The following is a 72,089-nucleotide window of genomic DNA, read 5'->3' as shown; positions in this document are numbered from 1 at the left end:
ATCTCTCCAGGCAACTGCAGATATCTTTGAACACATTCTAATCGATCCTGATTATTCAATATATCACTTGAACCCACTCCATGGCATTCATCTGGAATTTCTAATCTTTCCTTTTTATGTGTGTGTGTAAAACTATCTGTTCGTATGAGATTATCACGTAGTGGTTTTGTTTCAAAATTTTGCTGTAGATTTAGGTAAGAAATTCTTACACCTAAAAATTACAGCAAAATATTGACACTATTTGGTTTGAATTGCAACTCAACTTTGCTATAATTTGGGCCTTAGTACCAAGGAATAATTATCGATGCTTATATGAAAAATGCAGTGGTGTGAATGCATCCAGAACATGATATTTAGTTTTAATTGCAGTATCTGATGCATTTATAAGTACCATTTTGCCTTATTTTTGAGATCATATAAATGAATAAGAAATACTTCGCCATCTTCAGGAATGAATCCAACAATTGTCGAATTTAGAAAACACTTAATCCACAATCGCATATCAGCGATTAGCCAATAATATTTATCAACGTTTATTGATCTTATTGGTTCATGTCTCTCTTTTAAGAACACAGAGCCGAATACTTTTATTCAGTAAAGTCGACCAGTTATACACGGTTATTACAAACATCAATCCAGATTTTTGAAGTGAAAGTGATCCAAATTCTTCTAGGTATAACACATTCGGAAAAAACCCCAATGTCTTTGAAACATTCTTGATTTGTGACAACGTTTTTACATCCTGTCGGTGTAGAGTTTTCTTCGAATTACGCGCTACATATAAACACACTCGCGTACATCTTCACTCAGATGCAAAAATTCGATGAGCCGCTTCCGCCAATTGGGAAAATTCTGGGTTGAATAAAGTCATTTATTCATTTTTTTTTATTTTATAAATAGTAATACGTTCTGATTTTCTCCTTCAGTCGCTTTCTTCGTAATTCACAATGCAGCCTGCCTCAGATTTTTGAATTGTTCCTGCAGTTAATTCGCACGAATTATTGAGAGATCAACCCACCGACGCTCTCAACGTGAGCATTTCACTATTTTATTCCATTTCTAATTTTAGTCGCCTCCAACCGCCTTCTCTTTGTCGCCTTGAATTTTTATTCAACGAAATAAATATTGATTTTCATTCCGACCGAACTTCCATTCAGTTCTCGGAGAAGGATATCTGCGGGCTGATTTGAAGCAGTCAGAATATATCGCATTGGAAAATTTCGCCATTCAGTCGCCATCTCTGCATAAAATATGGAACTTTTCAGCTTAAAATAATTGTTCTTTCATGCTTTAGACCTTTTAACTTTATAAAGACCTAAATTGTGAAATCTAAAATATAGTCCGAAAGTTTAAATACAATTTAGGAAGGTTTATTGAACGTTTCCGTAATTATTTGTTTAAAGCAACGATTAAGCATTTTGGGGGGGAAATTCGAATGTAATTCGTTAATATACAAAATGATAAACCATTCTCAATTTCCTCCGTTTCGTATCGACCCATACGAAATTACTGTGATTGCAATTTTATCTCGTGCTCTCCCAAATACTTGGATCTTGTTTTTCAGAAATGTTTTTGGATATCTTTGTTGGGAAAAATCAATATTCATTTAGAAAGTTGATATATATCAGTGCACTGCAACAGCAACCGTTAATTTTTTAGAGAGGGGGGGGGAACTGTTAATTAAAACAGCAGATTGCTGCATCACATACTGAAGAAAACGCCATCGGAATTGCCCTCACACGTTCATGTGGGTCAGCACATTTGCTGATGTTGAGGTCAGAATACTAAATAATAGATGTGGTGCTACAGAAGGCTGTTGAGGATATCATGTACTGAAAGGCGTACAAATGAATGGGTGTTGGAACAGATCAGTAGAACCTTAAGGCTCCTTAAGGATGTTGACGGAAGAAAGTTAAAATACTTTGGACATGTTGAAAGGATGGAAGAGAGACTTCTCAAAACAGTAATAGAAGGTAAAGTGTGCCTGTAAAAAAAAAATAGGAAGAGGTAGACCGTCAATGAGGGGTGTGTGTGTGTCTAGTGACTGATCTTCAGAGAGTTGAGGTCTCCAGAAAAGCAAACAGGACTGCATGGCTAGGCCTGGTGTGGCACATCACCGAGCATCGAAGTGACCATACGGCATCTGTTGATATCCAGTGAACATATAGATAGATAGATACTAAATAATTTGTCGTCCTTATTGTAGATCAGTTCCTCTGCTTGCTGTGAAATTTATCGTAGCAGTAGAATTCGGCACAGAGAACTGGAGAGGAAAACCAGATGTAAACATCCCAATAACAGAATGATTGATGTACAGTATATCGAATTGATGTCTCAAATGAGCTAATTGGTGCTTGCTCTATTAAAAAAAACACGCAATTACGTTTTTGTTCAATATTCTGAAAACCATAGCTAACAAGTTATTTAGGTGCTACTATTCAGGTAGGTTCTAGTAAATATTTTAACACAATTATTTTTTAAGAAATACGTTTGAAAATGACTGAATTTACTCCTCCTACTAAGAATTGTACTTATTTTATGACCAACGGACTTAAATATATGATTTAAGTCGGAGATATATGACGACAAAAGCAACCTGCAACGATTGGGAGGATACTTTATGGATGTCCTCAATTGCTTCCGTATATCTGTGAAACGAACCCGTTGGTGATCTCTTATTCACCCCTTCAACCTTCCTTTTATTCTTTGATGGCGATAAATTTCCTTTAAATGTGGGCAGTGTTTATTGCTTCATGTATTTTCTTTGCTATATTTCACTGTCGACCCTCTCTCTCCCTCTGGATGTTTGATGTTGACAGTGTTCTGAGCGGCGACGGAATCGTCTTCGGTGACAAAGAGGCATTCCAAATGAAATGTCCGCTGCCTTCCGCGGGTAAGAATGTGCTCCGAGAACGCACTATTTTGGTATTGAAAACCGATTTCAGATACCAATGCAGCTTTGAGATCTCGGCGTTTATTGTAACCAGAATTTTTTTTTTGAGCTTGCACAACTGATAACAGAGAGCGATTTATTATCTTTCTGTTTATTGGATTGCTGTACAGCTTGCATTCCCAGACACGATGCGAAAAATAAATGACACCGGCGGTGACGTTAGAGGGAAGACACGGAAGATCACTGGTGTTATTTAAAATCCAGCAAGTTTGCGACGGTTATTGAGGGTCTTGTACAACTGATTAGCCAGCTCAGTGAACAAATTAAGTTCCACGTGCAAGGCATCGATATTTGCAGGCCAAATAATTGCTAAAGTAAGGAGAAAATGGATCCCGAATTTCTTACTGCTTCGATGGATTTTGTATGTGTGCTACTTCAGTACAGGTCGCTGATTAGGAAGCATATATTGTCTGATGCAGGCTGTTATATTAGCCTTTTAGACAGAATAATATAAAATCGATAATCTCGCTTCTCGAGAATTATAAGCGACTTCGATGCATGACTTCTGTACAATATTCTGCATAATTAGGATCTTTTAAACAAAGAAAACTCGTGATTATTGTTGCAAGTATAGAAAATGCACCTATTGTTGAAGATTTCGCAAACGATTATAATACTAGTGATAATTACTGTATCCTGTCAGTTATTACGTGCATGACGTCATTAGACTTAATATGTATGCGAAACAAAAGTATTGTTTATATAAAGTTAGGAATAAGAGTATTTCCATTGCCTTTATCGGGGAGAATAATATTGTTGAAGAGAAATGATTGTTGGCTCGTGACACTTCTATCTTCAGCGGATAGGAAATTGTAGTCAGCTTAACGTGCAAATAAGTTCCATGTATACTTTCAGCATATGTTGTACTGTTCTTTACCCTAATTTGTATGCGCATCTAATTTTACACTGACATATAAAATACGACACTATTTATTTCAATGGTGATTTTTAGATACTCAAATCGCTTGTGAGACTGCCATTCTTCTCGTGGGATATGCTCTTCAAACATACTTGAACAATGCGAAAAGAATTAAGTAATCTAAAATAATAAACTCTTTAGACCCTCCCGACAATATTAAATGCATAAGTTTACAACTTTTCTTGGGTGGGATTATGCATGCACATAAGTTAAAATATTATGACCAACCACCTAGTAGCTTACTGGGCTTCTTTTGGTTGAGATGACCTCTTGCACCTACCTTGGCATTTACTCTACTAGACTGCTGAAGATGTCCTGAGGAATTTTGGAGGTCGGTGACCAAGTGAGACACTTGGGTTCACCGACAGATGCTGTGTTCCACATGATTCCACCAATTGTCGATGGAATTTACATCAGGTAAATTAGGCGGTCAGGGATGGGGAGGGGAGACACTTACTTGATATATTCTTCGAACTCTGCTTGTACAATGTGAGCCTAGTGACAGTCAGGGGTTGTTTTGCTGGCCAATCCAGATCCATTGGACCACATTGTCACCATGTAGGGCAACACCTGGTCTGAACGATCCTCGGGTAAGAAGTAGAGAACAAGGTGTGTTCAGTGGGGATGAGAGGACCCCAGCGATGTTTCTAACAGCGGTGTGTTTGGCCAGAAACACTCCAATGGTCATAATATTTTCTCTTTCTCTCCGGCATGTCAGATTCTTCATTATCAAAATATGGCTAAGATAGCGAAAAGAGACAAAAAAGTCGTTGCAGATCCGTTTCTTTTCTGAACTCTCATAATGAAATTAACCTGAAATTGTCACGTAACAAACATGAATATGACGATTATGGCCTTACACTCTTTGGAGCCAATGGAAAAATCCCAAAGACATATGAATAATGCTTATATTGATTGATTGATTGAAGAAAAAAAGTACATACCTGCTGTCTAAATTAGACACTAAAAAGTCTCCTGGCCCAGACGGAATTCCTCCAATTATCCTGAAGGTCTGTGCATCTGAACTGACTCCTATCCTGTGCCACCTGAACACACTCTTACTTCACTAGTGTATATCCCAAAACCTGGAAACTGGCCTATATTCAACCCATTCCTAAAAAGGGTGACAAATCACCGCCATCTAACTACCGCCCCATCTCAATCACCTCAGTCCTATCAAAAGTAATGGAACAAATCATCAACTCTCAACTCCTAATCTACCTGGAAGGTACGCGGCTATTAAGCGACCACCAGTACGGATTCCGTCGAAGCCAATCAACAGGAGATCTATTCTCATACATCACCCATCGCTGGACTATGCCATGGAGAAATTCGGCAAATCCCAAGTAATTGCACTCGATATCTCCAAAGCCTTTGACCGAGTCTGGCACAAAGGCTTACTAAGCAAACTCCATCATTTGGACTGCCTCAGGACTGCTGCAGATGGATTGCCAGCTTCCTGTCTGGATGCACCCTATGTGTGATGGTAGACGGCTCGCTATCCTCTCACCATCCAGCTAATGCCGGGGTCTCTCAAGGTTCAGTTCTCTCACCGACCCTCTTCCTTCTATATATCAATGACCTACTTCAGTTGACCTCTAACCCAATACCCAGTTTTGCAGATGACAGCACATTACATTCCTCCCTTTCATTTGACAAACCCTACCCTACACAACTCACTTCAACCCACAGAACATCATCCACCGCTGCCCTTAATTCCGACCTCCAAGCCATCTGCCAATGGGGCTCAGATAACCTTGTCAACTTCAACGCTAGTAAAACCCAGTTCTGTCTTATTTCCCACAAAAAAGAACCATTTTCCCCCAGTATTATTTTTGATAACTCAAATCCCCAGACAAGATGAAATTTCTCTTGTCGGAATTATCTTGACATCAAGCCTCTCCTGGCATAAACACATCACAACCATTGCATCCTCAGCTTCCAAAAAACTAGGTTTTCTCTTTCGCTCAAGACGTTACTTCACCCCTAAACAGCTGTTAACGCTATACAAGTCGCAAATTCTCCCAGCTCTCGAATGTTGCTCTCACATCTGGAGTGGGCCTTACACTCCAGATGTGAGACTCCAAAAATCTCCCCCAAAATGCTTGACTCAATACAGAGGAGAGCAATTAAACTAATAAATAAATGACCCATCCCTCACCAACTCACCCCCACTTTCACATAGACGCTTGGTCTCTGCAATCTGTATATTCTATAAATGTTTCCATGACAAATGTTCATCCGAAACAGCATCAATAATTCCTCCACCCTGTACCAAGCCCATTGGAACACGTACAGCTGCCGCCCAACATCCATCCTTTTACAGTACACCTCGAAATCCACAGAAAAAGTTTCTTTTCCTCCTCATTCATCCCTGCTACTGCAGTACTGTGGAACAGTCTTCCCCCAGACGTATTTCCCAAGGAATACAACATGCAGGCGTTCAAATCAAATGTAAACAACCCATCACCCATATACGGTACTAACGTGCTATAGGTTGACCAGCCAACCTCTTGTATATGGACCCAACATTTAAAAAAAAAAAAAAAAAGACATTCTCATGTCCGACTTTAAGCACCAAGTCCACACCCTTTACTCAGATGTGTTTTACGTGCTTTCTTCTCTAGCAAATGATTTAAAAATTTTTAATTTAATTTAATTTTGAAGATTCATTTATTATAATTTTTAATCCATTGTTGAATTTCACTCGAGACCGTCAAAAAAAAAAATTAATAAAATAAAATGAGTCGCTCCTAAGACATGAAATACCCAGCTGGAATAGATTTGCCGAATTTAGCACTAACTAACACCGACAAACAAAAGAAATCTCCCTCAATTTGCCTTAGTAATATACTTTTTTATCTGCTGCAGTGATATCCCCGCACATTTTAATATCAGAGTGCTATCGTTTGCTGATGGCTCAGATAATGATGCCGAGATAGACCTTTATGATAAACTAGAAAAATCAATTACCTTTCCATTTATGTTATAACATTTTCGCCTTTAAAACCTTCCGAATATTTGTGGTTAAGCTAATGGAGTGCACATTAATGAGACTGCGCCACTCTAACTACTGATGTTTCTTCCACTTGTCTGAGTCGTTTGTAACAGCAGACTAGACGTGTTGACAGGATGCAGAAACTGAGAGCGCCAATTAATCACAGAAGAAAGTTGATTTTTTAGCAAGAAGTCGCAGCTGAATCATGTATCATATGCTGCATAATACAATAAAATATTAATAAGTAACACCGCTGGTTGGTTCTACATTTACTTCGAAGATTAAGTGAACTACTTACGTTCAAGTCCGCACGACTTTTTCATGTTTATGCTGTTAATCTCCTTTTGATAGATGAATTGCCTAATTTAAATAGTATTCCAAGAATTACTTAGTTAGAATAAAAGGGTAATTAAAATCGTAAACTAAATTATGTATTGGTATCTCTTGTGATTTTTTTTTAATGTAAATCTTACTATAAACAAATAGCCCCGAAAGGCTGTTCAGTTTCTTATGAGGACTGGCTTAAAGGGGCGAAGCAAGAATGCTTTTCATCTTCCCCGTTATCTGTAGAGGACAGTGTAGGGATAAGGTGTTATTGAGCTATTTAAGCTCTGATCATGGCAGGAGGGTAACCACAATAGCCGAGCCTCAGTTAGAACTTCATTGGCTACAGCATTGCCATATTTAATGGTAGAGCCGTCTCTAAAAATTCGGACGATCCCTAGGCCACTCAATCGTGGGCGAAAGACCGTCCATCTCAGCGTTGGCTCCACTCAGTGATGGCCTTCCACCCACACACCACCACCGAGCAGAACCGCTCATATTCCGAAGAAAAGCATTCACCGACAAAGCCCCTCAGTAGGCCGTGCCAGAGAACACTTTCCCCGGAGACTCAAATTGCTCCCTTAAGGCAAAAACCTTAAGAGAGCGAACTCGAAACTCTCGAATCTCAGCGCCCCAGGGGATGACAGCAACAGCCGAACCTCAGTTAAACTTCATTGGCTACAGCATTGCCATCCATTACCCTCTGTTTAAGTAAAGGGGTAAAATCTCAAAAAATCAGACGATCCCTAGGCCACTCATTCGTGGGCGACAGACCGTCTAAATCTCCGCGTTGGTTCCACTCAGTGAAACTCGACTACCGAGCAGAACCGCTCATTCCGAAGAAAATAATTCACCGACAAGAACCCCTCAGCGGGCCGTGCCGGAGAACACTTTCCCCGGAGACTCAAATTGCTCCCTTAAGGCAAAAACCCTAAGAGAGCGAACTCTCGAAACTCATCAGGATAACAGCAACAGCCGAACCTCAGTTAAACTTCATTGGTACAGCCTTGCCATCCATTACCCTCCAAGGGTATTAATCACGGCATCTCCTTCAACCAGGCTGTTTAATTATTAGGATTCTTTTCATTATATATCACTAACATGCTTATAAATTCAAGGTGTGAGATCGTTAGTTTAGTTTTCCGAATTCCAAACAAAAGAATAAAATCAATATTGAACTGACCAAAAAAAAAAAACATTACATTTGACGTTTTATTACTAACAAGTATGTTTTCCTTCATAAGATGCGTTCCGATAAATTGACTTTCATTTTTACTCCATTAAATGTAATTGTGAATCTACTACTAAACTCTGGAAAACGGGGGGAAAATCGCACATTATCTTCCAATAATTACTCCAGCGTTATCCGCTGAGTAGAAGACAGGAGAGTTCGTCCCACAGTTTTCGAATTTTGAAAATAATCCCTGCGATTTACTCCTACCCTTAATTTGGACCCAGACGAGTAATTTGTTAAAGTAATTGCGAAAACTTGTAGCCAATGAGAATGATCCCCGGCGCTAATTAGCTTAACTGTCACTTTTCTTACACCCGTGCCAAGCACGTGCGGTCCTATTATTTGCATTGCATATCATCCGAAGAACCCATCTCATTATTGCTTGTTTGTTTTAATCAATGAATAAGGTATTTAAAGAATATCTTCTCAAAGCTTTTAATCTGCTGTAATTTAATCCCCTAATCCACTAGAATTTACTCGGCTTCTGAATAATAGCGAATAGGGACGGGAAAAAAACTCAACGCGTGCGATCCATTGCAATGATATTGAACATTTGCAGTTATCGGATTTAAAAAAAAAAAATAATGAAAATAATCTAATGAAGCATTGTTTCTTTTTTCAGTCTTTGAATGCCATCAGCTGATTAAAAGAAAAGCATTAAGATGCTTATTAATAAACTAATAGAATTTTTAAAATGCAAAATGAGTTCATGTTTTTGGTTCCATTGTGATTATGTTCTAGTTTGTAAATCTGCTGCTTATTACTGTTAATGAATAATGGTGTGTGTGTGTGTATATTCAGACTGAAATGATATCGCCACTGAAAATGCCCCTTTTCATTCACACGCCTCGTTGATGGAGTATATTACGTCTCCAGCTGTGGATTTGAATCCTACCGCTGGTTGCGATTATCTTTCGGTAGCAGATGAACATCATCACCCAATATGAGAGCACCCCTGCTTTATTGGAAGGGAGACTTTGAGTGGCTTGAAAATATATCATGTATCAGTCTCTACAAAAGGGTTGGTGGATTATCTGACCCTTAGCCCACTCGCAGTATTAATACCGTGTAGGTATTGAGATCACTGCCGTCTACATTGTGTTTGCAATAACATTCAGCCAGCCGAATGTTAAAGATAAAATAATGCTTGCTATATTATGAGACGGGACGAATACACACTGACTCATAACCAGTAGAGTATCATACTCCTTGGTGATGAAATAAATGTCATTTGTAAATCCCTTTTTATTTTATTTTTTTTATTTATAAATGTTGAAATGTTCTCAGCGTGAATATAACTCAGTTGTATATTCACGCAATATATGTGAATGTTCTTTGCCTATAGAGAAAGATATTGTGCTTTTATTAGAGAGAATTCCGTGGTATTCGCAGACTCAAAAAATGCGAATATACAGTAATTATGCAAATATATCCCCACAATGTGCGTCTATCACAATGATAACAGAAGCAACCGTCTCCAACTTCTGTTCTGCGCAAGAAAATCTTGAAATTGTTAATCAAACAGTAATATCCCATAGGCTTATAAATGAGGCGGTAATTTGAATGGCTGCTTTCAAGTGTGCCACAAATTATTCTCGTCTGTTGCTATGAATCAATAACTCGGACCTTATTAGTTTCTCCCGTGGCAATAAATCTCTTGTGGTTTAATTAGTTGAGTGCACGGAATCTTTCTTTTCAATTTAAGTGCAGTTCGGATAATTAGTGATATTTAAATGTCACTTTTGTTCTCTGTGTCTGTTCTCTTCCCTCCATTACTTCCCTCGTCTATCAAAGTACAATGTGGAGTTATTTATAAGCGGTCATTTACTATATCTTCCATTCAAATTAGGTGGCGCAAAGGAGAAGATGTTAGAATCATACTTCCCTTTATGTGTCTTCGTCCTTCAGGCAGAGGACAAGCTAACCCAATTACCGCACGCCGAGATGGACTCTGCGCTAATTTAATCAAATTAAAACTGGGAATAGCAACCAGTAGGCAAAGTTTCAAACCGGAGAGGCGAGTCCTAAGTATTCTGCGGCCTCTTGCGAAGCCAAAACAGCGCTCGCTGTACCGCTGCTACATCAGCGGACGTACTTATGAGGATTCGGCATAGATGGCGCTTGGGTAATTAGCACAGTTGATTATAAAGGGACACGAGCTTCGAATTTTCTTTGCTTCCCGTGAAGGGGAATTAATTAAAGCACCCTCTGCTGGCTGACGCCTTCAAGAAAGCCAAAATCTGCCATAATGAGTGAACTAACATTTACTGAACGACTTGGCGCGCCCTCTTTCCTTGATTAGGTAAACTGTCTGCGAGAAATTCACAACTTCGCTATTAACTGCTGTTATTGCCAACTGCTTACGCATGATCAGCCAACCAATCCATTTCGGAAACTGTTATCCTATTTGGAAGTGTTCGAATCAGCCATTCTGTGTGTCTTAATGCCGTTCGTTGAAGTTTTGCATAACACTAACAAACTAATACAACTTCTGTGCACTTAGGTAAGGAGAAGTCGTGCTTTATTTATTCGCTAACTACCTCATTTCGTTTCCTTCACCGCTTCTCTCTGTTGCGTGACTCGAAATATTCTAATCAAACTTTTGCCATTGAAATTCAAATACTAAGTTACAAAATACACGTAATAGATTATAATAAAAAATAATAATAATTTAGCAAAGGAAAATTTCTATTTATTATTACTTTTATTTTATTTTATTTTATTTTTTTTTTTTTGCATATTTCGTCCTGAAATATTTATTACTAATTAAGGCAGTTTCTGGATATCATGTAGTAATGTATATATAATTACATAGTTGGATGTTAGAATGCAAATCCTCTGAGATAATCTACATCTGCATAGAATCTCCATATTCTGGGCGCTTGGAGAATACATAGAATCTCCTTCACATTCTGAGATCGTCCATGAATAAGGACGCAGTGGCATACACAATACACTCACCTTTACAAATCTTTAAAACCAATATTGAATATAATATTTCTAAATATAACCCGGCATACTATTTTTAACATGATTTAAATATATAATTGATTGGATTAAAGACCTATAATAAATGCAAAATATACCTTTTTGGAATATTGTCTATATTTTTTCTGAAGTATAAGACTTATTTAATGATATTAATATTTAATGATATTAATACATCAAAAAATTCATCACCAATGTTTTAGATTCAGATACACCATTATTTAGATCATATATAATTATTTGCTATTAACTTATTATTATAAATATTATAATATTTGATATTATAAATCATAGTGATATTAAATGGCTACGGTTTGCGGATGATATAGCAGTTTTAGCTGATAACGAAAACAAACTGAAAGCCACTCTAACAAAGATGGAAGAAATCTTCACACAGTACAGCCTAAAAATTAATCATAAGAAAACAAAATTGTTAATTACAAGTAAAGCAAATCCAATGAAAATAAACCTGGAAATAAATAATAACCTACTACAACAGGTATCCTCTTTTAAATATCTTGGAAGTCTTATCACAGAAGATGGAAGAAACCAATCAGATATTAAAGCACGAATAATCCTAGCCAAAAAAGCATTCTATAACAGAAGAAACATTTTTACCAGTAAAGGACTTGGCATCCAGCTCAAAAAGGCTAGTAAAAACATACATATGGTGCATTGCATTATATGGTTAACTCTAACAAAACAAGACATGAAAAAGTTGAGGCATTTGAAATTTGGTGCTGGAGAAAGATGATGAAAATTAGTTGGACAAAAAAGAAAAGTAATGAAGAAGTTCTGAATATAGTTCATGAAGAGCGGTCATTAATGAAACACATCAACAAGAGAAGAAAAAGCCTAATTGGATACCATTTGAGGCATGGGGGACTGATTACAGAAATAATGGAGGAGACTGTAGAAGGAAAGAGGCCACGAGGCAGACCAAGAATTTCATATATAAATAACATAATAATGCTAACTGGCGCTAAGAGTTATGAAGAGATAAAAAGGAAGTCACAAGACAGGATGTTGTGATGGGCTGCTATATTTAGCAATTTTCGGATTGATGCACCAAAGAAGAAGATAATTATTTGAATAGCAATTACTAATGCAAAAGTGATAGGGGTGGGAAAATGAAAAGTCCTTTTTAGGACTTCCAGGGTAACAAATGGCAATGCTGTAGCCAATGAAGTTTTAACTGAGGCTCGGCTATTGCTGTTACCCAGCCATGACTAGAGCTTTTAGCTCAATAACACCCCATCCACACAGATTTTCTTCATTCAGATGACGGGATAAAGAGTCAAGGACTCAGTCCATCTCCCAGTTCTTTTAAGAACTTAAGAAAAGTGATAATTGCATCACACTGGCATATACCAACTTTAGACTAACCGAAGTCTAGAACTCGAATTTGTTTAGGTCTCCTGATGAAAGAAACCACGTGATAATACTTTATTTTTGAGTTTGCCTAAAAGCTTTCGGTGTTCAAATTGATATGAAAAACTCGAACCTAATTTCAGTTAGAAAATTTCTGTAGTGTAGTTAATAATTCATTTATTATTAATTGTTATCCATATGGAAATTTTAATGATTAAACATTGAATGTTTCTAATTAATCCGCACTTTATTTGAAAATATTGTTGCAACGAATGTTTAGTAATTTTGACAACATTTAAATTGTTGAATTTATGCTAATACTTTCATTAATAAAGTCCCTAATTTAATAGCATGTGTCAGCCATTGAAAGGTTACAATATGCACGTGGAGAGAATGAAATGTTTTATGGAATGATAAATAAAACTCATGCGTCTCTTGGAGGAGGGGGGGGGATATAAGAGAAGAGAAAGAGGGCGCTTGCGTGAGACGAGTCAGTGTTGTAAATTTTACCGTATGTGCCCGTCGTATTAGCACGTAGGCAGAAGCTTTATCTACATAGAATGAGGTCGTTTGTTATCTCCCCTAGCGGTGAAAGAATCAAACACTCTTGTATCATAAAGACACAATTTACAAACTAGAATCGTTAGAGAGAATAAAGGAAACTTGGCTGGTTTTATGGTGCTGCAATACACGTGCGTTTTACTCGCGATATATGCGAAATGTCTTCAGAATTTCATTTTTTCCTCTTGAATCATAATAATGGAATTTCTTGGAGGTCTTCGCTGTACGAAATAGGTCGCATTTAATGGCCGTGAATCGTCTATAAAGTAAGAATACTTGGGTAAAATAGCCAACTTGAAAAACATCAGTATTATTTGTTGCGAGCATGAAGTAAATTTTTAGATTTTCGGTTATTCCATTTACTTTTAAACTAAGTTAATAATGGAGTTTTACAAATAGGAGATTCGGACCTACAGCTTGTTGGTTTGAGATTGGGTACGGTATCCACTCAGTCAACCATTATGGCGTGAATAATTCGAAAGAAATAGAAGAATCGGAACGTGTGAGAATGTTTGAAAGAGGAAGGTGATGTGTAGTGAGAAGAACGGGGGGGGGGACTAAATGAATGGAAATAAGACAGATTCTGTAACGCCAAATAAAAGGGTTTTGTGTGTGAAAATGCGAGAATCCTTAATTAACTCGGCCAAGTTATTCTAGTCCAAAGAAACAAGAGCGCATTATATGGTAACCTGTGATACGACCTTAGTGACGATTTAATCCAAGTTGGCAAGGCTGCTACGGAGGCTTTTATGTTTGCCTTGGTCGGGGAGGGGAAAAGTGTAATTACTGATTCTTTCTCCGCCATGGCTTTATATGCGATCAGGGTAAAGGCCATTGAAAATTAAATATGCTAATTAGCACTCACCGTCTGAATTCTCGGCAAGGGTGCTATTCTAGAGCCACAATTTACAATGGAAATTGGATTTCGCCGTCGAGATCTGTTTCTGGCAAATTTCTGGGATATCTTTATTTAGCAGCAGGAAGGGAAGGAGGTGCTCGCATTCCCGGACTGCTCGGCGATAAATGAGCGGGTTTTATTAGACTGAAAAGATCCTCGAAATTGCCCTGTTAAGGTTTTAAGTTTTGTAAAAATTTCTCTTCCTTAATAATGCCGCAGATATTTCGGTATTGATTTCTTGAATGATTACGACGACGGGTTTCGTTTTATTTCTTTCATTACGATTGCTGAAATTTATAATGACATTAAAAGTAGTGCTACGACGGGATGGGAACCAAGATTGTTGCAGCTAGAAATAATTCTTTTACATTAACTTAAAGAAATGTAATATACTAGATTGGTGTTAACGGTATTAAAAAGCTTAGCAAAATATAACGAGAACTCGTCAGTGCACTACAAATACCAGTGCTGATTCTCAAACGTACTTCGACTTTTTGTGTGCTGTTGCCAGCTCAAATAATTTATGAGTTCCGATTGAAATGTTTAGGTTAAAATCTTCTATGTGAAATCTTGGGACAGAAGCATTTTACAAGAGAGAAATGAATAAAATTACTTAATCAGAAAGGGATTTTTTGTGTGTCAAAAAGTTTTAAGTACTCTGATAGCACATTAGTACCATGGAAGGGCTAAGGATTTCTTTATTTTTATTAATGTTATATATTTTTTGTATTTTTATTTATTTTCTACATAATCCGGAAATTCTGCTCCAGAAACCAAACATGGAACTTTTTCAAACCACTTCCGTCTTAAATATGCCGAGTAATTTGTCTCACACCAAACGATGAAATACATCTCCCAGCTAAAAATAATCCCCAACATCCATGCACACAGAAGGTTGATGGAATCAATCGACCATGAGATGCGGTGATTGATTCATTCAATCCAATAACCCTTGGAGGGTAATGGATGGCAATGCTGTAGCCAATGAAGTTCTAACTGAGGCTCTGCCCCTCCTGCCATGATCAGAGCTTTAATTGCCCAATAACACCTTATCCCTACACTGTCCTCTACGGATAACGGGGAAGATGAAAAGTATTCTTGCTTCGCCCCTTTAAGCCAGTCCTTATAAGGATAAGGGCACACAGAGGAGACGGCTACAGAGGCGGTGGTACAGCCATATTTATCAGGAACTGCATCAGGCACAATGGAATACTCACCCCCCCCCCCGCCCAACCTCCAAATTAGAACTCGCCGGTGTCGAAGTCCACATAAATTCAACTGGAAAACTTAAAATCTACGCCACCTACAACTCCCCCGCCAAGACCCTGCTATTTTCTGACAGCGACGATGATGGATTCATAAATGAATCCATCATCGTCGCTGGGGACTTAAACTCCAAACATCCCTCCTGGAACAGGAGAACCACAAATAAAAATGGCCGTATCCTCTTCTGCTACACAGGATTAAACAACGCTTTCGTAACAGGACCCACCACAGCCCAACTGGCACAGCCGACATCCTAGACATCGCCATCCTACACAACATCAAATACCAGCACAGCATTCAAGCACTGAACGAATTATCATCAGACCACAACCCAATCATACTTCACTTAGTTAACAAAGACCAGTCACCTTCCCCCCAAACCTCCATTGTGTGGGAGAAACTTAGGAAAGTGCTACCAGAACATGTTGGTCCGGTTCCCCATATAAAGCCAAGGAAAAAATAGACACGGCAATAAAGAACCTCGCCAATCAAATCAATAAAGCCATAACAGCAGCCACAGTATCCACGAGTACCCACAAACAAAACCGTCTCCCGGAAGAAATCATGGACTTAATAAGGGAAAAAACAGACAAAGAAAAAGATATCAGAACACTCGTGCTGCTCCCCAGGACAAAACAGCCCGCAACAGATTAAAGAAATCTGTCCGAGAAGCTCTCCAGAACCACAGGGATCAACAATGGGACAACAAGCTCACCTCCATCTCCACAGCAGATCATTCCATATGGAAATTCCTAAACAACCTCAGGAACAAGCGCAAATCCCTTCCCCCTCTGCAAGCAGAACAGCACCTTACGTACACAGATGCTGACAAAGCCGAAGCCATAGCAAGAAACCTAGAGAAACAATGCAGTCCTGCATATGAGAACCGATGGATCTTGTATACATCAGCCATGTATACAAGATCCATCGTAAAGTCAGGTTCACAGTAAATCGTCCCGATGACAATCCAAGCCCTATAATGCCTACCGAAATAATCGGTATCATCAACCATCTCAAGATCAAAAATGCCCAGGACCTGACGGCATCACTAACAAAGTCATCAAGGCACTACTACGTAAAGCCATAGCACATCTGACAAACATCATAAACTCCATCCTCAAATGGCAGCACTTCCCCCAGTCATGGAAAATAGTGACATCATCCCAATTCACAAACCAGGCAAAGACCCACGCCTACCTGAAAATTACCGTCCCATCAGCTTGCTATCCAACGTAGAGAACATAACAGAGAAAATCATCCTCATCAGACTCCAAGATCATGTCAACCAACTAAATATCATTCCACAAGAACAATTTGGCTTCCGTCAAAATCACAGCACCACCCAACATCCATAGACGGTAGAATACATCATCACAGGATTTAATTGGAATCAAACTACAGTGAGTGCAAAACAAATGTCTCCGCATGATCTTAAACGCACCGTGGTATATCAGAAATGTCCAACTCCACCGGGATACAAATATCCCCACATCTACTCTTTCCTGATGTCTTCAGCAGTAAAGTTCTTCTCAGCATCCTCTTCACATCCAAATGAATTAGTGGAAGTACAAGCAGCAAATTATGATGAACCAGACTTCTCCAAATATAGGAGATCCAAGGCCATCCTACTTCCAAATGAAGATCTTTAAATCGCGCCCACTCAGGCAGAGCACTTAGCTCATAAACGTTTCCCTACACAGCAACCTTATCAGATAGCAGGGATTATAAAAGTATTTTGCTTCACCCTTATAGTCAGCAAAGTCTTGCGTTTTGCACACAGAGGAGATTTGGCTGGATGCTGATCTCAAATCGACTGCGAGATGCGTGACATACTACAAAATATGCTGTAGCCAATGAAGTTCTAACCGAGGCTCTGCTATTGCTGTTACCCTCCTGCCATGATCAGAGCTTTAATAGTTCAATAACACCTTATCCCTACACTGTCCTCTACAGCTAACGGGGAAGATGAAAAGCATTCTTGCTTCGCCCCTTTAAGCCAGTCCTTATAAGGACTATAAGGCACACAGAGGAAGTTCATCAATAGTTTGTCGTCAAAATTAACTAAAGGTCTGTTCTCCATTTTAATTTTAATTTAACTTCGAATTGGAAACACTCATTGTATTTCATAAACTTTAACTGGATAAACGTGTTTATATCTCGAAAGCTGCATTAGAGGAGTGTAAATCACACTTCATTTAACAAGAACAAATTTCAGGTGTCGCAAGCCACAAGAAATCCATATATGCACCTCTAGCAAATATCCAGACTATATTCAAACTCCTGCCACGTTTTCTACGTACATTCTCTGATGTAATGACTTCGAGAATACATTCTTTCAGTTCTTTAATCCTTACTGGGTTTTCTTTGATTGTGTGTGTTTTTCCATCTTTTCATAATTGACACAGATTCTGTTGCTTTATACCAGAATCAACTTACTTCAGAACGTCCCAGTTTCTTTCAGTTGCCATTTTCTTTAGAAGCGAATGGATCGCCAGTTTATAGCTGGAGGGAGGAGAATTTTTGCTTTAACAACAAAGTTTGCTATTGCACACTTGTATACTGGATTTGTTACTATTACTAAATGAGGAAAATTAAGAGATCTAAGCCTATAAAACTGTAATTCTGCTAAAGAGACTTGGGTGCAGTCTATTTTTTTTCTTTTCGTATATCAAAACCTCAGGAGTTTTGATTTTGTCATACTTGAGTGAAAATAAATAAAATGAACAATTATGTAAGTTTGGGTTATAATAAATGAACGGTACAAATTATACACCTCATTTTGTTCTAAAATGAACCGTTATTTTTTATTTATTTTATTTATTTATTTATTATTTTTTTAAAATCGCAAGTGCTGTAACTGCATCGAAATAATCATTAGGGGTTTGAGCGATGATGTATTACACTAAATGTTTAAAATCTTTTTATCATTTGATTTTAATCATCTTTCGGAAAGATAAATAACTTGATACAAAGTTACAGTAGTTGAATTAATGATCAAGTTGACTTCTGGAAATGGACATCCATGCAATGACAGCTGTCAAGATTATGGTAAATAAGATTTTTTTTTGTATTTTTAATGGAGTCCTTTAAGATAAAAGCTACTTATATCAATGCAAAAATGAAGTAGAGATGACTTCATTTTCAAATTTTGTTCCCCTTATTTTTACGGGATTACATGTTCTAATGGAACTTGCGTTAACTTATTTCATCAAATTTTTCACACCTATTTTATTTTATTCATTTTTTATTTATTTTTTTGCTGTGTTTCCTTTGTCTATGTACTTACCCACGCAGAACGATACTGACTTGATGGGTGAAGCATAAATGCTTTTCATATTCCCCTCCATCTGAAAAGGAAAGTTCTTTGGGTGGAGAATTATTGAGCTTTAAGCTCGCCCTGAAAGGGCAGTGAGATTAACTGTGTTCAGCTGAGCATAGAATTGTCTTGGGTCGCTTGTATTTGCAGAAATCTGCTTCATTATAGTCTGAAGCTTGCTTGATCAGTGGGTTCGAATGATTAATTGTCTTGATGAAGAACTTTTCAGCTAGGTCGTGAAGGACAGATGTGATGTAGGGAATGTTGACTTCTCTGTGAATTTGGGAGTTTCTGATAAACCACGGGGCATCCAAACTCATTCTCAGACATTTGTTCTGTATTCTCTGCAGCTTTTGAATATTTGTGTTCGAAGTATGACTCCATGCAGGAGATGCGTAAGTGATGACTGGGCGTATTATCATCTTGTATATGAGTAGTTTGTTCTGAGTATCGAATTTACTTTTTCTGTTGATCATGGGGTAGAGCTGCGCTATTACTTTGGATGTCTTTGAACTTATGTGTTCTATATGATTGGTGAATTCTAGTTTTTTATCGAGAATTACGCCGAGATATTTGACTGTATTCTGCCATGGGATTTTAACACCTAGTAAATGCATATCTTCCTTGATTTGAGGCTTTTTTCTAGTGAACAGTATGGCTGAACTCTTCTGTGGGTTGGCTTGGATTCTCCAGTCCATCAACCATTTCTCTAGTGTGTGAATACTGTTTTGGAGTCTTTTGATAGCTAATTTGGGGCTGAGAGATCTTGCTAATAATGCAGCATCATCAGCATATAATACAGCGATTGTTGAGCTTGGGTTTTGAGGGATATCAGCTATGTAGATAGAAAACAGCAAGGGGGCCAAGAGTGAGCCCTGCGGCACTCCCGCCAGAACCTTGCGTCTGGTTGATACAGTTTCATTTATTTTGACTTGCACGTATCCGTCTCTGAGGTAAGAGTGAATTATTTTAACTAGATTAGTAGGCATATTGAATGTGATGAGCTTGTAGAGAAGACCCTGATGCCACACCTTATCAAAAGCCTTTGCAGCATCTAAAAAGACTTCAGCTGTATGAAGGTTCCGGTTGAAGCCTTCGGAGATGTATTCGATCAGCCTGTGGATCTGCTGAACTGTGGAGTGGTTTTTTCTAAATTCAAATTGCTCATTTGGGATTATACCTAGTTTATCCGTTTGTGATGGAAGCCTAGTAAGGATTACTTTTCTGCGATCTTTCCAAGGTTAGGCAGAAGACTGATAGGTCTGTAGCTTTCAGTGAGTTGGGTGTTTTTTTCCAATGTTTTTGATTGGTGTGACATCTGCTATCTGATGTTAAAGGGAAATATTTGAATCTGAGGATGGCATTAATTGTGTTGACTAGATGTACGATGGCTTTTCTGGGGAGTAGTTTGATTATTTTGTTTGTAATTCCATCTGAACCTGGAGCTTTATTGTTGTTCAGGTGGGTTATAATATTTATAACTTCTGTTGGAGAAGTGGGTGTGAGAGGTTCTAGGTCATCTTTCTGTTGCGTTATGGCCTGCTTGACTCGGCGGTGAATCTTGTAGATGAGATTGATGTTCAAATTTTCATAAGAGGGGCTGCATTGAGTTTCCAAGCTGTCAGCCAGAGCCTCTGCCTTTTCCTTGTCAGTATGGGCTATTCCTTTCGTGGTCTGAATTGGGGGTAAAAGTTGTCTTTTAGTGCGGAAGGTTCTCAGAAACTTCCAAATGGAGTTGTCTTCTGGGTTTAATTTCGTTAGCTTAGATTCCCATTCTTGGTTTCGATGTTTTTGGAGGGCTTCTCGGACTTGTCTGTTTAATTTATTCAAATTTGTTTTATCTTGAGGGGCTCTTGTGTTGTGATACCTCTTTCTGGTTCTTTCTGGTTTTGTTTTTCAGTCTGATTAAATCCATGATTTCCTCAAGGATCCGACCACTTGGGTGAAAGACTGTAGCTTGGGTAATGGACTTTATTGCATTTTTTATTTGACTGGTAAGGTTGTTTGCAGCCAATTCTATCTCCTCTTTAGTGTGAATAGCAGGGAGTGGGCCAGTGTGATCAGGTAGGATTCTGGAGAGTTTGTCCCAAGATATGAAAGAGTGGGGAGGGGAGAATTGTTCTTCTGTACTGAGTTGAAGCAGAATAGGGTTGTGATCGGACGAAAGTTCATTTATTGTTTCCAGCTGATATTGGTATCCGATGTTTTTGAGGACGACTATGTCAAGTACATCTGAACTTCCAGTTGAGCTGTGATGGGTGGGCTCCGTGGGTCCAGTTACAACAATGGAATGTTGCGTTGAGTAATGGTTTAGAGTTCTACCTTTGTCGTTGATTGTGGAGCTATGCTAGGCTGTATGTTTGGCGTTAAAGTCACCAGCCATGATGATGGAATCTGTGAAGCCGAAAATGGTGTCTAAGTCAGATACCAGTAATGGAATGCTGGGTGAATTATATACAGCATAGATTTTGATACTGCTAGCATTGTTGGTATGAACTTCAATGCCTGTTAACTCTAGGTTCTTGGTTTGTGGATTGGCCAGAACATTGTGGCTTAGGTAGTGTTCCTCCTCCGCTGCTGGAGAGTCTATCTGTTTTGTACATAATGTAGTTGCGTAATTTGGGATTATTAGCTGGCCTGAGATGTGTTTCATTTACCAGTCTTATGTCAGGAGTGTGTCTGTGAGAGAACTCTTGTAGTCTAGAATTTTGTTATTAAGTCCATTGGCGTTCCATGCAGTGATCATGAGAGAGTTGGGATGGAATTTTCTTTTATTCATTATTGAGGGCTGTCAGAATTGAGTGGGTACCTTGTAAGAATCTTTTCTTGGAGGACGGCGAAGGATTTGTCATACTGAATTCTTGTGACATGGTAGCTAGTGAGGCAGTTAGTACTGATATTAGATTTGAGCTTATATGATCATGAGATGGAGCAGCCTTTGTTCGTGCTGCCTCTGCATAAGTTTTAGGGCATTTGTTTCCTTTCTTGAGTTGTCAAGCTGGAGATAATTTGGACCGCGGTGTGACTTACACGGCTGTCTTGAGTATCGCTGAAATGTGTTGGAAAAGTAGCTTTTGATGACCTCGGTTATTTGGGTGTGTAATGCCTCCCTTCTAGTTAGCGGGGTGAGGTCCTCCACAATTGGCGCATTTAGCTGGAGTGGATATTGGTTTCGTATACAATATGGTCTGGTGACCCACGCCGCATATTAAAGACCTGTAATTTGCCTTGCAAAGTTTTTGGGCATGGCCAAACCTTTGGCACCTATGGCACTGCCCAGCTGTCGACTTTTTCCTTAGTGGTTCAGTAGAAATTCTGAGGACACAGATCGTTGTCAGTTCATATATCTCTTTCTGTGTCTTATTAATTTCTACGAGTACCAGTGGCATTGGCTGTTTATCTGCTCTGAGCATCCTGCTCACTTTCACTGGTGTTAGACTCCGACTCATAAGATCAGCAGTGATTTCTTCACAGGTGACACCTTTGGTTACCCCGCGAAGTACTACTTGGAGATTTTTTCACTAGGTAAAGCAAAAGTGTGATACGGAAGACTTTTGTTATCCATTAATCTTGTCAGCTGTCTGTAGTCAGTGACTGAGGCTGGCTAGATTTTGATTCCTTCATCTTGATTTTTAGCCCAGGAATATGAGATTTTATGTTCCCTAAGGGCTGATGTGACAGTGGTTCATTTGTCCTTGTCCCTTAGAATAACAGGTGGAACCTTTTCGGTGTTCCTCGGGACATCTGATGTTGGTATGTCTTCATCCATCTGTTCTTCTATAGTTCTTCTTCTTTTGTTACAGTGCTCCCCTTGAGAGATGTTTCGACAGGGGGATTTTGGTGACAGAGCAGCGATGAGTTCATCTTGTGAAATCTCATTCTCCTCTCCCTCTCCATCCTGATCATTAGAGCGAATATATTGTTTTATAAATCCTGGCCAGTCAGATTCTAACTTGCCTATTATGAGTTTCAGCACCTAGGGACTGCTCCTTATTAAGGATCTGGATCTGTTTTTTGATGTTTTCCATGTCAAAGTGGCGATTTCCTGCCAGTAGAAATTGGTTGATAGCAGTATAAATAATCCCGCAGGGCCAGGAGCCTGCCAGCAAGTATCCTGTAGTCCTAGATGGACTACGCAAGTAAATCCTGCAAATATATGTATCTGAAATAGGTGAGCTAACAATGGCGATTCTAACGGCTGTTAGGCCTAACGAATCGCCCTCGTTGCAATTACAGTCCACTTACCTGTGCTGCCGTTTTTAAATACGGTATAATCCGTAATTTAATAACTTTAATCACGTCTCTGCTAGTTAATGTAGCAGCTACACTATAAAACCAAAGTTTCTCATATTTGATTAATACGTTCTACCGAGAAGAAAATCCACAACCGTCATAATGACAAAACCTCTCCGAACCATCATCGTATCATTCTTTTTTGAATAGCCCTAAGTGTAATCCGTACATAACCACCTAAGTGCTGACATTATTAATACCAATAGGATAGAAAGATTTTTTACTGTGTTGTATGTATTTGCTTTGTCTTTCTTAAAACATAAACATAAATTTATCGTCGTTGCATACTGATCCATATTTAATTTAATCTGATGCTATATAAAAACCGTTAAAAATATTTGTATGTTTGAATGCATGTGCAGAGAAAGGTCTTGCCGATTGTAAAAGCAGATAAAAGTAATTCAATTAATTACTTTTGTAAATCCAAAGTAAAATAAACGGAATTGGGGAAAAAATATTTTAATATAAATTATATAAAATATAAAAATTACATGGAAATTGAATAAATTATCACAATAGAATAAACGCTTCTAAATATGAAATGGCAAATTACCAATGGGGGGGGGGATTATTCTATTTACCATATTTGTATTCTATTCTGTGGCTGATTTTCATTTGGCCAGTGACTGTACGGTAATAGACCGTTAATGGCGCATGTAATGCAGCTTCTTGCATGTATCGTAGATTCACTGTGGGAACAAATAGTATTTGTTAATCGGCTTACACACGTTTTACCCAGAAAAACGTTTGTGCAGAAGAAGTCAAATTTAAAAACACTTTCCGGACTTTTGAATCTAAATTATAACACATTATTAATTCAGCATGTAAATTTTTCGCGTCTTAATTAAATAACTACCGAAGTGTGGAGAGCTAGTGTCAAAATAAATTTTAATATTGTCACGGTTGTAATAGGAAGTGTGACGAGAGCTTTTAAAATTAATCTTTAGCTTGTTAGCGCATAGTGTTGCTTAGCATGTTTTTTTATTCGCGTGAGCGAGTGCAACAACTATATCATTATCTAGCCTTGGGCTTTTCATTTCACCGCCAAAAACCTTTTTTTTTATTCGTGGATATATTTTTGGCAACTGAAAAAAAAAGTGTCAGGGCTACTTCTTTCTTACGTGCGATATAGAAGGCATTTCGTGCTGCTCTTCTTCCATCCAAAGCTTAATTAGGGTTGCATTATTTTGCGCGTTGTTGAAATATTACATTATTCAAGTCATGGTTATGTTTATAGCTGCGTATCTTAATGGAAAAAGAATACATGCACTTAACATCTTGTTTTAACAATTGAAAACGTGTTTGAGGGCTAGGGAAACCCGATTTCCTAGATTTAAGCAACAAAGTGAAAGAAAGGAGGTTAAAATGCATTTCAGTTTTAATAAATGTGAGAGAGATTAATGATACCGACAATTTTTTTTTACCTGTGTAATTTATTTTATTTGAAATAGCGCTTCTTGAAGATTTGTATATATAAAATAAGTGATTAATGTTATATAATAAACAAATAGACAAGAGAATCCACTTTTTAGTGGATTATTTTTAATAAAGTAACGAAAAAATATATATTTATTTATAGTGAATGCGCCAGATATTAGGGTTTAAGAACGTTACTGAATAAATATGATTTCAGTTTGTTGCTCTGACTTCTGAATATCAGTGCGCGCGCCTTTCGTGGCACGCGCACTGCTTAATTCATTGTCTGCCAGAGTGGTGGAGCCACTAGTTATATCACTGGATAAGCGAAAAATTCTGTACTACGATAATGTGACTTAATTAACTACTTTAACAACTAAATATTCTATCGCGCGCACACTTACGCAAAATATGGATTTTTGGTTGAGCTTATTTCTTTTTGTTGAACTGAATATCTACCCTTTGAAAGAGTAATGTTCGATTTTTTGGCAGGTTATAGCACAGTTATCTTCAAACTTGGATATTGTTTCTTGCTTATTAATAAATGCATGTTTTTAGAAGCAAGATTAGCATATTAATACGTGCATTAATTTGAATTTTTTTTCTTTTGATTAAAATTTAATCTATAATCTAATATCGTGTGTTAATTTTGAAGTGCTACGTAATACAACAATTAAAAAATAATAATGTCGCCGAATACGAAGAGCCTTTGGCTCTTCATATATTTAATAATAATAATAATAAAAAAACTAAGTCACAGATCTTTACCCGATTTGTTATCCTAAAAATAATTATGGTTACATAATCGAAATCCTTCGTCATCTTACACTTCCTTGCTATTAATTTTATTTCATTTGTATTTAGTTATAGTTTTAACATAAATTTCTGGTTAGTGGACCATTTCAATACAAAAGAACTAATATTTCTGTAGTCGGTTCTCAAAATGTTTTGAGCAAAGTTGACGCTATAAATACCAAGACAATATCCTTCTCCGGTGAGTCGGCCTCAAGTCTTTCCAAAACAAACCTCTAGCTGTCCGTTATTTTCAAAACTCCGCATCGACGACAGGATCGCTTATTCAATCGATATAGTTCAGATCACGAGATGTCTTGCCAACAATATTTCGACGCTTTTTCTTTCAAATATTATCATCGGTGGAGGTTTTCAGCACTCGGCTAAGAAAAATATTTGAAGTGTGAACTGCAGCTTTTGACAGAAAATTTTCTATATGACCACCCCAAACGGTTCTTATGAATAAACAATATCTTTCAAGCTGTTCTGTTCCTTACGGAATAACTTCTTGAAGATTTTATGAATATTCTCTTTTGCTATTTTTATTTCTCAACTCAAAATGTCGAGTACGTCGAATTGGGTTTTACATAAATTTTCACGCTTTGGCGGGCGTTTAACCGAGGTCGTCATTTTAGGGATTATTTTTAAATGATTGTTCATCTTTCTTTAGACTGCATGACCAGAGAAATTATAATATACAATAGAATCTCTTAAAATAGAACGTTAGTTTTATTATTATTTTTCAAAAAAAAAAAAATGTATCACAAAATGCATGCTCACCCTCAAGACAGCCTTGTGTTTTCTCTCTGCTTTGACTTGGTTCTTGGGTTGCGTGATGCTTCGTCTGAAGAGTTTGTTGCGTTCTTGCTCGCGGCTGCGGGGTGCGTGCAATCATCATTAGTATAGAAGGCGTGAAGGTCTACACCAGACTAGTTGGCACTGCATTAAAAAACATGAAGTGGTCGATTGATTGATTGTATTTCATCAACTGAGTCGAATTTGTCCTTTTTTTTTTCCTCTCCCGGCCGGGTTCCATTGAGAATAACACAGCGAGTCACGTGACTGAGTGAATCAGCCAGAAACACTTAACCTCATTATTCAATATACATAATAGTACTGAACACCAGCAAGCAACTTATAAGACGGTAATAGTTTAGGGAAAATTAAAATAAAAACACAATTCATCACATATTTGGATATTTACATAGGAAACATTGTTTTGGGAGGGAGAAATGCTATAGCTTAATTCCTCAACTTCGTTAAAATGTTTAACTTTCTAAAAGGATTAATTTTTTATATATCTGAAATAGAGATTAGCATAGCATATTTGGTGTAATATTAATCACAGGTTCTTATGATTTCAGAATGGTTCTCGTCAGCGGCGGCTCGTTCATAAGGACCGCAGCTGCTCCAGTATAAAATGAAAGTTCCTGTTCTTTTATTGCCGTTCTTAATTTTTTTTATATATATTTATCTAAAAACTGTTATTTTCTTGTTTGTAATACAATACCGCTCGAATGTGTGGGCTAGGACTAGTATACTCGGTGCTGAAGCTGCATTCAATGCAGACCGCACCAAACCTAGTGGGGATAACGCGTGATTTACGTGCAGTTCGGGCTGGTAGCCTTGCAGCCCCACCACTACAAATTCTTACGATCCGCCACTGGTTCTCGTGATATATGACATAAATCGGCCAGTACATGTTTACCAAGATATTTATTCAGAAGCATTCATAAACACATTAAAAAAAATCTGATTTTTGCTATTTCCCTGTTTTCATGGTTATCCTATTAGGTTGTACCATAGTTGGCTGTGAGTAGTATGATGGAGAGCCTCCGTAGCTCAGTCGGTAAAGACGAAGACCTTTGGTCGGAAAACCTGGGTTCAATTCCTGTCAGTGACGTGAGGAACTTTTATCTAGTGTCTTTGAGCGAAAGGTGAGTTAGCTGGTCTCGTACGGAAATAGGGATTTTTTTTTCACCCGGAAAACGTAGGGCTAACCACCTTATCCTCGGGACGGGTATGGTTTCGAAGGGCTATGGACAGCTCCATAACAGACCACTAGGCCTAATACGTAAAAAGGAAGACGAAGTAGTAGCTTGATGGTTCCAAATAAGCATACTTTTTTAGGCTTAGCTTATGCGAATATAGTAAATTTAAGTGTTGGCTAACTAGTTTAAATTATTATCTCGGATTAAAACTTGAATACTGCAGGGTAATTAGTTCAAATCCTGATGGAATTTCATCCACTTGTACATCGGTTGAAATTCACTTCATGCAAGTAATCGCCGAAGCAGTTGGGGGAACGGGGAGAAACAACCAAGCAACTTGAACGAGCGATTGTTCAAAAACAAACAAAATAAACTGTTCCTGACTGAGTGTCTTGGTTAAACCAAAGAAAAACCGAAAAACTAACACTGCATGATATTACAGCGGACAGATCTATCGCGTTCCATTTATAGGCAGCTCTTTATTCAGTTTGGGATTTTTATGAAGTATTTCTTAAACTTTTCATTAATTAACTCATCTGTTTTAATGGGAATAAAGAATTTGTGTGTACTGTCTTTAACTCAGCTTTTGTTTTCACGGATTCCAAGCAGATCTTACGACTTTGGAAATAATGCAAGTGGATTCATATTTTGAATGCTATTCTAATGGTGAAAATGAATTTTATATTTAATTTTAGTTTGTTTGCTTTCAGTACTTAAATTATCTCCGAATAATACCTTATTTCTGAAATGACAAAAAAGTATTTTTGTGCGTTTTTCCCAATACACTCCCGAGTAATGCGATTTCAAGAATAAGTTCGGTGGGGAATTTATTGGAATTCTCCAAATGTCTGACAGCATGCTTTTTTTGGCGCACAAACGCGTGCAGGAATGTGACGAGGACACAGAAAACCAATATAGAAACATATTTTTTCTAATGGAAAAATGGCATTAGGTAAAGTATCAACAGAAAAACCGAAGCTAATAAGAAAGGATGGAAAGTGGATAGCTCGAGTGTTTGAAAGAGTAAAGTTTACTGCTTTGTATTTGGGGCTGTCAGCATCCTTGCGCAGTAACAAAACAAAGTGTAATATACAGCCGCACAAAAGGACAATGCCTTGACGAAAACATAATATCAGAGAGAGTGGCAGGAAAATTTTGATTTCGACAAAAGCAAAGGAAATGCATCAAGCGTTTTTTTTTTATCCTTTTTCGTTATCGAACGTCTATTCTCAGAATTATGAGTCCTTTTCTGAGAATTTACAGTTACGTCTGTGGATGGTTATCCCAATATTAGAACGAAAGTAAAACTGTAGCAGTTTTAAGACTTTCTACTACCCAAATCCGAATCTTGTTAAGCACAAGGAATACTTCTGTCTTCACAGCCAAGCTGTTTGCTCATTTCGTACCACCTTGGTAGGGTGTTTTCTCTTGAAAAACGCAGACACTGAACACTCAAGTGATAACCTTAGTAATTCTATGGATCTCTTTCCACCCCCGTGTAAGCCTATACTTTAAATTTGTTGATGAATAAATTCATAGAAGTAATCTCTATCTAATATGAATAATAGAAGAAAAACAAACAATTTTAACTATGCATTTTATTCATCTTTTTGAGATTTATACGCATATGAAAAAAAAAGTAGTATAATTATTTTAAAAATATTGCATACTTAATGTATAATACGAATTGGTCTTCTTGCAAGCAAGAAGACCAACTCTGATTATACATTAAGTATGCCCGTCATGAAAATATGTTCAAATGTGGTCTTCCTGTAATGAAAATGTGTTCAACTTGTCTTTCTAAACAGACAAACATACTGGTATCTGATAACACCGATATCCATATATTTGTCGAAAGCGGTTCTGAAAATTTTTATCCTATAAAAGTTTATATAAAAAATAATAAATATAAAGAAACATGATTGAATAGAAAATATTAAGTATACTTTGCTACATGACTGTTTCAAATTTTTGCTGTTTAACTAAAGTTGGAAATATGATTACTTCCACATGTAATCAGCTGTAATTAGAACTCCAGTAATACGCATCCTCCACTGTTAGTTATAAATAAAAGATCACAAGAATGAACCTAGTTAAACGTCTTCACAACAATGATATTAAGCGAGTTTAAGTAAGATTATATGTGATGGAAAGGATCCAACGTTACCATACTTCTATCGAGGTCAGGCACTGGTTGAGTTTCCATGGTAACAGTACTGCCTTTTGTTGTTTACATGCCGCTATCAGAGATGGCTTCGGGGATAGTGAAAACTTCGTGATGGTTATCCGATGTTCACCTTTTACAAGGGTTATTGCTTTGCCTTGGAGAAGGAAAGAAGTAGCATTTCAGTTCACATAATAGGCTTCGTTTCTTAGGATATTGATTTCAGTCTAATTAAAAAGTCATGTACTTTTGGCTGCGTGTGTTGAAGGTAATTGGAATTGTAAAACAATATCCTATTACGTTTACAAGAAAAAATGACCAGAATAAATCTCATTAGTCACAGTTCGCAGTAATGTATTAAAGAAACACATGGTTTAAATATGTTTTAAAACATTATAAGCAAATGTATATTTGTATCAAAAGTTCTGTTGAAAGTTTGATTTATAACATTACTCTAATGAGTTAAATATTCCGTCTTTAGTTTTTACAGTGTTGTGAAACTGAAAGGTATTCATTTATACTCAGTCTTCAACTTCGTTTTCAAACTGAAACGGTCTCTCCTGTCTTTATATCCAAAGATTGTGAAAATGAGTTAAAATATCTGTGTTTTAATAAATTATTAATATTAATCTCAGTTTGATATTCAGTATTTTGAATAAGTTGCTCTGCGATTAAAATTTTTGATAAAAACACCCTTTATTTGTTAGTATAATTTTTCTATAAAAGTTATTTTGATTTGAAACCCCAAAAGAGAACTCGAATCGACCGTGAGATGCAGTGATTAATACCCTTGGAGGGTAATGAATGGCGGTGCTGTAGCCACTGAAGCTCTAACTGAGGCTCGGCTATTGCTCTTACCCTCTTGCCATGATCAGAGCTTTAATAGCTCAATAACAACTTATCCCTACACTGTTCTCTATAGATAACGGGGAAGCTGAAAAGCATTCTTACTTCGTCCCTTTAAGCCAGTCCTTATAAGGATAAGGAACCCGAAAAGATTATCTTGTTTGGTTGCTGGGATACGAAGAGCCCAATGCAAATCCAAGCATGTCGTAAGAGGGGACTAAATGGACGCAGAGTTTCGAGAGTTTTGCTCTCTCAGGTTTCTTCCGGAATTTCGCTCCCGGTGAGGAGGGCTTAGATTTCGGGAGATTTCCCTGGGAGTGCATATTTTCAGTCTCCAGGGAGGGTGTCCTCCGGCACAGCCCGATGAAGGGCTTTGTCGGTGGATGCTTTTCCCTGGAATATGAGCGGTTCTGCCCGGTGATGGGGGAGCCAACGCTGAGTTGGACGATCTTTCGGCCATTATGGAGTGGTCTAGGGATCGTCCTAATTTTAGAAGTTGGCTTTACTTAAATATCGCCAATGCAAATCCAAGCAAGAGGCGACTAAATGGACGCTGAGTTTCGCAAGTTCGCTCTCTCAGGTTTCTTCTAGAATTTTTCTCCCCGTGAGGGGGGGGGCTTGATTTCCGGGAAGTTGCCCTGGGAGAGTATTTTCAGTCTCTGGCGAGGATGTTCTCCGGCATGGCCCGTGAGGGGCCTTGTCGGTGGATGCTCTTCCCTGGAATATGAGCGGTTCTGCTCGGTGTGTGTGTGGGGGGGGGTCCCTGAGTGGAACCAACGCTGAGTTGTACGGTCTTTCGGCGACTATGGAGTGGTCTACGGATCGTCCTAATTTTTAGAGACGGCTTTACTTACATATATGCCCCAATGTAGCTCATGCATGTCGGATTTGGCCACTAAAATGGGTTTTCAGAGAGGCTAATGGATGCCAATGCTGTAGCCAATGAAGTTCTAACCGAGGCTTGGTTATTGCTGTTACCCTCCTGCCATGATCAGAGCTTTACATAGCTCAATAATACCTTATCCTTACGCTGTCCTTTACAGATAAAGGGGAATATGAAAGCATTCTTGCTTCGCCCTTTTAAGCTAGTCCTTTTAAGGACTCCCCAAAAGAGCTCAGCCATACTGAAAGAAAATCCATAGTATGGAGGACATTCATCTTTTGGGAGTTAAGATTCCATGGCAGAGTGGAGTCAAATATCTTGGAGTGATACTTGATAAAAAAAATAAAAAAAAAACTCCAATTCAGCAATCATATAAGACACATTGCCTCGAAGACATCGGAAGTAATTGCACAGCTCTACCCTGTGATCAACAGAGAAGCAAACTGGATACACAAAGTTAGTAATTTACAGAATGGTAATAAGACCGGTCATCACTTACGCATCCCCCGCATGGAGCCACACCGCGAATTCAAATATTCGAAAACTACAGAGATTACAGAACAAGTGCCTGGGGATGATTCTAGATGCCCCTTGGTTTATTAGAAACACCCAGATCCATAGAGAAGTTAATCTCTTATATCTCTTCCCTTCTCCTAGATCTAGCTGAGAAGTTCTTTACCAAGACAAGCAACCGCCCAAACCCGTTGATCAAAGAAGCTTTGGAATACAATGAAGCAGAACGCTACAAATATAAAAAGACCAAGTCAAATCTTACATCCAGCTGAACACAGCTAATTTCACTGCCCTCACTGGGCGAGCTCATAAACACTCCATTCAAAGTTCTTCCTTTACAGACCAAGGGGAATATGAAAAGCATTTTTGCTTCACCCAGCTCGCCAGAAACGTTATTCGTTCGTGAGCATAAAGCATCTGGTAAGATATGATCAGAAACTAATCCGGATTTTTCTTCATAAATGATCTTTTCCACATCATTTTAATACAATAATTATGAAATCTAACTTTAGAAAAGAATCTAACATAAACAGAATGTAACACTTAACCTTCGTGATCTCCTTCAGTGACTATTTAAATGATATTTTGCATCAGAAATCATCAATTATTTCACAAAGTATTCCCACGTTGGCCCTTCCTGTGTTCTAATCCAAACGTCCAGAGGCGAACATTAAAACCATATTAAAAATAGGCTTAGTCGCTCAATTGAATTTCCTAATGTACTAATATTTATTTTTATTTATTTATTTAATTTTATTTTTTGAAATACGATGAAACGTTAATTGCGCCTGCGATGCTGATTAGTAACAAAAATCAATTTCTGAAATCTTAATCTCCTTGCTTCGGAGCCGGAATGTTGGCAGGACAGACGACTACATCCCATCTCTTGAATAAACAAACTTAATTGCCTGCCGTCATACACCGTATCGGTTGTGCTTAGCTAAAACTTCCGTTATGCATATCCATGTGCTCTTATTCTATCGGTTTCACCCACATCGCTCGGAATCTATAAATAATAAATGGTGGAAACCTTCAGCCACGACTTAAGCAGTTGAAGCAATCTCAGGCAATTTGTTCTCTAAAAGTTCTTTAATTTATTGATAAATTCATGACCGCCATTACTGAGTAAGGGGTATTCTTAAGTTAAGATGGATGAATTGCGATCAAGCTGGAGTGCCGAACACTTTACGAATTCTGCGATAGCACCAGTCGGTCTAACAACCGATAATAAACGAACCAGTTGGCGGCCTATCTAATGGAAGCCTCCTCTCATAACTGGATGTGTCAAAGATGAAACCTCAAATACAAAGAAGACTGCGATATTTTTTATTGTAATACTTTTTTTTATTTCCTTCACTCTTGCTGTCTGTCTTTTACTGGATGATGCAGCTTGAAGGGACAGAAATCGTGATTTTGTTGGCGATGTCATCGTTTATTCTTTTAAGCAACTTTAGAGCTCTACTGTTAGTTTTAATACTGTTTGCACTGCCACTTGTACCGTATTAATTTTGTGGACTGGTGAGAGATTGAAATACGCAACCCTACTCCAGAGACCACCCCATGATCATTTTTATCCGATTCATGCATCCAAAAGAAGGCAGTCAGTCTCACTTGGTGATAAAATGTATCTACCTATCCAAAGACATTCATAAACATCTATGCCACTCTGGGATTCGAGTCTGCAGTCTGTTGCTTGCAAAGCGCAGACACGATTCACTGTGGTACATAATCGGTTATTGACAACTGAAATACGATAAATACTCAAGTGACTAGCCAGGTCAGTGGAGACCTCTTGAGTCTCCACAGCTTATCACTTTATAATACTTTGCTTAGTGCAGGATAAAATAAAAATAAAAAACAGGCGGTTTTAGTATTTCTTAACAATTTTGATTACTTTGCCACTTTTTTTTTCAGGAATAAACATACTGTTACTTTTTGTTTTTTGTTTTCTGCATTTTATGATAGATAGTGGCTTTTTCTTTCTATATATCAGGGTGTATTAGGTGTGCGGTGCACACCTACGGAATAGCAGTTTCATCGCTATTATATTTTTGCATTTATTCCTATTAAAGACATCTCTAATTGTTTCCTGACTTCGCATGATTCCTAAAATTTAACAAATATACTAATACTTCATGAAGAGGACACTTTCGACAGTTAAACATTGCATCACATTCCCGTTTATAGTCCGGGTGTGCTGTCACAAATACGGACACCTTTGTGCCCTTTGAACAGGCGTATAGATGGCGCAGCGGATCAAATCCTTAGCTTTCTAGTTTTAAACCACCCAGAAGGCAAGGCTGGGTGTGCGCTGAGACAATCGCGCTCAGAAATCAGTGGCTGTGATTGGTTATTGTGCCATCCAAATGACAACGTTCAGTTGAATGTTGTCATTTGTCACCAGCTGCTGTTTTTATTTTCTGAGTTTCATCTGTTTTGCGTGCGTGAGGACATGTTTAGGAACACCAATATAGACAAGATTTTAAAACATAGTTTTCTATAAATAATTTAACTTTTTTCCCCATATTTTCAAAGGGAAACAGTGTTGACAATCTACTGAATGTCCTGTTTTCTGCAAGAGCTTTTGCGGATTGTATGATTGTAGTCGAAGGAGATAAGCCTCATCCTCCTTATCCATATTTACTCTTACATTTATACCTTTGAGTAATTCAAATATACTGACCAAATATAGCATTCTCCTTCATTATTGTTTTCTAATATATCTTGAGATAAACACATTGTACCCCACTCTACGCATCTTTGGTTACAATTAATTTTTAAAATAAAGTATTTAAAGTTATCCTACAACTAATTGCACTCTTAAAACTTCCATACATCGATAGAAATGCAATCGGTGAAATTGACGTGAATTTTGTAACGCGGGTTGCATAAGCCACACAACACACCTAACCGAAATGGGCACGCGTCCCCACTGATACGTATTTGTCCTTACCAAGACTTGTGCGAGGATTATTTTTAATTATGGCCGAACTGCGTGTATTCTTCTGGCTAGCGTACCTGTTTTGAGCTGTGAACAAACCAGTTTCCGAGTTGTAAAACTCTGCCACTCCCAAATAAGATTATTAGTTGAGTTAGTCCGTCTCACTTGAAGCTTTCCAAATTTTCCACTCTTTTCGGTAATTGAGTAAAAGTTTTCAATGTAAATTATAGATAAACAAAATCTTTATTTCGAAACATTAAATAACCTCGGATATAAAAAAACGCGTATTTACATAACTCAGCATAACTATTTTTTTAAATTTAGCTTTCTATTTTTTTAATGAGCGTGTAGAAAATAACTTAAGGAGGCTATGGTCTCCTAAATGTGACTTAGTTTTTGTACAAATTAATCCAGCAATGGAAAAAGCTGTCATATTCGACACTTGTTGGTAGACTGGTCATTAGGAAATCAAAAGCCATTTTTTAAATTTTCCCTCTTTTTTTTTCTTCTTGAAAATCCGTCGTTTCCTTTCTAACGACTTGCGTTGGGTCTTTAGCGCTTTTTTTTGCTTTGAGTTAGAACTTCATGTGCCACTTCAGTTTTTTTTTTCTCCGCCAATTGAAGTTTTTCTTCACTTGGCGATAATGAAAAAATTGAATTTAAAATTGTACTATCCTCGGAATCTAACTTAAGATACTTCTGCTTAATTTTCTTTTTTTTTATTCTTATAAATACGTTCAGTTAACTCCACGATTATCTTCATTATTGTACATTTTATGTGTTTTTATTAAAAATTTCTTAATCTTTATCATTCGCTATGCAGAACACCAGAATGAAGACGTTCTCCACGCGAGCTCTTTAAGTTTTGATTGGGGTGTTTTGATTTGTCAGTTCGAGTATAATTAATGACGTCCATGCAGCAAATTTCAGCGGTTGCAATGGTAATATTGTGTGAACAATTCAAAGCTATTGCCTGTAAAGTTGATATTCAATTGCAAATCTTCATTATTGAAGCCCCATCTGTTGTAAAATATACGATACTTCTAAACTAAATAACAAATTTATTTTATTTCGAAGAAGGGTTAAGCATTTGTCAGATGTTTAACCCTTCTTCAAAATAAAACGCCAGATATTGGGCGTTTCTTACATATATTCCCTCTCGATTAATAACGATCTTCAGACGTACAAAATTTTTGATTCTCGTGCGTGGTACCACAGTTGAAAAACATGCAATTGCTTTGTTAAAATATGATGCATTTGAGGACCGAGAATCAAAATCAGTTTTCCTTTTTATGCGTATTGTAAACGGGGTTTACTGGTATTACAACCATGGGCGTCAGCAGAAAATTTTTCGGGGGGGGGGGGGGGGGGGGAAGCTTGGAGACAAATAATTACATCAATAAATTTTTATTTAATAATTTATTTTGGGGGGTTTCACAAGTAGATTATTGAATACAGTATTGCATCAATACAAAAACACATACATAATGTATATAAATTTACAATATAAAGGAAACAAGAATTAATATATATATATATATAGAGAGAGAGAGATAAATAGATAATAATAAATTCAGTAATCACGTATCGTGTAAGAATTTTATCCGAAGGAATATATTTTGTCTGCTCAGTTTCTATTTTACGTCTTTTTGCAATTTTTTCCTAATGAAGAAAAAGAATTCCTTATATTCATTCGGAAAGAGGGGAAACACAAATAAGAAAATAATTTTTTAGAATAAAACTATAAATACATTATTTTGATTTTACATCGATTTTAATGATCTTTAATTCTTGGGAAACAAATATTCGGAATTAATACAGTTTTTAGCAGAATTTCATATATATATATAAACTGACTGGCATGTTTTATTAAAAATCAACTAATTAATCCTAATTTAAATTATTTCAGTTTAAAAGTAAAAAATCATAAAACTAACAAGTAAAATAATATTAAATTGCATACACTCACCTCTTTAAAAATGCATTTTTCTTTTTAAATTTGTTTCACTATAAATTTACAATTCACACTTCACCCAGTGACTCACTAGGCACAGAAGGCAAGCGAACTGGTCGCTGTTCACAACAGTAATGAATATTTTTTTCACAAGTCAGAAAAAGATGAACCAAAAACAGGTATTGCTGCAATAGATGAAACACGTGCCCTATGGTTACCCTGCCGAGGTCTGAAAGCGGACAGCTCATGATAAAAGTTTAAGACAGACAAAGCGTCCCGTGGTCAAGGGTGTAAGGTTGCATAACTCAGTCACTTTTACGATTATAATATATGGAATTTTTTACTCGATCCCGGGGGAGCAAAATCCCGTTTCTCCCCTCCCCCCTCTAAGGACGCCCATGCTAATAGCATATTTAACTGTGCTAGTAATTTCGTATTAATCACGTGAGTAATGATTTATCACTATACAGCAACTGTATCAAAAATTAATAATTGACAGTTTTTAACTTTGCTGTTGACATAAATAGTGAGAAAGATTATCCATCTTTTTTTTCAGACCCCGCCTCATCCCTTAGTTCTGATTTTCTAGCCTTTAGCACTGATCTCAGAAACGATTTATCACCAACACTCCATTGATCTCTGTACAATCTCCTGTCCATTCATATCGAGCACTTCATCTTGCACAAGGAGATTTTCTTCGGGCCACTGGCCTTTTATAGTTCAGTTGAAGAATCCCCCGAGTAGTTCCTTTACTTTAGGATATTTATCAAATCTGCTGCAGTTAGCCCTCCTTATGTGAATGATTATTTTGCACACCACAATTTTATTGCTTAATTAGTCTATAGAGCTTAGCTGGCGACTCACAATTCTTCTTAAGTGTTCATAAATTATTTTTAGATTATCAGAGCTTCGGAAATTTTTTTCTTGTGTTCAGTACCTTTCCAAATTGAAGTTTTTAAGTCCAAACAATCAATACAATCTGAAGATTATTTTTTATTTTGGAAAAATGAGAAATGTAATAACTGATTATTTAGCAAAAGTCGAAATGTAAAAAATAAATACAACAGAAAGCTAAAATGATATTATTAGAGGAAAGTTCGAGAGACGAACGTAAAGTGATGAAGTCTGGAAGTAATCTAAGTTTGAATGTGGGGGGTGGGGGATAAGCCTCTAATAAAGGATTTCCTTGACACAAAGTCACAATAAAGAATACTTCTGAAGAAAAACTTAAAATTTTTCAACTGATCAAAGTGATGGCGTGAAGGAGCTTTCTTCTGAGGGGGGGGGGGAAATCTATTAAATGGAATGGTGTCATCTTTCCAAAGGGGAAAAAAACGAAAGCAAACTGGAGAAGTGAAGTTGGCTGAAAGTGGAAGATCTTCGGCTAAAGTAAGACAAAGTGTAGTAAATGTCAAAGTTTGTTTCTTATACTTTGAAAAGTCAAAATTATCTTCAATAGCAGCGAAGAAATGTAATGGAGTTGATAGAACTCGCCGGAAAGCTCTCACGAACTGTCCGACAAGTTACTGCGTCCACCTTCCAAGTCACCACTTTTAAGGAAAGCTAAATCTTTTAGCGTTATTAACAAATATTTCAGATTTATAAAAATCAATATTAATAAATTAGAATAAAAATTGTCACCCCCCCCTCCCACCTCGTGTCAAAGTAATATTTTGTTCTTTGAAAATAATCCGAGATATGCTGGAGAATGGCACCCAAAAGCAAAATATTCAGATACTGAACAAATCCTTTCCATTTCGTACTGGTTATTTAAGATGCAACTGGTTTATAACAAAACATATTATAGTCCGACCACAGAAGCGAGAGAGCTCTCGTTGGCAGACTGCCAAGAAGAGTCAATTCATGTTGAAGGGGAGAAAGAAATAAGGCGATGCACGAATTGGTCACCAACACGCGAAATCACGTGCTTTATACGTAAAATTTTCCAACTGTTATACCAGCAAAATAGTTTCCACTTTAAAAACTACAGTGACTTAAGAGAGAAGTTAATTTTCCGATAGTAATAATAAATTACTCACCCCACAATACGGATTGATTACCCTATTATCGGAATGGATTCTCCTTTTGACATGCGCAGAAGTGTCCAAGGGTCTCGTATCTGTGGGCATACTATATTATTATTACCTTTTTTCTATAATCTCCAAAGAAAAGTATCCTCGCATAAAAATTGAATATCTGTACGTAAAAAATTGCTCACCTCGCCAGAGCTCATGCCCCGGAGACTCAAAAAACCTCCCGAAATCTAACCCCTTCTCCCTCACCGGGAGCGAAATTCCGGAAGAAACCTGAGAGAACAAAACTCTCGAAACTCTGCTTCCATTTAGTCGCCTCTTACGACACACATGGATTTGCGTCGGCGCTATTCTTATCCCGGCCACCACACGGTAAGAAATTGTAGAAATTGCTCACCCTGGAACTTCTTTGGGTGATGGACCGAGTTCTTGACTCTTTATCCCTTCATCTGATTTTTGCTTGTGTATGAGAGGATTATTGTGGGTAAATTACCCGCTCATTGTGAGCATTGTAAGCTGTATTAGCTTTATCTTGCGATGGAGGATTTTGGTTTTTTATGTTTGAAATGATCTTAGGGTTTGTAGTCTGCTGCCTGTTGAATTAGCTGATTTGGGTGATTATCTGTGTCTGTGAAGAATATTTCTGCAATGCCTGTCATGTAGGTCTTGATATCTGGAAGGTTGGTTTCCTGGTGTAACTGGAGGTTTCTCATGAACCAAAGGGCATTAAATGCCATTGTCAGGCATTTGTTGTGGATCGTCTGTAATCTGTTGATGTTGCTTTTAGCTGTGTGTCCCCAGGTTGGTGATGCGTAAGTGAGTTGTGGTCTTATCACAGATTTATAGAGGAGGATTTTGTTATTTATGTTTAGGAAGTTCTTTCTATTCAAAAGTGGATACAGTTGTGCTATTGTCTGACTTGCTTTGGTGGAGATATTATTTATGTGTGTCTTGAAATTCAGGCGTTTATCAAGATGAACTCCTAGATATTTGGTAGAGTTGTGCCAAGGGATGATTTTTCCAAACATTTGTATGCTTGTGTTCGGTTCTGCTTTACGTCTGGTGAAAAGTACTGCAGAGCTTTTTGCTGGATTAATGGCAACGCGCCATTTGGTGTACCAGTCCTCTAATTCGTTGACTGCTCTCTGTAGCCAGATGTGGAACGAGGGATCTGGCTATGATAATTGTGTCGTCGGCATAAAGAGCGGTGATGGATGGGGACAACTTGGGAAGATCCGCCATGTATATGGAGAAGAGTAGGGGAGATTGCAGAGAGCCTTGTAGGACTTCTGCTATGACTCTCCTTTCTGTGGATCTGATTCCATTCAGTTTTATTTTAAATTTTCTGTTACTGAGATATGATTTGATAAATAGAACAAGTGGTATTGGGATTCCTACTTGGTGTAGCTTGAAAATTAGACCATGATGTCAAATTCTATCAAATGCTTGTGTTATGTCCAAGAAGACTGCGCCAGAATGTTGGTGCCATTCATACTCTTGGGTGACGTATACAATGATTCTGTAAATTTGGAGGGTCGTAGATTGCTGTTTTCTGAATCCGAATTACTCGTCGTGTATGACTTGGTTGTTATCTGTTGCTTCTTGAATCCGTGTTAGTATAGCGCGTTCGGCTATCTTTCCTATACATGATAGAAGGCTGATAGGCCAATAGTTCTGTGGGAATTGTGCATTTTTCCCAGATTTTTGAATTAGGAAAACATCTGCAAGCTTCTGTCGCTCTGGGAAATAATTAAGCCGAAGAATGGCATTGGTGATGGCTACCAGATGTATAACCCCTTTACATCTGGTAGCCAGATGTATAACCCCTTTACATCTAATCCCCGTGGGAGTAGCTATAGCACCTTGTTCCTTCTGGTACCATCTGGACCCGGAGCCTTTTTGTTGTTTAGTTTTCTTATGATGTCATATATTTCTGTTGGTGACACGGATTTGTTGTTGGATTGGAGTGAGGCGTTTTGAGTTATTTTACGCACTTGGGTGTGGATTTTTCTTATGAAGCTTAAATCTACATTGGCATAATTGGGACTGCATTGTCTTTCTAAGCTGTCTGCAAATGCTTCTACCTTTTCCTCATCACTGTATGCGATTCTGTATTCTCCTTGGATTGGGGAAAGCGTGTTACGTTTTGAACGAAGTGATCTCATCATTCTCCACAATGATTGATCCTCTGTGTTTAATTGGTGTATTTTGTTATTCCAGAGTTCATTACGGTGATCCTTTAGGGCATACCGAACCTGGTTTGTAGCTCTGTTAACTGCCTACTTATCTGCGGGATCCAGTGTTCTGTGATATTTTCTTCTTAACCTGTTTTTCTCTCGAATATGACATTTTATGTCCTCTGGGAGTTTATTTGGTGGTGCGCATTTGGTTGTATGTGTTACCTGTGATACTGCTGTTATTACTTGCTTTTCAAAGGTTTTTGTTGCTTTTTTCTATGTCTTAAGTGGATATTATATGTGGTACTGGGCGAAGAGTTTCCTGGAAGGCTGAGGGAAGTTGTTTCCAGTTTATAAAAGTGGAGGTATTTTCCGTTAAATCTTGTGTGGTGCCTAGTTGCAATATGATGGGATTGTGATCAGAAAGTAAGTCATTGACTGCTTGTATTTGATAGCTGTGCGCTATGTTTTTTAATATAGCTATATCAAGTACATCAAGACGTCCGGTTGCTCCGTAGTGTGTGGGTTCTGTGGGTCCTATTATTGCTATGTTTCGTGAAGTAGTATAAGAGTTGAGTATTCTTCCATTGATATTTGAGTTTCTGATGTTCCAGGCTGAATGTGTAGCATTAAAATCTCCAGCTATGATTGCTGCTTTACCTGCATTTAGTATTTCGTCCAGATCTGATTCTAGGAGTTTTTTATTTGGGGGATGTATGCGGCAAAGACCATGATACTGCTTGTGTTCTCCACGTGTATTTCAATTCCTGTTGTTTCCACGTGTTCTGTTTGAGGTGTGGCGATTGCGTTGTGTTTTATACTTCTTTTAATGAGCATGGCAGTTCCTCCTCCTCTTGCATAGGTTTTGTCTGTGCGGTACATGGTGTAGTTGTTGATTCTTGTCTTGTCAGATGGACGCAGGTGTGTTTCATTTACTAAGATGATGTCTGCTTGGGTTTCTGCCGCGAATTCCTGTAGTTCTATTGCTTTGTTGGGTAGTCCGTTAGCATTCCAGCTGATGATCTGTAGAGAGTTGGGTTTTATTTTGCTTTTATCCATTAAGGATTGCAGAGAATAAAATCTGTGTGTGTTTTAGAATGATGTCCTTGGCCTCTTGTGTTGGGTCAGTTTGCTGGATTTCTGCAAGCATCTCTCCTATGCAGCTTGTTATGTTGAGGAGATTGGTTTGCTGTGGGTGGTTTGTTTTGGGTTTGGAGTCTTGTTGTTGGTTTTATATCACAACATACTTATAACAGGAAGAATATATTTTCTTTAAAAAGGTATAGGAACATGAGCATAGATAAAAATGTCACCATCATTGATTGAAACTGTTTTTCCCCTTTATTTAATTTTAAATATTTATTTTCTTTTATTTTTTAAATTTTATTTTCACAGTAAATCCAGTTCAGCTTGGCTATTGAAGAAATGATGTTTTCCAATCAGCTGGTCGTTCCTATTAACGCCGTAAAAATATTGTGATAGCTTTGCACATCGTTAAACACGTGGTATAACGAAATAGCTTGCGTCGAAAAACTGACCATTTCAATATCAATTCAATATAATACAGGCACAACACAAGAATGCAGGATTGATAGTTAACACGGAGAAGTTTTTATTGTACAAACGTCTTTTGGAATTCGGAATAATCCCGGAGAATAACATTTTATTTTGTAATAACCCTTGCAATTGAAAGAATACACGCACATATGTGTATTTAGTCATCTTTAATTATAACACACGATTCAGTTAATTCTTTCAATAATGCGAATATTCCATACATTGTTGGTGTTTGTGCAAGCAGATAATCATTCACAGAGAGACTGTGAATCAGTAATACGCATGCGTATTACGTTAATAATGCTATATTAACACTTTTAATTATATATGGTTGCGGTTAAAAAGAATTATAAAACCAACGGAGGGGAGTTCGAAATAGAGCTCATGCCATACGCTTGACAAGAAGCAGAGGAGAGGGAGATAGATACTTCGGAAGCTAAAGAATTGTATCTATTCTTAAAGTAGCTTTCGCTTAGTTTACGGATGCTATGTAGCCTGAAAGTATAATTATTGGTTTGTTTATTTCTTTCTTTTTTTTTTTTTCGGAAAATGGTCATCTTCTTGTGTTATGGCGTAAAAAAGCCCTCAAAACCCAGTGACTAAGGATAGTTTATATTCTGACGTTACTTTTGAGAATTGCGTTACATTTATCGGAAAAAAATGACCACTTGCATTGTCGAGTTGATTTTCTAGTTGATTAAACACGGCCTTATTGTGCGTTCCTACAATACCTTTAGGCATGCCGCCCTCTCGGCGCTACATTTGTGTTTCTTGCGTGAGTATTAAATCGCCACGGAAGAACTCGACGTTTCCGAAAGAGCAATTCCGTCGAATGATTCGAATCGAGGCTTTCACTGCCCAAAAGAGCATTCCGATATTCGAAGTGTATTGGCATTGACAGAGATTTGATTTCCCCCAGGATCATTCCATTAAAAGAGTCTCTCCGACGAATGCTCCAGCAAGCACTGTGTGGTCAGCATCTGCCTGAAGGTCGCGCTGCAGATGATCAATTCGATAAAGAGGCCAGATTGCCTTTACATGTATTTATGCTGTTCCGTACGCAGTTATGTTTCTGTATTGGATTACTTCATGAATTAAGAATACTTCGGCATCCACTTGATTCCTTTTCATGCAAATTGTTCTGCAGGTTTCATTCTGCCCAAGTATTTCATACGCATCAGTAGATGACTGTCCCTAACTGCTAAGCTTTGTGCACTTGAATCAAATAAGTCGAAACTTCCTGTAAGGCAGAAAAACATTTTTTGAAGATTGCGTTTTTATTTCACATGCAATTGGAATTACTCTGTCTCATATTAGGTGATTTTTTGCTGCTGATAGCCATTACTTTTCCGATTGAAAAATATTCTTGCTGTTGTGCGATTCAACTGGTTTCTGTATTTTCAGAAATATTAAAATTCCATATCATAAACGTAGAACCTTATCAACTTCATAAGGGGAATTTTAAGTCTGCTAATTGTGTTCTCGGGTTGCTTTGTGCCTAAGGGCACAAACACTTGGTGTTCCCTTACTTCTGTTAAAATACTTCATCAGCCCTTTATCCCGACATCTCAGGTCTTCTTTCTCAAACAAGGCCTTCTGTACAGGAAACGCTTCGTCATGTATGCGCATACTGGTTGTGTCGTTTCGTAAAACTTATTTCTTCATAAATATTTTGGGAAAATGGTACGTTTAACCTTTAGCGTCTTAAGCATTGATCAAACCGAATTGTTCGTTTTCTTCAAGAAATACTAAATGAAAATATTGCATGTGCGTCTCGTAACTGGCGTTGTCATTAATATAACGGACTTAATGCATTCCCAATCCCAGCGATGCATTTTTCGTTCGCTTTTTCTTTTTTTCTCCTTGGCGAATGTTCTAATGCTATCTGCTCCGAGTCATATTTTCCACACACGCGCTTAAGATGAGCGACTAAACGAAGTTAGGCGCTTCCACCCCTCTTATCTGTTGGTTTTCCAGTAGTTAAAAAATGTCTCCTATCTCAGAACGAAATTACCGCAGAAGAAGCACCGAGATTCGTGGCAACTCGATTCTTCTTGTGCATTTTCTCTACTGTCATCATCTTTTCTTCGAACTTCTGCGGAATTAGAAAGACGCAGCTTACGCCACATATCTCGTCCCCCCCCCCTCTCCTCGTTCGCTGGTGCCCGTGAAGGACGGTAGCTGTAGTGGGAAAGTGGTAAGTGCTAGACAGCTGTTGAGCCACGGAAGGCACCAGACTGTGCGGCTGTCCGTGAGTGCGTCCGTTACAAGTGTCAGAAGGAGAGAGAGTGTTCATCCACCATCGGCGCAGAAGAGGGAGCGGTAGGAGGGAAGAAAATAGCACACACGTGGTGGATGCATTGGGCAGATCACGAGAGATTTACATGTGCGCGGCAATTTCTGGAACTGCTGCGAAGCAAGAAATTTATCTGGAACAAACGAACGCAATTTCGGTAGGAAAAGATTAGGAGTAGAAATGGATGTAATTTTAACTGCGAGATGCTGCCTGAGGGACGCATTAAACTCTTTCACAGATTAGATTACGCGATTCCTTTATTTGTGCAGTAGGCGTAACGATCGTTGCCCAAGCAATGGATGCAGGTAAATAGCCCTAGCCACGTAAAGAGACTATTAATGGTTATCACAGTGTCAACATGCTCTTCATCTCTGCAGAAAACTTTTACGAACCCCTTTTTGTTGTCTTATAAGAACGATTGTTGTCTTCCAAGAAATACAACATTCAAGTATTTCCCAAACTTAACAAACATAAAATAAATAAAATATGAATAAGTGCATAAGAAATATAAAGAAAAATGTTAGGCCGGTCGATTTTTTTATTTGTAAATATGAAGAAATGTTTTGCGATGGCAACTTAACATTTTGAAATATTTCGGTGCGAGTTCTTTTATGACGCACTGAAAAGCTAAACCTGGGCTAATCCGTTCGGTAGGATGCAGAGTGCAGCTAATTCACTCAGCCGATAATTTTTTTATGATAAATTGGATATTTTTAAACTATCAGTAAAGCAGAATCCGGCAATAAAAACATTAATCGTGCAGATATTCTTCAGTTTATGATGAATGTATGTTGAGTTAAAAATGACCCACTTTTGTCAACAACTGTCCTTCGTACGACTTTAAGAGTTCGCTTTTGCTGTTCTGTTCAAATATTTGTGCCTTGCGTTTCGGTGCGAATTATTTATTTAAACCAGTCAGTTATCAGTTACTTTTTGATGAGATTGTTACACAAAATATTTCCTTGCGAGCGAAAAAAGGAATGGACAAACTCATCAGCACGCGTGAATGGAGAAATAGGACTCTTATTACATCTGCAATCGCTGTAATGATTGCAACTGAATAATAAGAAGAAGCAAGAAGATCTGCAGAATCAATGAAATATGCATATTTTAGTGGATAAAACGAGCGAGGATGCAGTCTTCAGAGAATTCTATGTATCGATAAAATATGAATACTACTCGTTCGCATCGCCGTTTATATGCAAGAGTGTTTTGAAAAGCTTACACTTAAAGGAATGAAAAGAAAGGGCTTGTCTCCTTGCTAACTCGTGATCGTGATGAAAATAGGTCCTCATATTTAGGTACTTTGTTTGTTCATAAGTAGTAAGGCGCGTTAATAATAGCATCAAGTTTGTTCTACTGTTGCTGTTATCGCCCATATTCGTTTGTTTTTGTTCTTTTCATTTATGGTAGTAAAAGGATAGCCTGTCAACAGGTTCTAGGAAAAATTTAGGGCTTTAAATAAGGCCCTACTTTCCTTAAACATTTAATTTAAAAAATTAAATGTTTAAGGAAATGATTAAAAAAAATTTAGGGGCGACCACTCAGAGAAGTGAATTAATCCTTGATTGACATCATGTCAAACGGAGTTTTTCTGAGAAATAAATTTTGTATATCATTTTGAAAAAATGAAAAATTATGTTGCTATTCGGAATAGTCAATAATTTCAGATAATTGTCCTTTTTTCACGAGCTTTTGCAGTTTAGGAATTAACATTTTTGTGCTAATCAATGTTCATTACCTACTCCGTATCCTGAACTAAATCCCAAAATGTATAAGCACGTGATCTCTTGCTAAAAGGAGGAAAAGTTGCAGGACCATCTACTTCCATGGGCAACTAAGCGCCCATGAAATAAACAATATCCAATTACAAAATGGATCGAAATCACAAGACTGACGCTTCCTTAGGACGTCCACTGGTGTTTGGCTTTTACTGATCAGAACGTTTCGATTTTAAGAGCTACAGCCTGGATTTATCTTGACCTTTCTTGATGCTTGTCCAAAGCTATTCTGATTTCACATAAACTTAATCACCTTTTCTGCTTCTCCCATCCATCTCACGCCTGCAATTTGTTCCAGTTCATCCCTCCACCTTCTCGGTCTTCCTCTCTATCTTTCTCCATCCATTGGCCTCCATTTTGTTGTTTTTCTAGTCATCTCCCGTCGCTGCATCTGGCAATATGGCCAGCCCATCTCCACTTAGCCTGTTTAATGTATTTTACAATAACCATGACACCTGTTTGAGATCTTATCCAGGTATTTGTCTTCCTATCTCTTAATGTTATTTTTAGCATACTTCTCTCCATGCGATGTTTTTATTTTTCTCAGCTATTTGTTTAGGGCTTCTGTTAAAGTCCATGTTTCTTCTCCGTATGTTAGGACAGGAAATATGTACTGGTCGAAAGTTTTCCTTTTTAGACCCATAGGGATGTCACTTCTGAATATCTCTCATTTTCCCATAAGCCATTCATTCAAGGTGAATTCTTCGCTCAATCTTTTTTCTTTGGCAATCCTCAAAGGATAACAATTGGCCCAAATATACGTATGAAGTAACTTCTTCTATTTCATGGTATTCAACTTTGACAGGTCTATTGTTTATGTATTTATTCATCATTATTTTTGTTTTTTCTCTATTTATTTTAATCCAATTACTCTGCAGGCTTCATTTAGCTGATTTAGCTTTTCTTGCAAGGCTTCTAAAGACTTCCTCTAATGCGTTTTCGTAGTCTATATAGGCCAGACGTAAGGGTTTATTGTATTCAATTGATTTTTCAACGAGCTGTCTTAATGTGTGGTCCAAAGTATTGTAACTCTTTCTAAATCCAGCTTGTTCAGAGGATTGTTTTCATTTTTAGTTTTGATTCTATTCTAATTTAGATTTTATTCTGTTATAATTTTTGTGGAGACTTTATATACGGTAGGGAGCAGGCTTATGGGTCGTAGTTTTTAATTTCTTCCTTATTGCCCTTTTTTAAAAATTAATACTAGAAGTGAATTGTTTCATTTTGGAAGTTTTCTCTGTTTTAGGCATTTATTAAAGAGTTTAGTCAGCTGTTTGATGGCAGGACTTCCTCTCAATTTTAAGAAGTCTACCATAATTCCATCTTCTCCTGGGGCCTTTCCATTCTTCATTTCCCGCAGTGCCATTTCCACTTCACCTTGTAAGATCTCACGGGCATGGTGTGCTTCCTCACTCGAGTTATCCATAGGCGATTCTTGGATGTCTCGGTCTTTGTCTTCATAGAGTTCAGTATAAAATTCGTGAATTTTTTTTATTATGGCATCTCTATTTTATAAGCTCACCATTTTTTCCTCTTACAGCAGCTATTTCCTTTGTTCCAACTGATAATGTTCATCTTAGGACCTTCATATTACTGTTGTTTCCTATTGTTTCTCTAATTTTTCTAGTATCATACAATCTAAATTGTTTCATCCTTTGCGTATAGTTATACAAATTTCCGATTATTCTATTTTATTGGTGGCATTCAAATCACTTTTCATATCTCTTCTTTTCTTCATCAGATCTAAGGTTTCCTGTCTTAGTTTTTCCCTCTCTTTGGTGCTTTTTTACACCTTATTGTGGTAGAGGTTTTGTAGATTCACTAAATTGGACTTTTTTCTTATGAGCTTATTCCGTTCTCATTTTTGTTGATCCATACTTTTACCCTTACTAGTCGTGGTCACTTCCTTTATTGAATCTATTAAGCACTTCGGTATAATTTATTACATATATCTTCTGTTAAATAGGATGAAGTCTATTTCATTGTAAGTTTGTTTATTTGGGCTTCTCCAAGTCCATTTTCGGTTGATTTTCTTCTTGAAAAAGCTGTTCATAATAAAGAAGTTATTTTCTTCTTCGTATTCAATATTAGCAGAGAAAAAATGAGTCATTTGCCGAGCTAGGAATAACTGTCGAGTTGGGTTGAAGTCTCCTTGACAAAATGCGACAAACGTTTTCCATTTGTAGAAAATTTGCACATGTGTGGAACAGTCCTTAAAAATGCTCCGCGCATCTTAGATGGGACTCGAACTCGGGTCCGAAAGTGTGTCCTATGGCGTATTAAACCAGAAGCAGCAGTTTTTTGTTGTTTTTTTTCACCTGTTGTGCAGAGGCGTCGGGAAAAGAGGCAGAAAATGAAGAACAAAGAGTGTTGAGGTTCGTTCTGAAGACCAAAAACTACTCTTCACGTCTCCAGTAAGCAAAGCCGTGAAGCTGCATCGGATAATGAAAAAAATTAGGCTTTTAGGGCGACAGTTCGGGCTCTCGAAAACCATTGGTGATAACAGGACGTTCCGTACATGGCGTTCTCCGCCCATTTTTGGTTTCCTCCTTTTTGTCATCTTCTATTGTCTTGAAGACATCGTAAAATATACATTTCAGATTTATTTCAAAACAAAAAATTAGGTTTTGTGGCTAAGCTGGTGTGTGGCTCAATACATTAAGTGGTGGAAAGAAATATTTCGGGACGAGAAAGGAGTGCGGTGCGAATAAAACGAGTTCAAACACGTAAACCACATAAACAGCCGTATTGTCATCGAACAATAGTTTGCGATTAGAAGTCTCGCGAGATCTTCGGAAATAAATTACAAATATATTCCGTCGCGTGTTTGACAATGCCCGAGAACGTCAGGAAGAAGAATCCGCGGCAAATATGCGGTGTTCGTTATTATGACTACGGGGCACGAGAATTTTATAAAATAATCACGCATCGGTTCTCAAAGATCTTAGATTTAGTCAGAAACGTTCCTACTTAATGTTGTCCGTCAGCTATTCTATCACCTTTCCACTCCGTCACAAAGACTCACCTAGAAATAGCGTGGGCGGGGAGGGGAGGGGAGTAGATGATTATGGCGAACAAGCCTTCAGCAAACAGCGGCTGTCTGTTTTGAATACTGTCAGTGTCCTCCGATGAAAAGAGGGGGAGGTGGGGGAACATGGGGAAACGTTAGACACAAAACAACTTCAGAAGGTCGTAGCGAAAGCATCCATAACAGGTTAGTCGCTGTTAGCATCCCCATTGTCAACAACACAAAAGACCCAGGGGCAAGCGTTTGCTGCCGTAATAATGTAGCGGCAGTGAAACAAGGCGCGAGATGTGAAAGTCATTTGTTGACAGAACACTCCAGTTGCTGTATATGACTGGCGGACATTGGACTGCACCGTAGCCCACAAGCTACACGCTTTGTGCGAGGATACTTGTCTACGGTAATCACTCCTTTGAAACAGAATGGAACGCACGGCAGGATCGAGAGATTGTCGTGGTGACAGGTTGTTGGTAGTCATAAATAACGTGAATAATGCCCCTCCTATAATCGTTTGTGGAGAGAGAGAGAGAAAGAGGATCCAATTCACCTTCTGTCCCGTTTACGCTTTCGACTAGCATTTCGTAATGACTCTGCGCGCAGACAAAAGCACTTCTGCCGATATTCGCTGACAATATTTGTGTAACAGCCTTCTACGTTTCTAGAAGTAGACTTCAGAGTAGGAAATCGAAAAGGTTTTTAAATAGGAAGCGAATATGCACGTAATGTTTAGCATTTAGCTAAGACTGAAGCCTCATATTGTGCACAACACGATTCTTATTTTTGGTAACTGCCATTCGTGGTATGCACAACTCTGATACCATCAGTTGCATGAAAAAGAGCGCGACTACAGCTTTATAAATAACATATGACAAAATAAAGATTATCCAAAATGGGTTGGGCTGAAATCGCCGCCATCAGGTGTCGACAATTATTTGGTGGTCCGAATTAAGACTGCACTTTGAGACCTTGGTATTAAATACCCGTTTACCTTGCTAATAACACGATAATCATCAGGCGAACGGTTCTCCGCTCCCCCCCCCCCTTTCCTACATAGAGTACCCACCCTTTTGTTACAATCAGTAAATTCGTATTATTTACGGTAGGAAATATAAAATGCTTTACGGCGGTAGTCGTACTGCGCTGCAGTTTTTTTTAAAAAATTAAATTTAAAATTAATTTAAAAGCTTCCTATTTAAAAACCTTTTCGATTTCCTACTCTGAAGTCTACTTCTAGAAACGTAGAAGGCTGTTACATAAATATTGTCAGCGAATATCGGCAGAAGTGCTTTTGTAATTTTGTAATTTAACTAGACATACCTTTGCCGGCCTGATTGACGAGTAGCTTGTCTACTCTCAACCAACAGGCTGCAGGTTCGAATCCAGCCTTGGGCATGGGCCCACGGCTGGATTCTTTAGGTGGAAGATGAATTCCATCGACCATCGTCTGGCTTATTGGAGACCTGAATTGAATATAGAAAAATTCACTTTGGTCTCTAGAACGAATCTTCCCTACTATTTAAAAATAAAATAAAAAATATGAAAATCAGTAAAAAAAATAATAATAAATTCTTACTCCATTCACACTATTCGATATATATACTTACATATTTTTGTGACATAAAAAACCGGAGAAACAAACAAGAATAAATTGATAAAAAATTACTAAATTAATAAAGTGAAATTAATTAAAATAGAAATTAATAAAGAAAAAATGCGGGGAAGGGTTGAATTGTGTTTTAGAGTAAGAAGAAAATCTGCTCCGATTTTTTTCAGTCATATTTTTTTCTTGATATTCATTTAATTTGGCAGCTTAGCCAATAAAATATGCTCTTAAATGTGATCTTCGCATCCTAAACGAATGCGTATCTTCAGTAGAAATTAATGTGTGTATGTGTGATTAAAACAAGTGCGTTGCATGTTTGACGAAATCTATTATTGTGGCTGTGACAACAATGCCGACGTGTGATATGGCGCATGCGACTATGAGCACGAAACAGCTAATTGTTTGCAGAACATCTGTGAAGTTAGTTTAGAAAACTTGTAACAATAATGCTATTTCGTTTAAATTAAGAACAGACGACACTGATTTATAATTTGTTTTTAAATTATTTAAATTTTAATGCCTGTTAAAATAAAAGTTTTTAAGGTACATATGATAATTATTTGGAATCATAAGAATAGAAATCGCACACGGGAAACTGAGAGGGCAACGTACTTGGGAGTTCAGAACTGGTTCTTTAAGTACGAAATGACTGGCAACACCCTGTCACTGACGTTAACGAGTTCAGTTTGCGATTTGATAAATACTTTCGCACGAAGATAAGGACCGAATGACCGAAATTGGTGATTATGAAAGGCACCAAATACGTGAAGAAAAATCTTGATGGCCAAACTCTTCCATCATCGCTAATGAGCCTATTAAAATACTTTCCCCCGACTGCAGTTTAATTTTTACCTAAACGAGGAACTACAAATAAACAAGGCACAAAACCTAATAAACCCTGGAACTTGTAAGCGTCAAACAAATCGACACTTCGCCTTCTTCTCCGTCGCTTTCTACGGATGACGTTCTTTTCACTCGCAGGTAATAAGCTTCGTCCTACTTTATGGTTCTGCCGTGAACCGCTTCATTGTAATTGGCGGAAATGCTAAACGGGAAGGAACGAAATCGTAACTCAAAGCATTTTCTTTGTCATCCGCTGCAGCCAACGGAAGGAACGCCGGTGACGAAAACGCACTTCTCGGCACTTAGCGTTCGTCTCCGGGGGCACGTCATTAAGGTTTATGTGCATATAAAGTAGAAGGAGACAAGCGAAGGGATACTTAGGATCCTCCTACACTTAGCTGTCATCAAGCAGAAGATGTTGTGAACAGCCACTCCGAAAAGGTGGGAAGCGGAAAGTGTCGGAGAGCCGGCGGTGGAGGTTTGGGATGGGTGGGGTTGGAAGGAATGCAGAGATCGAGGGGTGAAGAACGTAATCCATTAATACATAGTAGCTGAGGTGACCTCGAAAATTCACACATGCATCTCAAGAGAAAGCAACAGCTACATCTTGCGCGCGCCTTAAGACTGTGCATCAAGTGATGACCGTGCTAAACTTTGAATCCGCTGATTTTTAAAGAATCTCTTTGAAACACCTTGCGGTCCTAGAAGTATTTTTTTTTTATTTTAAGCATTATTAGCGTGGTGGTCTCACACCGGATGATGAAAATCATCTGTCATTTAACCTAAAGACATTCACAAAGCATCATAGTGGGATTTCAGCTCAGTGTGTTAGTAGTAAAACTATCGACCTGTCAGGCCGGTCAGTCAGAATCCACTCGTGTTTTAATTTTAAATGCTTAAAATATGGAAATGAGACGCAGATTTCTAAATTCATTTTAATTAAAATATTAATATTGCTTTAAAATATTCCATGCACCTGCAGGCCGCTGGTTCGAATCCCGTCATGCGCATAAATGATTGTGTTTAGGAGGGAGATGAATTTTATCGCCTGGTGTGATACTACTTCCATGCTTATTGAACGCCAGAAGTGGTTTAAAAAAGTGCATCCCTTAGTATGTAGAGAAATAATTCCGGATTATGTAAGAAGTAAATAAAAGTAGAAAACATTCTTAGCCCACCCACGGTACAAATGTACTAGACGTTGACTAGCAACCTTTCGTGCGTGGAATCAACATAAAATTAAATAATAATAATAATAATAATAATAATAAAGCTAAACGATAAATGAATTTAGTAAAGAATTCAAGTAGAATATAATTGATTTCGCTTGGTTAATTTTAAGAAACGTGGCTTTTTTCCCCAAACTATTGCAACATGTAAAGCTCGTGTTCGAACAATTAAAAACAAAACGCGTGTATTTAGAATTATATTTGCGTAGCCAACAATGATCTAAACAATTACCGTTCTTAGCAGCATTCGACGTGTTTTGCAAAGGCTCAATGACAGATTTTTTAACTTGAATTTGAACAATATTTTTTCCCTTTTTCCTAATGGCTGTAGTGGCTGATCTAGACGCAGTCATTCTGTCTTGTCGCGGTAGCTACGTTGCCATAAGTAATAAAAACACTTAATTACATAAAACCATCCTTTAAATAATCTGTCATAAGATTTTTTTTTCGCTTTTCAACTCCCCTTCCATCCACAGTTGATCTTTAAAAATGAATGTTTTCGATACCAAACTTCATTATCTCAGTACACAGATCGCACGCCGAGGATTTCGCTAAGCTGTGCATGAGAAAAGTAATCTTGTGCGCAAGTCATTACACAAACGAATGCTTTCCATTGTTGCTTTTCTTTAAGACACTCCGACGATCACTTCTTTCTTTTCTCATAGCGATTTTTAATTAAGTCTGTGCTTATTCTTCGCGATTTGAGAACGAATTTAATGCGCCACTGACAGTGGAAAGAAAATATAAGGCCGAGTTGAAGAAAGTCACCTTAATTTGTTATCTTCATATCTCCAGTCTATCTCGGTTGCCGTGGAAACGTCCTTATGAGAGGTGGTCGTTTAATGCCACGTTGGGCTGCCTAGTAATCATCCAGCCAGTTCGGTTCGAATTTCATTTACTCGCACTGCGTATGTCTGCAAGAATGACGGCGTAATTTAGTAGATTGCAATCGTTTTATTTGGGAAATAAGTCTGCCTGCCATCTTAGCTATTGTTGATGCAAAATACGTTATTTCGGTAGAAGCACGTCACAGTATTGTTTACCAAACGTCAATAGCATAGCGTGTCACGCGTTAATAGAGGCTCAATTGTTGTGACAATGCGCTTTTTAAATTGCTATGAATATAATATTTCCATAAAAGCGCGCCTTTTCTGATCGGATTGGGTGTTGATGGAAAACTGAAAAATATGGAAAGGATATTTCCGAAATCTGACACGATTGCTGTCGTCAGCGAAGAAAAAAAGATTCCGGAGATGAAAGATGGGATAGAAAAGCACCGGCGCTAAAGGATAACAAAAGGAATTTTGTTTTGTATAACTCGAAGTAATAGAAAATGAAATAGGTGTGTGTGTGTGTGTGTGTGTGTGTGTGTGTGTGTGTAGAGCGGGGGGGGGGGGAATCTGTTACCGCCACGCCACATGCGATTGGATGAATTGTAAGGCACTCAGCTACATCGTTTTGTGACGATGTACTAGAGGAAAGAGAGAGAATAATGAGAATATGCCTTTGCACCAGATTTTAGTAACACAGAGCCGATAGGAATCTGCACTAATCACTACCAGCGGCGTTGTTGCAAGTGTGACGTCAACCACACTTTAATTCAAATTCAATTCCTGTGGAATTTCTATTGTGATGTCAGAAGTTTAATCATCCGGGCTTTACTTAATATATACATTTATGTGAATCTAAATGTTAATATAAATTTTGCAGGAAAACCAAATAATCTCGAAAACAAATATTTGATTTCTAGATCATAGAAGGAACACCAGTAATTTCACCAAATGATTTTGTAATGAAGTGTAAATCCACCTTAAGGATAAGGTGGAGCGGAGATGCAATGATTGATTCATTCAATCCAATACCCTTGGAGGGTAATGGATGGCAATGCTGTAGCCAATGAAGTTCTAACTGAGGCTCGGCTATTGCTGTCCCTGCTGCCACGATCAGAGCTTTAATAGCTCAATAACACCTTATCCCTACACTGTCCTCTATAGATAACGGGGAAGATGAAAAGCATTCTTGCTTCGCCCCTTTAAGCCAGTCCTTATAAGGACTAATAAGGATAAGGTGTTATTGAAACTCCGCGATTCCGTTCTCAAGATATATGGGGTTGGATTAGAGCATCGGTTCCCAAACGGTGGCACGCGTGCCCCCGGGGATACGTGCTGGGCCGTTCAGGGATGCACGAAAAATAATGAGTAATGGCGAAAAAATAAAGTAAACTATTTTACATTAAGATAGGCACTGAACAAAAGTGTCAGTATTTAAAAACAGCTATTTTAAAAACAAGGGGTACAATTTGTTGAAGTGGGTTTAAAAGGGGTACGCAAGTGGGAAAAGGTTGGGAAACACTGGGTTAGAATGTTTCCCAACCTTTGTTTCCTAACCAACTTCCCTGCACTTTAGCTAAGGCGAGTATTAGCTGAACCCCTGTGTTTATTTACAGTAATATCGTAAATTGACTTCCGCTTTTCATCAGTCTCCAAATTAAAATAACTAATATGGAATAATGCTGCAGTTTTAAAAGGTAATTGGCCAGGAAGCGTCATTTAGCACTGCAATTTAATGACATTCTGAATGTATCTTTTTTTTTTCTTTTGTCAACATTTCATTTTAGGAAGCAAAAAAAAAAAAAAAAAATTCGGTTGAAGTGTACTTCGTTAATGTTTCACTATTATTCAGCTGTACCAAACAGCGAACCTAAAAAAAATAAAAAACTAAGGAAAAAAAAAAAAAAACAGTAAATACTTAAAGCTTTGATCTGCGTTGACGTCATCGCAGCTGCCAGTCACGTGAATGATTATGCATTATTGCGAAACCAAAGTTTGCGTTATAGCTCCTGATTTTAATGGCATAGCATATAAAAGCTACGTTAGTTAACTATATGTTATTTTTAGAGGCAATTTATTTCTCTTTAAATGCTTCTGTGGAACAGCTTCATTAAAAACTGGCCCCGAGGTCCGTTCCGTTTTGTAAATAGTCAATTTGGGAAATAAACTTTCCTAAAGTTCTTGATTATCTCGGAGTAAACCCATGCGGTTTTTTTTTTTTTTACATTTCCTTTTTACATTTTCTAAAATGAACCCTGATTAAGTGAACGGTATTTGTAAACAAGAAATACTTAATGTCATGATAAACCAATTGGATGCTATTTCGCCATGGAAGCTGTACAAGCAAGCAAAAAATACGTCCATTAAGTACACAATTTTCTTGGCGAAATCACGTTACCGTGGTTTATTTTTAATTGACTTATTTGTGTTTAATTGTGGCTTGTTGCTACAAGTAATTTGTTTCATTTGGGGAGGGGGGAGTCATTTCTTAAGAAGTAATGACGACAATGTTGTATTTCAGTCATAGACCCCCCCCCCCAGAAAATCTGCTCGTATTTTTTGTAGCAGATTAAGGAAAAAAGGGATAAATAAAAATTTCTTTCCTGCGCTTGCTTCCACTCCCCCTCCTCCAAATATATTTTTTGTAGTCCTCTCGTATGTGATCTAGTTATAAAGAACGAATAATACAAGACTAATCATATAACATTTATGTAACTTAAAATGTTGATTAATATTTCGGTTTGTGTTTCTGAAATAAACGTGTTTTTGACTTCGCCACATAAGCGTTGGAGTGAATGCGCATGATCAGACTGGTAATTGTTAGGCGGTTTCAACAATTGCCTCTGGCAATTGTTGAAACCGCCTAAGCATAAGTGGGAATATCGTTAGTATAGTTTAGTTAGTGTAGATGAGTCCTTTTGGTGGGAAACAACCGTATTCTAATCCCTTCTATTACAAGAGGAACATTTATCAGTGTTTTCAACCAAATAGTGAGTTAGATGAACTTCAAACCACCCCATCCATGTAGGCATTCCTTACAGGCTAGAATGTGAGGGGGAGAAACAGCAAGTTTGGGAAACGCTGAATTTACGTTGAATTGAGGCCTGCGTTATTCCAGTTGTTAGAAACCGTTACAGACCATTAACCTGTATCAAGAACAACACGCAATTATTACAGAGAGGGAGATGGAAGATGTCAGAAGCTAAATGGATGTTCTGGCAGACAACAGGAAGCGCCGGCTCGTCCTCAAGCAGTATGGACGTCCCGACATGTTGTCGTTGGAGTTTCCATCGGAACTAGGGATTGTTTGCTAACATCCTGTCACCCCTGATGTGACCTTAATATTTGAAACGTAATGTGGTTGTCGCAATGCAGACAAAGAGGAAGCTACTCGAGAATGTAACATTCGGAGATTCCGAAAAGCCTGTGGGGATTGAATTCATAATCCACGTAAAACCGAGCATTAGGAATGGATAACATGCGATAACCCATTCAGAAGTTTGTCAATTTTTACTTTTCGAAGTGTTGCTAATTGAATTGTTTATATCTTTGCAACCCTACGAGTGCTATCATTAAAAAGCAGTGAGTTCTATAACTTAATCCTTTAGTAATCCACTAAAAAAAAGTAAGAAATAAATATAAAAATTTCAAAAACCTTACCGCCAATCACTCTAATCCCTAGATAATGCCTTATTATTTTTTTAATTAATAATTCAAAATTTAACTTGCAATATCCTTGACTTCCTAAGTTTTCTGCGACCAGAAATCTCTTGGGATCTGAAAATGTTAAAGGAAAGTAATTGCGTCCAAAGAGAAGACCGTGAAATTCATAAACATCGATAAAATAAACAGTTCACGTCGTCTGATCTGAATTTTAACGTTAGTAACAGCATGATGGATTTATTGGGCATATTTGTTAACTGTTGTGTAAGATTTTGTGATTTCATACAGTAGATGCAGGATCTCTCATGTATGAGATTAATAAATAAATAAACAGAATTTAATTCTAAGGATCAGATCACAGATTTAGTTAGTATTATAATACTAAGATACTAAAAACTTATTCATGAAATTAGTAAAAATAAAACAAAAAACTTCTGTGTCTTGTCGACAGATGGTGCCAGAGGCATAATTTATTTTTTTTGTAATTTATTTTAAAATACTGAAAGCTTCGTGCTTGATGGGAACCACCATAGGCTTGTTTGATATTGAATAAAAGTCACTATTATGAAACGATATGAATGCGTATATATAAACAAAAGTTCTCAATAAGCTACGAACATTTCTGAAAATAAATCTCGATATATATCTTTTATCCCTCTAGAAGTTAAAAATGAAGTCGTTGTTGCGATTTGAAATACTGAATAGTATTCATTAATATTTCATAGCACAGTTTCTAGCTGACATTCAGTGTTATTTCATGAAATCAATGATCATGAAGTCACAGAATCATTTCTGTGAGTGAATTTGATAGAGTATTGAGCCCGTCTGAATAAAAATTAGGTTTAATTTCTGTCATAGCTAAATCTCGTGCTAAACATTCAGAACAATTGTAGCTACGTGTGGTGGTGACGGGGAAGCGATGAACTTACAGTTTATATCGAATTGTATAAAAATTGCCTGTCTGGATCTGTCCTCGTAGTTATACTAATTCTTGTTTTCTGCTTTCGTTGTTTGTACACGTCAAATATTTTATTATCCATTTCTAACAGCATTCCTATGTTATTCTGTCAGTCTGAAAAAAGAGAGAAAGATACGCGGTTACTTAAATCCCGTAGCATCTAATCTGGAGTTCAATTTCTCTGTGGACAGGAATTGTGGGTAATATGTATGTTAATTTCGGGTGTTGAGATTTTGGTTATTTGAATGTGCGAGAAAGTGCACATATAGGACAAACGGGCTGATCATTCGAGATCAGAAAAAGGAAATCCAGAGAAGACAAACTGTTCGCCCTGTCCCCATTATAAAAATGTAAAAAGAGACATCGATTCGACTTGAGACAGGCCACTGCAAGGAGATAGAAGATATCTTAAGGATCCTCCATCATGCATTGTAAACTTGAAATGAATTAAATTTAAGTTTCGACTTAAAATTTAGGTCGAAGTGCAATAATGAAATATTGCTAGATACAAGATTTTGATTATTAGATTTTTCTAAATTCTATTTCACAGTGAAATAAATATTCTTGGATATTTTAGATGCTGTTTAAAGATAACGGCTTGTTTGATCAGTTATTTATGCTGAAATCCAAGTAGCGTTGCATTCGTTTTTCGGTAACGCAGTTGCCAAGGCTACGTAATATTGATATTAACAATTTTGAAGTCATGAATAATAAAACCGTTAAATGACCGAGTTTAATTGAATGAAATTTTCAATTAGCACTTCATTTGACAGAGTACATCAAAATGCATAAATTAATATTTCAACACAGTTTGTTTTGTAATTGTATTTAAAAAGCAGTGGATTTCTGTACGAACACAAGGCAATAATCTCTTTCCTTCTATTCCTTGAATAAATTATGCTTCATTTCGCTGCTTAAACTCTTCAACTCCCCTCCCCGTCCATTCACTTTTTTTTTTCAATATCTCTTTCTGAAGTTAAAAAAAAAAAAAGACACTCAGATCTTCACTCCTATCTTCCAGCAAGGCTCTGTATCAGGATTTCCGTGTTTTCATCCCTCCCCCAGGTTTCCAACGTATCAACAAAGGTCTTGTTTCATCAACTGGAAACGTCACAGACATCGACTTAGTCATTATCACACGAGATAACGGCTGGCGATAAGGTACGCTGCACAGCACGTACCGCGTGACAGCTGCATTTTAGCTTTAAAAAATAAAAAAAAAAGGATCAAAGTCGTGATAAGAGAACCTGTTTACGGTGGCTGTTGAGTTCAGAGTTATCTCCAAAAAGGATTTTCGTGTTGTTTTTATGGATTGCTACATGTCATGGCTGTTAATACTCTGAATATAAATGAACTTGGAGTAAAATGGTTTTCTGATAGTTGTTTTAAAAACTGGAAACGTTCAAACTGGGAGAGAAACATAACAGAATGTGAGATAAAACTTCGGATATTACTGATATTCATAAAGTTTCAGTTGCACGTCAAGAATAAAAAAATATATATATAAAAAATGAACCGCCGTGCCACTCTTATCGGAAGACACAAAACCCTTATCTATTCCGCTACCTCTAGAGATGTTAAATTGTATGGAATGATTCAAATCTCACCGTAAATTGGATTTTAGATAGCAATGCGTTCTAGTAACATTCTTGAACTATGAGGACTCGACTGTGCCCTTCAAGCAGAGTCAAGGACATCACTATCAGGGGGAACTGCGAGTATGGGAATAGGATGTGAAGTAGATTTGGTGAGATTGGGCCAGCGCTCTTTTTCTAAGTTCCAAGGAAAGATGAATAGAATTTTTTTTATAATTTTGTGTGTATAGTATAGTTTAGTATAGGAACAGTAATAATAAATGCATAGTAGCACTCAGATAGCATTTGTATTCTTAGTTATGCACATTGTACTGAGAATAACTGAATATGAGCAATATTCTATTATTTGGCCGAAAAAATGTCCATTTTGCGATAGTTCACAGTGGTAAAATGAACTACCCATTACATTACCATGGCTTTTGTTATATTATGAAAAAATATATCCTAGCTAGACAATTTCCAGCTATCGCTAGAATACTTGAATAAGTCTGTCTCTTGATATATTCGATGCAAAGCAGATTCCCTTGAAATTCACGTGATATTTTCCAATTCAATTCTTACACTGCGTAAATTTATCACATCACGCAAGCTCTTAGTGTAATAAAAGCACACAATTTGCATCTTATCCCTGGGCAACGAACTCTCTGGGGCGATTCCTATGTCTACACAGTTTTATAGGAAAACATTTGAGAACGAATCAAGTGCGCAGATGAAGATAAACAAAGTAGACGATACCGCACACTTTCCAAATTGATATGAATCTCAAAGACGGTAATGTGTGACACAACGGAAATTTGCTTAGTGGAAAAAATATATCTTTAAAATTGGAGAAAAATAAAAGTTTTTTTCTCAAGGTGTGTTTTAGTCAATATTCTTTCAAATTCTTCTATATTTATCTGCTCTCTCTCCTCGAGCCCAATTTACATCTACAACTCCCAAAGTATCAACCTTGCATCTCGGTAGTTTCCCCCAGAGTCCACAGCAAATGAATAACTATTCTTGAAGTAGTTGTGCATCTCCTCGAGAAAATTAGAAATGCTATTTGATATAATAATCTTCGCATTCTCTCCGGAAATAAATACGTAAGTTGGCGTTTTAGAGAACCCTCCAGGTTCTTGGGATATTTGCCTATAGCAGGATCTCCATGATAAAAGTAACTTCTTTTCCCGGCTATTGGTCGTATTTCAAAAATGCTAACATACCAACAATTGGAAAACCCATCTGACATGCATTAGTAAGTTTGCAGTTCTTCAGATGCATGTTTAGATCCTGTTAAATTGCAAATTTTTTAAATAAAGAAATTATCTAAGCTTTATATTGGTATATAAGTATATTTCAAACGACAAAGAAATGACTCATGATCAGCTCAAATAAACTATTTGGTTAGAAATTAAATTAAACTTACCAAGAAATTATATTCTAAATTAATCTTTTATCTAAGTGTAAACAAAGCTTGCTCGTGAAATATCTTCACAACTAGTCTGTTTGTATATAGAGGTTGGTGACTATATCAGTGTGCATTTCTGAAAGGAAGTGTAAATCGATATACACTTTTGGAAGCAAATGCGCTTCTTTGCATTATCATGAGTTACTAAGACACTTGATATAAAATCAACCTTGGTATCGACTCTGGGTCCGGTTCCCACTGATGACGTTTTATAATGTTCATCTTTGGGCTTGCTTGCCTCCTGGAGAGTAGAGCGGTTCTGCTCGGTGGCGAGTCTTTTCCTGTCATTGAGTAGAGCCACCGCTGAGTTTCCTGTCCTGGAGTCGTTCAGGTCGGGAATGATGAGTTTGGTGATCCTTTGGGGTCGCTCAATGAGAGCGGTTTTGCTCGGTGGTAGAGTGAGCCTGTCATTGAATGGAACCACCGCTGAGTAATGAGTTCAATGATACTTCGGATCACTCATTGATTGGGTCATCTGAGGGATCGCCGGGGTTTTTGGAGAAAGCCTGCACTTGAACAGTAATAATGTTCGTCGGTGGGTTTGCTTGCTTCCTGGAGAGTGCAGAGGCCCTGCTTGCCGGTGGGGTTTTGCCTGCCGCTGAGTGGCGCCACCACTGAGTTTCCTGTCCTGTCCTGGAGTGATGAATCTAGTTAGATCACTGAGTGATCTTGTAGATCACAGTTCTTGGAGAAGGATCCCTGCACTTCACCTCTGAAAGGAAGTGTGCGATCCCGAGACAATTGCTATAACGTCATCCACCTCTGTATACAAATAGCCTGTTTGAGAAGATGCTTCACGCGCAAACTTTGCTTACACATGAATAAAGGATTAAGCTAGAATGACTGAACGATAAATGACCTTTAAAATACATAAATTCAAAATATGGAAAAACAAATGCACTGCCGGACCATTCGCTGTTCTCAGTGAAGGAATGATTTCTCCGATTCCCGGTGGTCCATGTTGTCTACATATTTAAAATATAAATACGACGGTTCTTGGGGAATATTTACAAAATTACTGGGAAAGAATTGCAAGAAATCTACTGAAAGAGTCTTTTGGATTCTTTTGATCAGGTTCTTATAATCGTCGTAAACAAGCATTGATAGAACCGCTTGAAACCCGATTATGATAATGAGGTAACGACTCGTTTCAGTGCTCCATCGTTTACATTTCGAGTATTGAATAGAATATTCTTTCACTGAGACATCAAATTCCAGACAGATCTTTGCATGAAAAGCCATCCATTAAATAGCTTGTGGTTTTTCTTGTTACCCCTCTTGTCAGATGTCGTCTTCCTCTTCCCAAGAATGGAACTGCAAAGCTCCATTCATTGGGCAATCCATGCTGCAGCGTGCTCACATCTGCTCATGTTTATCACGCGCGCGGTCCGTGTGTCATGAGTTCATTGTTGAGAGGCACGTACCGTTATCCGAATACAAACAAACGATGAAAGAATATTTGCTCAACGTCTACCTGCTAATGTCTGTAAGCCTCCCTTCCGACTCGGACGCTTTATGGAAGCGTCCGCGCGTGAATCATTAGTAGCAGAATCACAGTGCGAGTTTTCTCGTGCCGTATATTTACTTAGGCGGACCCCCCTTCAATGTCGCGGTTTCAAAATTTCTCTCCTCTTTGTTTCCCGATGTATGTAAAACTCGTGTCTCCGGGCACTCTTTCTACGCCCGATGAAATATTGATGCTATTCTTGGGTTCCACCCGTCACGAGCTCATGGCATACGTCGCGCGTACTTACGTTGAACACACACACTCGTCCATACGCCCTTCTGCGCATGCTCGTGTGTACGTTAGTGATTTCGACTGCCTTTAATAGCGAGGCATAAAATTAAAGTCGTGCTGGGTTTTGGGATTTTTTGTCGGCACGAGATGCTCGTGTACGAAGACACGTTTTAGTAAGATAGAGCGAGAGAAGGATGGCTAGTTTTTCTTTCTTTTTTTGTTACTTGCTACGAGAAATTACGTTTATTGATCAAAAGTTTAAATTGTCAACTGGGTTTGTGCTGGAGGGCACTTCTAGTGCTGTAGAAATATTAACGTAAAATGTGATCTCTCTATTAAAATAAAAAAAAATCAAGTCTGGTTTCTTACTACACGTTATAAAGCTTATTTAAATTGAAATAGAATCATAAAAAGCTAAGTAAATACAGTACGGCTATTTGGAAAATAATCAGCCAATAATCATGAATAACCGATCTTGTTTTGCAGTGGCACTTTCCGATAATTCCATTCGAATGTTCTCCCCTTTTTACCAGTCGCTTATATTAATTAAGTTTTTTGTTTCTTTTGAAACGTTCTGACTGAGTAATTTTTAAATTTCGATCGGCAATATTGTATTTAATTAGTTTAAGATTAATTTATATTTTCAATTAAGTAATTCACATTGATTATTTTTGATGGTGTACTTAGTATTCAAACTAAAATTTTAATATAATTTCTATTAATATTAATTTATACATGCTATTAATATTTCTTAATAAGAGTAATAATGTTTTAAGTCGATTGCAAAAAAAAAAAAAAAATCTTTGATGTCACAAAGAAATGGTATCTGATTATTGATCACTGCGTACAATATTAGAGCTCACAGAATCTGATCTGTTACCATGGTGAATAAATGAAATATATGTGAAAAAAAAATCCATAAATTTCGTGGCCAAAAATCATTACTGACAGCCTTACGGGGGGGGGGGTCTTTAAGCTCGAGTTTCTGTATGTTTAAAAAAAATAATAAAAAAAAACGTGGCTGCTATCTCTTTCTGACACTTCTTTTATTTCTTCGTCAGTGTGTTCCACCTCGATTTCCACTGAACCTTCTATCCACGAGTGTGATAAGTTTTTGTTTTAATATTTCGTTAATTTTATTATCCGTGCAATTCCGCTAATAACACCTTCGTCTTTCCCAGTCAGTAACGCTTTGCGAATAGCATTGCATGCTCGTCACGTTGCCTGCCGCACAACACAGCCAGCATGTGCTCTCCATTGATTGTGGGCACGCCCTTATGCTTCTACCTAGGCGTAGCTACAGCTCTCGGCTGCAAACAGCGGGGGTCATGGAGATGGAAATGACAGAATCCCCATTATCGCTCCATCTTCTTTTCTCATACCCTCTTTATTGTTATTCTATCCGAATTATTCTCTGTATTGTTTTATTTCTCTGTCTCTGGAAATATTTAATAGCAAGCACGACAATTCACGGCCTGTTTGTTTCGCCGCATAACTGAGAGTGACACTGCGTCATCACTCTACCAACTAGCGATGATAAAGTGCACGCTGAACTACGTTATTATGAATCTAATAAAGGCGTAAGTGGGAGTTAAAAACAGCGAGTAAGTCATATTAATTTCATTTTGGGGAAGGGTCGTTGGAATATATAAATGCCTCTCATAATTTAGATGAGGTAAGTGTCGAGAAAAAGTCTTCAATAGCAGAACTTCAAATATGAAAAATTTTAGGATTAAAAGTTAATGAAAAGGAGAATTAGAAACCTTCAGTTAAGTGAAATAAAATATTAGTAGATGTCATCGTTTATAATCAAACGTTTCTTGATATTTTTTTCACAAATATTAAGCAAGAAGAATCGTCAATATTTCCATCTCAAGCAGTGAGCTGCTAGAAGCCTAACATTCCGCGAAATTTCACAATTTGGAGACCATCCCTCGTCAAGGACTTACGTAAACCCAACAAATTCCCTAAGGGAATCAACAAATACCCTATCATAACCTTGTTACGTACGATGGTCTCAAAATCGAGTCAAAGAGTCATAAAAATCCAAACTTCGAGCATATTTTGCACAATTTTCCATAAATATGCCAACTATCGTACTCATTAGGCTTAGCGTTTGAATAGCATAATTAGGGACTCCCGTGGTCCCTGTGTCACCGATTAGTTTTATGTAATATTGAAGTCCAGCGAAGAGGAGGTATGCGTGACATCAAGGTGATAGGATATCACGAAAATATTTTGGGAAAAAGTCATGATTCGCACTATTTTTCGCGTATGAGTTTTCTGGTCGTATTTTAATTATTTCTCTTATCGTCAGGCTTATGCTAAGGTTGAGTCAGTAAGACTCACGCACGGGATGTGATCTTTGTTATTGTTCACCCTCCCCCACATATACACTCGAGGTGCAAAACTTATGATACACGAGTGCCTACTCGGAAAAGTAGTGACAGTGAGTTTGGGTCTTGACTGCTGACCGGGAGCCTTTTTTAATGCTCGGGGGAAGAATAATTGAAGCCGTTCAGCAGCACAGCATCCATTAAAAATACCTCCAGCTAGGCAGGAAGGAACTATTTCAAGTTTGACTGGGCTGAGCTTGTAACGGAGGTTTATTCAAAAATTGGGATATCATCCCAAATGACAATTGAGCAATTGGGAGGTATCATCTTAAGCAGCAGAAAGCTAAGTTTCTTTTCTTTAAATAGTAGGTATTTGAATCTCGTTGTCTTCAGTTGTTATTCCACTCAACACGATTGCTTTCTTTGGATGCGTGTGAATATAACTGCACATCTTGAATTGGCGATTTCCTTTATTTATTATTGAGTTATATCGCTTCTTTCGCAATAGGTAATCCACTTATGAACAGAATTTCACTTTTTATATATTTCCTTAAGTTTGGATGAATAGTTAGATTCAAAAAAAGGATTTTTGTCATTTTTGCGGTTTTTAAATAATGGTGTACCCTGTTACATTACAGCCAGGTTACGTGAGAAAATTACTCTCGCTTAATTAACGAGTTAATAGCTCACAAATGAACTTGATTTAATTTATGTCATTAAAAATAGTAAGGTCACTACCAAAAAAAAAGAAAAGAAAGAAAAAAGTAGCGCAGTAAAATGCATAATTTGACTTTTCCCTCGAACATACGTAATGCTGTAGATTTTCCTGGTAAGATGTGCGTGGTATCAAAAAATACATTTGTTTTTCTCTAAAATTATGCAGAAAATAAACGTGAAGGAAGAAAGATGGTAATATTACGTAACAATGCAAGCAGAAGTTTGCAGTGTTACGTAAAACTAGACGGATTGGTTTCGAATTCTGTAAAAGAGAATCAGTTGACAGATCATAAACGAATTGTTTCTTTTCGATAAAAAATAGTCATTCCTAATTCAGAATGAAGGTAATAAAATGCTGAATGAAAACGATGAATGTTTGAATTTCAGTTACTGCTCTATGATGGTTTTTAACACGACCAAGGTATGTGCGTACAGTTTACCAAACTTTTTCTTAAATTTATGGCTGTGCTGCGAATAAAATTGTCACACTATCCTAATAAATGCGCACCGGTGGGAATCGGAACGAGATGCTCCCATATTCTATTCCGAAATAAGGTTTTTAAAGGATTTCAGCCCGGGAAATAGGTTTTGAAGGAGAAAGAACACTGGCCTTTGCACCGAGGACTCGGCACACTACGATAAACGACGAGGTTCTGCAACAGCCGCCATTGTCTACATACAATTGTAATCATGTGACACCATTTCGCTGCCTTGTATCTGATATTCATGTCTGCTGTTTCACTGAAGAAATCCAATTTCATTTTAATATAACTGGACACCGAAATAAGCGAACTGTCGAGGCATCTCCAGATGGGAGCATATTACGGAGAACGGGAGAATTGATGGACGATGTCGGCTTGTTTTTCATCTCTTTAAACATTGTGATTTTTTTTGTCTCGGTAAATTACACATTTCCTTTACAAGGACGGTGGATTTTTTTTGAAAGTAGGAAATGGAACATTACCGTAAACTGTTTATCGCGAAATACTCCAGAAAACAGTTATATGCATGCGGAATAGTTTGCTCGAGAATTACTTTTAAAGTAAGTGTATACATTTATGTTTAGACTATATTTCTAAATTATGTTTCTCTTCTGTGTATATAAAATGGTGGCAGAGAGAGAGAGAGAGCAATTTTATTCTCTTTTTGAAGTGAGAAAACTCGAGTTAGTTTGGGAGCAGAGTTGTGTTAATTTCTACAGAATTAAAATACATAGTTGTTAAATTTTCTTTAATAACCACATTTAAAAAGAAATGCAAAATTTCCTGCGACCTAATTTTTTGCGTTTAGAAACGCAAAGATGTGCCTTTTTGAATTGATGTACCCATTCATGTTTGGTCTTATTTCTTTTGTCTTCGATCTTATTTACTTAAAAACCAGTGTGAGACCACAAAAAATAAATAAAAATAAAAGACAAACCGACCGGCGAACACACGCATTTGACAGATACATTTATCTCGCGACTTGAGTTACGTAATATTTGAGTAACTTGCAATTATTCCGTTGTATGAAGTAATTCATTCTAGAATTCAGCTACGCAGAAATAAAGAAAAAAATAGCATAATACAAGTTTAATGTTAGTTATTCCAATCTGGAATTTTCGAGGGAATTACTTTTCTTGTTACTCATTAAAATAATGCGAATGCTCCAGTCGACTAATGTAATTCTATATCAATAACCAGTTTCCTTTTTTTTCCTGTTTTTTTTTTCGTCATTTTTTATTCTCTTTACACGGGAATATATGAATTCAAACAGTCGTTACAGCGAGAAAATGTTATTTACCAAGTACGGTTGCCTAGCAACGATGCACGAGCAAGCATTTTAATTGTCTTTCGAGATCAACGCATGACAATTTTTCTTTATTATTCTGCATGCACTGCACGCGTATCACGTGGCTGTGATAGCTGAATAAAGCTGGCTTTGAGGATCAAGCGTTTTCTTCGTCAGTAATTCCTGATCATATGTTCTCTTCGTTTACCGTCTCACAAGCAAGAATAAAAACGTATTTATTCTCTTCTCTCTCTCCTTTTACTTTATAAGAATATTGGATTCAAGTCTGTTATTGCGTTTCTCATGAGAGAAATTCTTGATCTGCCTTCCGCAGTGGATAAAGGAAGGTAAGGGATTCATGCTTCTGTTTTTCGTGAGATGCTCAGGAAATACACCTTCAAAAAAAAAAAAAAAAGGATTGATTTTTTTTAGTACCATACAAAAGCAGTTCTTTTATCACATGAGCGCAAATTATGAAAAGATAGGGAAAACGTACTTCAAATTAAGACAAAGCATATAAACATAATTTGTATTTTGCTTTTGGGTCATCATTGGTGGTACAGACACGGAATGTGCACGTGGAGTTACGGCAGTTCTCATGGATGCGTTAAATAGCCCGAACCCTCTACTTAGCTAAAGTTTTTTTTATCCATAAAAAGAGTTCTTTTATTTATTTTCTTTTATTATTTTATTCTAGATTAAGTGTATTTGTGTTAGTAGGCAAACTTGAAATTTAGCCACACGTGTGCAGCTTAGAGAAATACAAATCGTAAAGGGAAAACATAAAAATAAAAAATAAAATTTTTTTTCAGTTAATGTTAATCTGTTACAGTGTCGTTTAATTTTTTTCGAAATACATTTTAGGGGAAAAAAGTGAAATATATTAAATATGTAATTTATACGAAGTGTCACATAAATATAGGAAATAAAAAAAACTCGGTTATTTGGCAGAGTGTGGGTAAAAGGTGAGAGGGAGAAGTTGATATCACGCGAAGTGTTGGAATATTTTATCCATGGAAAGCCAGAAGTCGCTACTCTTAGTATATCAGTCGTAAAAAGGTAAGTTGATGTTATCAAGTTTACTTATTGTTATGTCCCGCAGTCAAGGAAGAATTTTATACTGTTGATATTCTAAATTGGATTAATTTAAATCTCCTGAATTGAATAAGAAATAAAGTTAGTTCAGGGGGCATGTATGAGAGTTATTTTACTAGTTTGCTGCACGTGACGGAATCAGACTCTACTAAAGGACGTAAGGAAGAGTACACGAAGCTATGCTCACTTTATGTAAGTATAAGACAGAATAAGTGTTATGGTAAGAGATATTAATGATTATAGCTGTATGTGTGTATAAATGTCTATAGAAAATAAATAAGACGTTTGAGAATGAAAGAAAGGGAAAATTATGTAGGCATACACACGAGCTGATCTATAAGCAGAGGTTGTGAATCTCATCCATAGGACGGGCATTGATTCAGCAGATGAACCAGAGACTGATTACTCAGTTTATGGTTCATATGCTGTTCATTTCCCCTCAACATTGACTTAATTGGACCCAAAGTGTGGCTGTGAGATTGGTTTTCTTACGAGCGCTTCAGTTCCTCCCCTCCCGAAACATGATGGGAAGGGGGAATTACATATGGTAGCCGTTTTGGAAGAATCCCTGAGTGCATACCGTTTCCATCCTACGCAAAGTTATAAATTATTTTCTCCAGTAATTATTGTAACCCCATTTTTACCGAGTATTGGTCATTCCATGGATTGGCCATGCCGTTGGCATTATCAGATATGGTTCGTTACTGGTGTAGCATTCAATATCGCATAATCTCTCGGTTTAATAAAGCTTCGAAGGCGGAGCAAGAGGATAATGGAACTGGGGTATGCCTTTTGATTTGGGAATATCATCGGCATATTCCCGAGAGTTAAAGATCGGGAAACGTGGAAATAATGGCGTGACATGAACCAAGTGGGGTGCAACTAACTTAGTAAAATGTGATTAAAATCATCAGGACGGAATAGAAATGCACGGCGAGTACAATCCACCATATTCTGTATTTACAGAATCTGACAAAAATGGCAGAGTGGGATTGGTATTAATTAAAATGTAGGATTCGTGTACTTTTGACCTTTTCAGCGCATCACACTTGAAGTTGATTGCGTGTTTTTTTTTCTGTGCTGCAGTGTTAATGAGGGAATCACACTGCTGTCTAAAATCTGTTTAAAAGTGGAATTATCATGTCTATACTAAAGGTTCTTTTTTTTCTTTTTTTAAATTAGATTTTGCCCTGAATGACAGCGCCCAATAACTTCCGTTTTTCTCCCATCCAGAAGCTTTGGTATCCTAAGAGGAGTGCTTTCAGAGAATCAGCCGATATATAGCATCGATTTCTGTGATCGATTGTGAGATTTCAAAATTCCTGAAACAGGAACGCTGGAACAGCTCCTTATCGGGTCTCCACTGATTTCGCATTCGGGCTTGGATAGCACAATAATGAACTGTGCTCTCTTTTCCACATTCATGCCTGCGCAATCTCAAATCTTTTTATTGTTCATCTTTGGTTGCAATGGTGGTGTGGTAGCAAAATGGTCATCTCATTTACCTTTTTTAGAATTAATGCTTCAAAACCAACACTTTTTTTTACCAATTTTCCTATTAGTCATCCAAATCCTTTCCCTACGAACTTATATCTAGCATTGGATTTTGTGGTTAGAAATGATCGCAGAAGTATTATGGTAATTATTATTACAGTAATTCCCATTACCATCTGAAATACACGTACACACAACAAAATTTCATGACACATTAACATGAATTTGTGTAATATTTAATGACCTTACATGATTGAAGATGTGCTCATTTTAAGATGATCGCGTCATTGTTCATCAGTGCCCCCCCCAAAAAATAAATGATAATTATTTCGGCTACTAATACGGGTTTGTTTATATTCAGAAGGAAAATACCTACTTTATAGCAAATGTTTTAGATTTCAGTGTAGTCAATTAGAAATCTTACTATGAGGTTGTCTCGTAATTCTTCTTTTAAAGCAGCAGTTTGGAGCAAATAATTTTACTTTTATTTTCTATTTTATTCAAAATAATGAAATCGTAAAGCACCCAATCCATACCCAGTGTATTAATGATGAAGGAAATCCAAGAAATGACTTTAAAATAGAAAGAACACGATCTATGTATGTTTTTTTGTATTCTTTTACTATCGAATCATCTTAGAAACGTTCTCCAAAACCTGTTACTTTACTTCTTGCTTTTAAACTTAAATGCCCTCAAAACATTATTTCAAAGGATGTAACAAAGCCCGTTGAGGGAAAAATAATTAAATCTATTATAAAAAATTCATAGTTCGTAATTTTGGAGTGTAATACGAGCATTGTAATAGCAACGAGTGAACAATCAACGTAATGAATGGAATCATTTGAAATGTCGGGTTTAAAAGTGTTTTGTTTTAATGTTCTGGCGATGTGCTAGTACTCTGCAGAAATGTATGCTGTAACGTTTCGTAATAAACCTTAATTTTCTCCCCGTTACCTTTAAATCTTTTGCAGTGATCTTACTTTACTATACTGCTCTTTTCCACTCCTAAATTTGTCTTAGAGTTTGGAGTAAACAGAAGATTTGAAAGTCATGTTCTTTCTTCTTAGCGCCAAATCTTAGTGTACAATATTCTTGACGCAGTTTTCGTCCTTAATCTTGTTGTCGCATAAGCACAGAAAAGCAAGTCTTTTAAATTCCTCCCTGAATACTGGGCCGAAATGTAGTTATGTTTGAATCCAGTCGTACTGTTATTATTTCCAACAGCTCTGATATATTTTCAGATACTTAATGCGCGTGCGTAATGGATGGAAGAATTCTGGA

This window comes from Typopeltis vanoorti, chromosome 14 (assembly GCF_054136105.1).
Source record: "Typopeltis vanoorti isolate ZY-2024b chromosome 14, IOZ_Tvanoo_1.0, whole genome shotgun sequence".
NCBI lineage: Eukaryota > Metazoa > Arthropoda > Arachnida > Uropygi > Thelyphonidae > Typopeltis > Typopeltis vanoorti.
The sequence above is the reverse complement of the archived record's forward strand: the minus strand, read 5'-3'. Positions refer to the sequence as shown.